The 72,089-nt window shown below is 34.5% G+C and overlaps 1 protein-coding gene across 3 annotated transcripts; it reads right to left on the bottom strand.

The window, feature by feature from the left end:
- Positions 1-29,534: 29,534 nt before the first annotated feature.
- On the bottom strand, positions 29,535-67,944 carry LOC149539212 (trihelix transcription factor ASR3-like). Of its 3 annotated transcripts, none has more exons than XM_089800547.1 (3): positions 67,844-67,944; positions 66,787-67,729; positions 29,535-30,175 (listed from the first exon to the last, which is right to left on the bottom strand). In XM_089800547.1, the coding sequence occupies exons 2-3, from the start codon at positions 67,634-67,636 to the stop codon at positions 29,886-29,888; spliced, it is 1,140 nt and encodes a 379-aa protein (XP_089656673.1). In that variant the 5' UTR covers positions 67,637-67,729; positions 67,844-67,944; the 3' UTR covers positions 29,535-29,885. The 3 variants fall into 3 exon arrangements, with proteins under 3 accessions (XP_089656673.1, XP_089656674.1, XP_089656672.1); XM_089800548.1 differs by having other exon boundaries at positions 67,831-67,897; XM_089800546.1 differs by lacking the exon at positions 67,844-67,944 and having other exon boundaries at positions 66,787-67,818.
- Positions 67,945-72,089: the final 4,145 nt, after the last annotated feature.

The raw sequence follows: 72,089 nt of genomic DNA, 5'->3' as shown, positions 1-72,089 counted from the left end.
GGGTTTTGATTTGCATTGTTGCTACTACAAACATTTTTTGTATGACCTATCTTTCTATCTTTCCACAATCATGACAAGTAGGTTTATAGTTCTTACATTTGTTGCTCCTTTTTTCACCACTTTTAGATGATTCTCCTTCTTTAGTACTGGTGTAACCCAATCCAGTAGTATCAATGTTAGATCTAGAAGATCTCATCAATTGCTTAAAATACTTGATGGCTTCACTAGGTCTATTGAAACTTTTAGCAAATTATTTTTCTCTTTTCAGAAAATTTCTAGTTGTTCATTCTGCAACTTCAGTGTTGTGATCTCAATATATTTTCTATTCAATTCATGATTGGAAATCATCATTTGATTCAATGTTTCCAATTGCATTTGAGCAATCTTATTCACCTTTGATGTCTTCTCTTCCAGTCTTTTGGTCAATATCCTTTTGTCATCTTCAATCATGACTTTGTCTTCTTCAACTTTCTTTTTATGCTTGGTCACTTCACATAGCAATACTGATTGGAATTCTTGTTCTATCTTAATATTTTTGACCTCTTCAATTAGGGCTCCATTCTTTTCCATCAAATATGCAACTGCTGCATCAAATTCACTTGAATTTCCATATGCAAATAATTTAGTAGTTTCAATCTCTTGGTAATGTGTGTCATTCTCTTCAATAGTTATCTCTTTCCTTCTCTTTAATAATTGCTTCAACTCATCTCTTTCTTCATTCAACTGATGTAGGGCAAGATGGATTTAAATCTTCTAATTATCAATAACCTTTCCCAACTTGTAAACTTCCATCTTCAAGTCTTTCCTCAAAGCTGCAAAGCTTTTCTTTCCAGAGAACCAATGCTTTGATACCAATTTTTGGAAATACAATAGGGAAAGTAACCTTTGAGGGGGCGGGGGGAGGGGGGTAAATCAGTCCTTCAAAACTTTAACCCTTAAAACATTCACCACACACCCATCTCACAATTTGCATATAAATTGAAATAGCAAGCTAAACATATTCATCCATAGCATGAAAGCAAATAACATTCAACACACATATGACATAAGATATTTGGTTACCCAGAAACCCTCCAATAAGAAGATAAAATTGGGGTGGGGATGACACCCAAAAATCTTCACTACTATAGTAATAAAGTGTATCCAATGAAGGTTACAATGTTTGATCATAAACTATGATCTACCCTATGAATGATCTGCCTTATTAAAGGCTTACAAGATTGTGAGATCTTACCCTGTAAAATGATTCAATACCCTGTTAGAAGTGTGCCTAATTAAAGGATTTAAAACTTACATGTGAGCACCCTATTAAAGGATTTACAATGGCCAGCTAGGACCACTCTATTAAGATATTTAACTGATCACCTTCTAGAATCTCCCAAAAATGATCTTGCGATTCTACTACTAGATAATAGATCACTTCTTTCCTGATGTGTACTTGATCCTCTTTGATCAAATGTATCACTACTATCCTCTAACTCATTTCCTCTATTTTCTTTTAATTGATTCTGCAATGTATCTCAATTTACAACTCCTTAGCCACCATGAATGCTTTGTTTTCATATGAAAACTTCTCTCTTTCCTCATTCCACTCTCACTTTCTTTTACATTTTTTCCTCCTTATGAAGACTTAGGTGACTTAGGTTTAGGTATGAATCAACGATTGTGATTCACCCATTTTTCGCTTAATCCATCCCTTTTATTTATTTGTTGCATGTACTGCATAGGGATCCTCAATAGAGATTCATCCTTATCATCTAGAATCACAAAACAATCATTAAGTTGGCTCAAAAATGGTTTACATAGAAGTTTGTTTCATTACAAACAACTATGATTGAAACTGTTTACTCAACACTTGAAGTGTCTAATGCTCAACATCCACTATATCTTCAATGTTGTAACTCGACCTCTGAATGACTCAACATCCATTGATCACTCAACATTTGAGTGACTTGACATATATTGTATAACTTTGCTCAGCATATATATACTATCTAACATCTTATGCTCTGCATACATTACTTGTTTGACATGAACTAAGGAAATGACTTAAGTATATTGTCACTCATATGTCAAAACCAATATGATATTAATACTAATTTTTGTGATTTTGCACCTTCTACTAGGGTTTCTTTAGGTTGCCCAAGTCCTCATCTTCAACTTCTCTCGTACATAGTGTTTATGATTAGGGTTTGGGCCCCTCTAAGGTTTCTTACCCTTTATCTTCTTAGGCTACTCACATGGGTAATATTGCCTCTATTACTAAGGAGAAATCATCCATGGGGCCTATTGAGCTTATTTCTATTATTCCTACTATGGGGATAGTGGGTCATCTGGCCCCTAGAAATTATAATTGGAATCCTTGGGGATCATTCATTGACAACCTAGCTAATAGTGGAGGTAAGGGACAAATTCTTAATCCTAAGTATTCAAGGTTTTTTCCAATCTATTAGTCTTTTACTTTCAAGCTAAATGAGGATATGGTTACTGAGATTAATTAGGTTTCCCCTGATCTCTCTTCCACTATAACTATTTGCAAATTTAGGGTTTCCCCTAAGATTAATCAAGTTTCCCCTAATCCCTTCATTTTGGACTCAATTTGGATTTTCCCTTTGGCCAAGGGTTTATTTACTACCAAATTTGAGAATGTAGAGGATAGAAGGATTATTCTTTATTAACATTTCTTTACTCAGTATAATTATTTCCCATTGATGATTAAACCTTCACATGAGGATTTCAACCATTTTGTCGAATCCTTCTATAAGATATCAATCTGGGTTAGACTCCCCTATCTTCCACTTTATATTTGGGTGAATTTTCTCCTAGAGGAAGTGGGTAAGGTGTTGGGTTTCTTCTCAATGGTGGATGTAGAGTCTTTTGATTATCTTTTACTCTAAATATGTTCATATCTTTGTTGAGGGGTCTTCTTATAAGGTGTTTCTTTCAAAGATTAAACTTGCAATTTTTAAGAGCAGTTGGATTCAACCTTTAGATTATGAAGGGAATCCCTTTAGATGTAGAAGGTTTTTTAGGATTGGATATATTATGACTAGATGTGACTTAGAGAAAGATACATTGAATAAGTCATCTTCATTACGAAACAATGCCTCTTCTCAACAGTACACAACACATTGAAAGTTGATCTTAACTGGTTCAACATGATCTTCTTTCCAATGGTTCTATAGGTTCTTCTCTCATGGTTCTTTGTAAGGCTTCTATTCCTATCGATGATACCTATTATGTTGAGAAAGAGCACAATTTGGTTACTTATGAGTTAGTTGTTGGCTCTAATTTGTTACGTGTTAAGTTTGATGTATTTGTCTCAATTGTTAAAAATGATAGGATTACAGCTAGTGTTTCTGTTGGTGCTACTTGAGACTAATTTGATTTCTAGAGAAAATTTGACCCTATCTCTTTTCAACATTTTATCCCCCTTATGAGTGTTGTGTGTTCTATCTTGCACTCTTTGGAATGGAAATATGAGGTTGCTAAGGTGGAATAAGGTTGGTACTCAATCATAGGTAAACATTCTAAGAGATATTTGCCTTCTTTTGATAGGATTGTACAATACCATAAGAAGGGAGCCCAAGGGAAATATTAATGTTGTATGGTTATTACAAGTTGTGGAATTTTATTTTTGAAACCCATATGTGCAAATTATTATATTGTTTCTTGTTGTAAGGTTGTGTGGTGTTGCATGCTGAATTTTATGTGGTGTATTTTATTCGGTCATGTATCTTTCCATTTTGATGGGGCGGGGAGGGGGTGTGTGGTTTCTCTTTCCCCCCCTTTCTTAGTTTTTTCTTTTTTCATCTTTGTTTTGTTCCATTTAGTGGATTCTCTTGAATATCTTTAGATGTGGGTTTTAGGTCCCCCTAAAACCTACTTTGTAAAGGGTTTAAGTCTGTTGAAAACTCATTTTTCACTTAATAAAAAACACTAGCCATTCAAGTATCTTCATCACATCATATTTTTAATTTAAAGCACCCACATGTCTATGCATATGCATATACCCACAACCAAACCCCCCCCCCCCCCCCCCCCACACACACACACACATGCACCTACACAGAAGAATGCAACATGTGTATGCACTCTCACACATATACAATCAACATCCACTTAGTACTTTATATGTGTCTTTAGGTAATAAAGAGAAAATTCATTATCAAATTTATAGTTTACTAGACATAAAAGGATTAAACAAAGCCTAATGAAATATTTATAAAAGGATAAATTGTAGGCTCATCATTGCCCTCCTCACCATTTGTAAGGGGTTTCTTCATACATACATTACTCAACTATGATTCTTTCTACAAATATAGCAGTAAACTTTAGCATTTTTATATCCTACAGGTCAATTCCAAGGGGAAATACTAGGGTTCAATATCACATAGTTGGGTAGGATAAAAGTGATAGCCATGATAACACATTTTATCAAAGCTCAACCTCAATTTTTATTGGGAAAATCTATTAACAATCAAGATGCTCCCCTAAAGGAATTTGTTATTCCTCCCAAAACCCTAAAATTCCAACATTCAAGGGGAATTTCAGGAAGACAAATTTAAGTGGGGTCACTACATAGATATTCTTTCAGTCAGTCAAACCAAGGATTTCATTTACAAAGGGATAAAATATTATGAAAATTACTACCATAGGTCCAAGGATCTCAACTGATAACTTTAATAAGATCTTCATCTTTCTCAAATATTAAAAGGAATGTTCCATTAGCCATAGCAATAATTTTGACCCTACCCTTAATCTTTCAATTGTCATCAACCTATTTTTGAAATTGGTCAATATTCGAACTTAATGCAAGTAACTTACATACTAAGAAGATAATAAACTTAGCAATAAAAATATTCATCAACTCATCAGGTACATCAACATTATGACCAAAATTAGGACTACTTACTTTGTGTGCAACCTCAAATCCAACCAATGAAATTCCTTTATCCATTTGGGTAGATCTACTACTTTTTTGTCCATAAAAGTTGCAAGTCTTTCTTCTAAGAAAAAGGAGCTCAAATTGTAAGGCAAGTAAATAAAGTACAAGTCACCAGGCTTACTAAAATCAACAACAATAGATTATTTGAGAAAGAGTTGATGGGAAGACCCACATGTCCCCACACCCTTCATTTCCATCAAGAACTAGCATAGAACATCACCAAACCCAAGTGGCAACTTAAAACCTCAAATCTTAGAAAAGCTCTCGACTTCCCCTAGATCCACGATATGTTATGATGAGATTTAATACAAATTTATGGATACTCAAAAACAATAATTCAATATCTAAGTATCTTCCATGTCTCATCATTTGTTTTAATACTTGTGCACTACTATATTTAATCCTGCATTTTAGAAAAACTAGAGAAACAAACCATGTTAAATTTATTGTAGAAAAAATAACAATTCACAATAATAAAAATTTAATGTGATTTACCTAATGTAACACCCCCCTCGGGAACCTAAAAGAAATAAATGTAATATGTTACAAATTTTACTAATCTAATTTTTTTAAGTTAAAAAAATATCAAATTAACAATGCAGAAGCAATACACACACATCACATATACATATACAATACAAACATATTTTATTCCTTAAGTGTTGCTTCACATTTAAGAAGTTTGTATTAATTAGTTTAAATCTCAAATACAATATCCATAATCATAAAGAAATAGTAGATACATCATCTCATAAGAAAATGCATAAATATAATTGATACAATAAAGTACATTCAAATAACACCATCCAATGAACATGTCACACGGTATGCAATAATAAATGTAAGTATATCAATATACAATACATCTCGTAGGATCTCAAAATACAAGATACATAATACGTAGATACATCAAATGAATAGAAGTCCCCAAGACAAGAACAAGAATGATAAGGGTACAACTATATCCACGAACATCCGATAATTATCAATCTATGGGGGACCTAAATGGTATGAAGTCACTACCTCCTGACTGCGTGGTCACCTAATTAGGCTCCCACTCCCACCGTGCAGGAGTGATAAGGTACGATCCACACACATATAATCAAATCATAAAACAACTCTAGGCAAGGGATCCTAATAGCCAAATCTACCTCAAGGGTAATTCAAACTAATGATAAAGAAAAGATAATCAAAGTAAAAAAGACACTCATCCAAACCAACATCACATACCAAAATCAATAATAGATACCAAGTAAAAATAAAATATCAAAATAAAAAAGATACAACCACCTCCAAATCAATGTCAAGTATGACAAACACAATAACCAACAGATAACAACTATCATCAATAAAAGTAAACCACCAATCACTAACTCCAACAATAAAACACCACCAATGAATAACTGACACTCATTAATAAAGGTCATTTGTCAGCAATAAATGGCATCCAATCAATAAATAATAACTCACAATACATACACAATCAAAAGTAACATCCAACAAGTACACCACTAGAAGCAAATATTAGAAAAAAAAATTGGAGACTCGGGCTACATACTATGGAGTGTCATCAAATGAGTCAACTCTAAGGTTACCCTGGGAATCTCTCAAGACCTTGGCCTCCTAGTGATTCTATGTAGAACTATAATACCCTCTTGTGAAGACGAGGAAACTACTCATACCTCTGAAGGTATCACCCCATTCCCATCCTTACCTTATACAAGAAGTCAAGGCATGGACGAGGAAAAATCTCTAACTTATCTTTTTTAATTTATCTCAAGGCATGGGTGAGGTAAAATTTTATTTTATTGTTATGTTATCACTTGTTACACAACTTACAATGAGTTACCCTATTAGCCACTTTGGGCCTCGACCCTCATTGCAAGCTACTCTCATAGACATGCACCTAGACTACCTTCCCAAAAATCACAAACCACAATTGTGTCCCATACCACAAAAGTAATATTGATCAAATTTGGTTCCTTAATAGGCAACCCAAAAATAACTTTGGTTCTCAAAACCCAAGTTCTCATAACTGCTCAATAGCATAAAGCTCATAAAACATAAATCTCAATTCAAATCATAAAGTAAATTATGACATCAAGTCAAATAATCATAAAAGAAATCTTAAAAATGTCTTTAGTGCACATCCTAACTTGGTGAACTAAACAACCCACAAAGAAAAATCATCAAGAAAATAAACATCCCAAGACTATAAATATAATATTCGAGAAAATACATAGTTTTCAGCCATATGATTTAATTCCATCATTTTCTCTTTTTAGTTTGGGCAATAAAGATGTGTTTAAAAATAAAGTAAGAATATACATGTTAATATAAATTTTTATGCTAATATACTTATTTAAATCAATAAGTATTTAAATGTCAAATCTTTTTGTGCATATAAAATATCATGCAATATTATCAAGTTATTGATTTAAATATTCTTATTAACATAAATGTATATTATTAGTTTAAATATTAAAATTAATTTAATTTCAAAAAATAATAATTTTGACTTCTATTTAAGTTCAATATTAATATTTACTTTTCTTTTAACTCATAATGCAACTAGAGATAACTCAAACTTGAAATTATATTTTTAATTAAGTTATTGCAATTCCTGTCATAATATTTAAATATTTATAACTAGATGATTATATAATGAACTCCACAATATCTTATCTTAAAATATAACTAGATCACAACTATACATATATTAATTTATAACTCCACTAGCATTAATAAATATATAACATGTTATAACCTACTAAGAGTTTTAAAAAAAATTAATATTAAAAACTCACTTATAAGAAAATAAGTAGTATTTATTTATTTAATTTTCAAAAAAAAAAAAAAAAAATTTAAATTTTTGAAATTAATAATTAAATATAAAAAGAAATATATTTTTTAAGTTGAAAATTAAATTATATTTTTTAAAAACAAAAATAAACATGCAATTAATATTTTCATGTGTCTTTGATCTCTCAACTCATGCAACCATAATATACTTAGTTTTCTATATTTAGTATATTTGTTTCACATGCATGTATAGGTTTAGTTGCAACATGCTTTCCTCTCAATTAATCTTTTACTTTTTCAATAAATTTTGTAACCAAATTATTTAAGATATAAGATGAATATTTATCTTTATTTAGAAAATTCATGATAATCACATGATTCTAATGACAAATTTAAAGTTAAAAGCTTGGCTGTTTAATATGTTGTTTTGTTCCATTTTTCCTATAATTGAATTTTCTCTATATTAGAAAGGGTTTTAAAGGATCATAGTGATAATAATTTCTAAATTTTTGTACAGTTTTTCTTAGTCAAGTTTTCTTGATTAATAAGTTTTCCTTTTCAAAATCTAGGACATAATTCTTGATCAAACAATCAATACAATAAATTAATAAGCATTATGCAAGCACCTAGGAAGACACAAAATAGACAAATCTTTCAATAAAATTCTATAATGTGTTTTCAAACCCTGCCTCAAAACAATAGCTAAAATCTAAGACAATTTGTGAATGCATGCAAATCCAAACCCTTTGAAACTTTCAACAATACTTTTACTCCAATTCCATATTTTGCTCCCCAAAACCTTATCCCTCAAATGAACTACAAACCCTCTAATAAATAAACATAACCCTAACTAGGGTTTCTAATCCCCAAATACTAAAAGCCATTATCTTTATTAAATAATTATTACTTTAATTATTTAATCCTTTCATGCACACTTATAAAATGTTTTAATTAAAATATTCTATTATTATATTTTCCTTCACTTTATCAATTAATGAAGCACTATTTAAATCGTAGTTTATTATTTAAATTAATAATAATAATTAAAGCTCATTATTTAAATGTAACTCTAATTTAATTTTATTAATTAAATAATTATAATAAAGAAATATTAAATCTTTTAATCTTTTAATTATTTTTTTATCCAACTTCTTAAATTAAACTTAAATTAAATCTTTTAAATTGAAGAACATATTTAATTAATTTCGTTATATTTTAATTTTTCTTTAACCAATTTTCCAAATTAGACTTCCAAATCAAGTCTTTTAATTTAAAGCACATATTTAATTAGTTTTTAATTAATTAAATATTTTCATATTTTATTTTTATTCAAATAATAATTAATAATTCTCAATATTGTATGATTAACCCTAGTATAATTAAACCATTTACCAAATAAATCACATTGCCAAATCCACATAAAAACAACATTACTAAAGCTGACCGAAACTCAAAATTAAACAACACGCACAAAGATAAACTCGTGTATTTAAAAAGGGTGGAAAGTCAGATACGTGTCCTCCTCCTCAAGAAAAGTAATTAGGCTATGGCTAGGATTGGACCTGAACATTATCTCGCCATTCTTACCATTGAGTTATTGCGATAGGGTACACTTATCTTGGCAATTCAAAGAATTTGATGCCTGATACCTGCAAATTTGTATAAAAGACGAGCACGTACATGTGCATATATATATATCTAAGCTAAACAGATAATGGCAGGGAGTGGTACATCATGTAGATCCCAACTAGCAAGTGACTGCGACTCCCTCCCTCAACCATATTAGGCACGCAAAACATAAATATAAAACAGACACACACACCATACACATGCAAGTATGGGGTAAGTATAGTAGTAAATCCTAAATATAAATAACATCATATTCTAACATGAACATCTCATCATCACGAGGACATAATAACCATCTTTCTAAGACACACCATATGAAAACATCATAAAATCAATTTAATTAACTAATTAAGAGCAATTAAAGCATCATCACTGCAAGTAGGAAATTGACACAACCTGACATAATCAATTACTCAACATATCAAAGTATTGCATTTCAAATATCAAATAAGGGATGACACATCTATAGAAGAGTCATATAGAACTTTAGCAACTAAGTCAGCAAAAGAGGGGTATTACACCTAATGGAGGATACAACTACAAATTAATATCCATACACTCCCATTTTATAATCAAACAAAGAGAAAATTATAAAATGATGATATTCACTTTCTGCTGCCACTTTTTTAAAATTATTTTGGTGATTTACATACTAAAACAAGTAGCCAATTTTCACTTCAATGGTGTATCCCGTATAGCCCTTGCTAGGAGCATTTCCTCCAAACTCCTATTGTGAGCTCTATAGATCTCCCTATATCCACTTTTGATGGCTAAGTTAGTAAACCTTACAACTTATGCACATAGATATTTATTATTAGATTAGACTTAACTATCAACCTAGGGTTGATTTATCAGAATGGGATTAACACTTTATATACACAATGACCATATATGGGTTATTTTCATACTTAATAAAAAGTACAATAGCTAGGTTAAAGTACAAAAAGAAATCAACTTGAAATGACAATAATCAATAGCGAATGATATGACAAAGCTATATAAATCAAAAAAATTCTACAATAATACTAAAACTATGTTGATCAAGAAAATAATTACTACTACTAGATATTGTCATAATAATAAATCAAACAATATAGCACAACTACCTTAAATGCAACAATGAAATCAACATCTCATTAATAGTGCATAAACAAATCTCAGAGATATGTTACCTCAAGTTGGACTAACAAAATTCCTCAAATATCAATATAAATATCCTTTAATGCTTTATACTGATGGGATCTTTGTAGAATTTCAAACCTCTAGATGCTCCATTTGTATTCTTATGGGGTTTAAGAGATTTATAAATTTTAAGAAACATAGCTAATTGATGGTGGCAAGCTAGGTTTCGAAAGTGGTCTATGTGGTGGCACACCTATATCCTATCTCATCTCCCTTTATTATTAATACAACTTCTGCACTTCCTTTTGAGGATTATCCATTTGTTGGGTCGGATCTTGTAAGTCTTCATCTATTAGTAGCCTTAAGAGTGCAAGAGATAGTTAAGAGGGATATCTATTTACATGAGAGTACTTCTAAATTGCATTGATACTTTTGCTACCTTCTTTGTTGTTTGCACATGTTCCTTAGAACCTCCACTTGAATTGATTGTTATGAAAAAATCCTAATTGAAATTTGTGGAGGGTGGAAATGTTACTAATAACCACTTGATTGTCACCAAGATTTGTAGTATCTAGGTGGACACCTTCAATTGTTGGTGTATAGGCCAAGTAACTTTGGATAAGCATCATGGTTGAGGTGTTAAATAAGAGTGCAATGAAAGTTGAGGACCTTATATTGGTCTAGGGAGGTGAAGAAGGTATTGGTGCTTTAATTTTCTCCTTTTCTTCTATACGTAACAAGTTGTAGGCTTTAATCGTGTCCTTTGTAATTTTCATCTAGATTTTCTCAATAATCTTTCATTTATCTAGCATTAGTTTGTTGATCTACTATTCAATCCAAGATTTCTTGTTCTACTTTTCCTTGAATCTTTACAACTATAGAGGTATATGGTCCAATAGAATTCTTTGTATGACAACCTTCTTTAGGTGTTCCTCTTGTTGTGATCTCACTCTCTTGTCCCTTAGGGTTGTTGCTAGTGGTCTCAATAGGTTTAAAAAAGGTCCTCCAACATATACTTTTGTGTTGTCGTAAATTAAATTAGGGATTCTTTTGCAGTATGCTTGTTTATTAGGGAATGTTTGTGTGTCTCCAAGGTCTTGGAAAAGGTTTGAAGGGAAAAATGTGCCCAACCTAGCTAGTCCTCATCTAGAAGGGAAACTTATTGGTTTGTTAACATTGTTACAAGGGGTTATTCTTGCATCACTTGTACTTTGACCTTTTTTTCTATCTTAGGAGCCAAAGTACTACTTGTGTCCTCCCTAGTCTCTTGTATGTGCTCATTCACAACAAATTTTCTGATACTTCCAACTCTAATGGCTTTGTCTTCTCAAAAGTGAGCAATTTTCTTTTAAATTGGTATTTTCCTTTGACTTTTGGAGGTGTTACTTGTGGTATTGGGTTCTACAATCAGTTGGATCTTATTTTTGGTGCACATAATATCTTCAATTATCCTTGTTCCTTCTCTATTATTTTATCTTCTTTGACATCTTAGTTGTGCACTTAATTCTTTAATCATTTGATTTCTTGTTGCCTTCAAATACTTAAACAATTTTAGGAGGTATTGTGCCTATGAATCAACCTCTTCTTCAAAAACTTCGTAGGGAAATAATGGAATCTATGATGTCTGAGGCTCAATGTCATCCATGATGTCTTTATTGTTGATGTTTTTCCTAGAAAATAATGATAAACATCAATAAGAAAAGTAGGAAAAGTAGAATAAAGACACACAAGACAAATGAAATCATCTTGGGAAAACCCTTCCACTGGAAGGGAAAATCCCAACCATACTAGAAAAATTTATTTTATTGATAATAAAGTGTTTGAATACAATGTTTTCAATTGATATGTGTCTTTTATGCATCTTTATTCTACTTTTTCCTAATTTTCTTATTGTTGTTTATCATTATTTTATGGGGAAAACATCAACATGGTACCAAAGCTAGGTTAGGTAACAACAATAAAGATGTCTCTCTTCTTCTTTAATCCATGTATCTTCTTAGATTATTTATCTTGTTGGAAATTTGTAGTTGGGAGTCAGATTTTATCATTTTGACAATTACTCCTGCAATATTGGTTCCTATCTCATATTGAGTTCTCCCATATTTGTTTTTTGATATCACTAATTTATTGCTCTTGTTGTGTCCTACACATCTACATTAGACATTATTTGTTAAATGAAAGGAAGTCCTTTCTATATTCAATTCTGATGGATTTTTTTTTGGAAATGGAAAGGAGTAATTGAGAGGGGAGGGGTGAATCAATTACTACAAGAACAAATCCAAAGTCCCTTTAAGATGTTAACACAATATAAAACCAAAACTTCTTGCAACTCAGTTGACACTGAATATTTTTTTTAAACTTGGTTAACACTGAATATTACTGTCACTTGGTTAGCACAGATATCTTAAGATATTAATATGGTTAGCCTTTATAACTTACTTGCAGAAATATCAAGGAAATAACATGAACACAAGAGACACCGAGATTTAACGTGGAAGCCAAATTTGGGAAAACTACCAATTGCAACTAGTTACCATTTTTCACTCTTCTAAAGTGAGCCTTGTTAGGAATCAACCTTGTTAAAGGTTACAAAACACACTGTGAGGTGTGACCCTGTTAGAGGATTTAATTCACCCCGTTAGGAGTGTCCTTCTTAGAGGTCTTTAGACACTTCAATCTAGGAATGTCACCTTGTTAAAGGATTTGTTAAATAATTATTAAGCTAACTTAGTTAAGAGATTTGATTCACTACTGCAATTATTAGAGAGTAACAATGACTTGACCTGATTGTTGATGCAAATGTCTTTGTTGATTTAGATCTCAGTTCTGGCTTGATTACTTGATCGTCCTTGATCAAAATGTTCTTTGCATCTTGATCAACTTAGATGCTTTGCCCTTTACAGATATCCTTCAAACTTGCTTTCTTAATCCATCTTCTTTGACTCCATCTTTCAATCCTCAACTTGACCTTTCATATTTATGATTCACCTTGTCAAGTCAGCTTGGATACTCTTTTAGCCAATAATATATTAACCCTTAAGTTGGCTTGTATTAACCAATAAATTTATCAGACTAAATGTACTGACAGTTGATTAATAAAGAATTGAGTACTTGATCGACACTAAGAATCCCTTTGTTAATCGACCCAACTCAGTTAGAATAGGAGTTCTGACGTCAACCAACCCAAATCAATCAATACTGAATTTATGCTAATCTTTCCTTTGGTAACCAAGTGAACTCAATCAATACAAGATCTGCTTCGTTAACCAATTGAGCTCGATCAATACTGTCTCTGAACTTGGTTATCATTGAATGCTCAACATACACAGGAAACTGCCTTCGATACCCTAGTAAGCTCAACTATCACTGATTTCTCGGTAAAGACTAGACATTTTGTGTAATATCAAAGACAACATATAATTGAATAATTGTTTCAAAAATTGACCTCTTTGGCATTGATGGCAACACAACATGTCATGATATAAAGAAATTTTAGAACAAAACAAAAGGATAATATCCTTAGTTTTATTCTGATTCTCATCCATGAGAACTCCCTCTATCAGTGAGAACTCTTGACATCAATCTCTCCCTCTAGAATGATCTTCTTTGACATGAACTTGTTGATGACATTAAAATCTTCCTTTACAAAATTTCTATAAAATTTCTCTGATATGACAGAAAAATCTCCCTCTTTAACATCTCATGCAAAAAGGCAACAATCAATGTATTTTCCATGTACCCGATGTACTGATTCATATGCAATCTATTATGACAATACTGCATCAACTTGATTGATCTTCAAAATGCTTGATTGATGCACCACCAAAATCTAATTAGTGAGCTTTAGATAGGAGAATGACCCCTAGCTTACCTCTTAGATACAAAAATGCATCCTTAGGTAATGGCTTAGTGAATATGTCTACAATTTGTTCTTTTGTATTCACATATTCCAATCTCACATCTTTGTCTTGCACTAATTCTCTCAAAAAATGATATTTTATTGCAATGTGCTTTGTCTTGGTATGCATCACAGGATTCTTGGATATGTTAATTGCACTAGTGTTATCATAGAAGATAACTATTGGATCCTTGATTTCTTCCTTCATACCTGCCAACAATTGTTTGAACCAAATGATGTTGGAACAATTAATTGTTGTTGCAACATATTTTGCTTCCACTGTAGACTAAGAGATGCAATTTTGTTTTTTGCTTGTCCAAGACACTAGCCTCTTTCCAAGAAAGAATGCTCCACCACTAGTGCATTTCCTATCATCAATACATCTTTCCCAATCAACATTAGTAAAGGATTTCAATTCAAAGTTGCCTTCTTTCTTATACCGCAAACCATAATCTTTAGTACCTTTTAGATACCTTATAAATATTTGTATTGCCATCATATGATTTTCCTTTGGATTAGCAAAAAAGCTTGCGATCATACCAATTGCTAATGTAATATCAGGTCTTGTGTGTACCACATACTAAATTTTTCCAATCATTGATTTATATTTAGTCTGATCTACCTCTTTGGAATCATCATTTTTAAAAAGCTTATGTCTAGTAGACATAGGTGTTCCAACTGGTCTAGAATCCTCCATTCCAAATTTATTCAATATCTCCTTGATGTACTTTGATTGACTAATGTAGATTTCATCCTTCTTCTATTAAATTTACAAGCCAACAAAGAATTTAATCTCTCCAAACATTGACATTTTAATTTTTTTACTCATTTCGTCATAAAAAGATTTGCATAAGTCATTATGTCAAGTAAATAGTGTATCATCTACAAATATTTTTGCTAGCACTTTCTTCTTATCTTGTCCTTCCTTGATGTATAGACTGTTGTTGTTATTAGTCTTTTGAAAACCAATCTTTACCAGATAATTGTGCAATCTTTCATACTAGGCTCTGAGGGCTTATTTGAGACCATATAAAGTTTTTTGTAATCTGCAAACCATATCCCTTTTGTTAGGATCTATGAAACGTTCAGGTTGCTCAATCTAGAATTCTTCTAGGATCCCATTCAAGAAAGCTAACTTTACATCCATCTGATATGTTTTGAATCCGTTATGTGCAACAGAAGAAAGTAGTGTTCTAACACCTTCTAATCTTGCAACAGGAGACATTTTTTCTCCAAAATCAATACCTTCATCTTGAGCATAACCTTTGCATATTAACCTTGCCATATTTCTTGAAACTTCTCCATTTTCATTAAACTTATTTCTAAATACCCATTTTGTGTCAATTACATTTTTTTCCTTGGGTCTAGGAACAACAGTCCAATTTGTGTTCCTTTCAATTTAATCAATCTCTTCATTCATTGCTTTAATCTAGCTTTCATTGTCTAATGCATCTTTAACAATTCTAGGTTCAAACTCAATAAGAAAACATGTACCTTTTAGTTTTTTCTTTGTCATTGTGCCTTTTGACTGATCTCCAATGATTTTCTCAGGTGCATGATGCCTTGTGACATATCTAGCAAGTATAGGTACCTTCTCTTTCAATTTAGAACTTGTTTCACTATATTCACCATGCTCAAAATGATCTTCTAAATCATGCTCGGGCCCCAATGTTTGTAACTTAGGTTTGTAGGACTACGAGTCAGTTTGTACTAGTTGAAACTCGCGTCCTTATGACTGTGACTCATGTTGCATTGGCTAGAACTCCGGTGAACTAGAGATTTATGGGACTTAGGTGGTGCAGGCTACTGATTTCCAATTCTATTTGCTTGAATTTCAGGTAAAGTATCAAGTTCAAAGTAGACAAAGTTTCTGTAATTTTCAAGTTCTTTTCTTCTTTGTTCTTCACTCTTTTCTACAAACTCATCAATTTTTACATGTGCACTTTTTATGACATTGTGAGTAGTAAGATTGAGACATTTATATGCTTTGCTTTTGTTGGAGTATCCTAAGAATATTCCTTCATCACTTTTCACATCAAATTTTCCTTTCCTAGATTCTTTCAAGATATAACATTTTCTTCCAAATACTTTGAAATAACAAACATTAGGTTTATATCCATACCATAATTCACAAGGTGTTTGATCTAAGTCCTTCAATTGCACTTGATTCAAGGTATGAACTGTTGTATTGATTGCTTCTTTCTAGTAGTTGACTGCAACATTTTTCTCTACCATTAGTGCTCTTGCATAATCCATAATGGATCTATTTCTTTTTCTTCTATGTCATTCTACTGAGGTGTACCAAGTGTAGATACTTGTCTTTTGATCCCTCTTTCATTGTAGAATTCATTTAATTCATTTGAGATGAATTCTCCTCCTCTATCTAACTTGAGACATTTTAGTTTCTTTCCTTTTTTCTTTCTCCACTCTAGCCAAATACCACTTGAATTTTTGAAAGATTTAAAATTTATCTTTTAGGTACATCACTGTCATCATCCTAGAATAATCATCAACAAATAAAATAAAATACTTATCTCCACAGTAGCTTTCTATGCCAATAGGTCAACAAAGATTTGTATGAACCAACTCCAGAACTTCTTCTGAGTGATAGTTCTTGCTTTTGAAACTTGTCTTCCCCATCTCTCCAATTTGACCATTTTTTCACATGCCCATATAAGGTTTCTTTAGACTAGGAATGCCTCTCACTCTTTTATTCTTGTTTATGTTGACCAAGTTATCAAAATTTACATGACACAATCTTTTATGCCATAACCAACTTTCCTCTACTTGAGCTAGGAAACATGAACTTTTAGCTAGATCTTAGATAGAATAGATTACCTTTTGTTTGATTGCTAGTCCCAACTATATTTCCTTTCCCATCCAATAGCTTGGCCTTTCCGTTCATGAATTCTACCTTGAATCCAATGTTGTTCAATTGTGCCACACTAAGTAGATTGTGTTTCATTCCTTCAACTCATTAAGTATTGTCACATCTAAGTTCATTAGTCAATGTGATGCAACCTTTTCCATTTACATAACAAGGTTCATCATTTCCAAATCTAACACTCCCACCATCATAGTGTTCCAAGTGCTCAAGTTTAGATTTATCACCAGTCATGGGGTGAGAACAACCACTATCAATAATCCATGTGTCATTCTTGGTAATATGAGAAATGAGGGCCATCTTATCATTTTCATCATCTAATTCATCTTTTACATCAATGTAAACCATTTCATCTTCATCACTATTATCAAAGTCTTTAGTCATGTAACAAGATTTCTTACCTTTAGCTTTGTAGTCTTTGTAGTTTTTGAAATCTTTCTTGCCTTTGTACTTGTCATAATTTTTTACTCCTTTGCCTTCTTTGTTTGGACACCTTGCAACAATGTGACGAACTTCTTCTCATGAAAAATATATTAGAGGTATTTTACCTTTGTACTTTCCTTTGCCTTTAGGGAATCTTCTTGCAAGTAGGGCTTCAATGACTTCAAGGTCATCATCATAATTATCTTCATCTTCATTGTCAAACCTTTTGTTTTTAGATTTTCCATCTTTCTTCTTGAGTGATACTTTAGCTTGAAATGCAGACTCAATGCTACTAGAGTTAGGAACATAGTTATCAAAGTTATCTAACTCAAAGGTTGTCGACCTTCCCATTAGTGCATCCAAATTTATATCATTTTTAGGATCACATCTCATGTCTTGAATAACTAAAACTCTAATTGCATAAACATGAAGAAGAGTTCTAAGTACCTTGCTGACTATTGTCACATCATCTATTTTTCCTCTCGAGACTCTGATTGTACTCACAATTGCTTTGATTCTTTCACTGTATTGTGCAACGTTTTCATCTTCTCACATAGACTTTCTACCTCAACTCTCCTCACATTGTCATCTCCTCCATAGATATCTTTGACCTTGTTCCACATTTCATGAGCAGTGGGAAAATCTTTGACTTCATCAAATTCAACATAATTGAGAGTAGAGGCAATATCAATCATCAATATGTTGTGATTCTTCTTTTCCACAATTTGATCCACAAACAAAGGTCCAATAAGTGTCACATATTTTTTCTCTAGATATTTTAGGCCTAGGTCTCTAATGGTTGCCAAATGTAGCTTCATGAGTTCTTGCTATGCTTGGAAGTTATCTTTGTTCAGCTTAGGAATCTCCCTTTTGTAAGACATCTTGATCTTTAGCTTAGGTCCTTGAAACCTTATCTACAAGCACCAAATGCTCTGATACCAATTGTTGGAATGGAAAGAAGTAACTGAGAGGGGAGGGGTGAATCAGTTACTACAAAAACAAATCCATAGTCCTTTTAAGATGTCAACACAATATAAAACCAAAACTTGTTGTAACTCGGTTAACATTGAATATTACTGTCACTCGATTAACACATATATCTTAAGATATTAATGTGATTAGCCTTTATTAACTTAGTTGCAGAAATATAAAGGAAATAACATGAAAACAAGAGACACCAAGATTAACATGGAAACCCAATTTGGAAAAACCACCAATTGCAACTAGTTATTGTTTATCACTATTCTAAAGTGAGTCATGTTAGGAGCTAACCCTATTAAAGGTTACAAAACACACTGTTAGGTGTGACCCTGTTGAGGATTTAATTCACCCTGTTAGGAGTGGTCTTGTTAGAGGTCTTTAGACACTTCAATCTAAAAATGCCACCTTGTTAGAGGATTTTTTGAATAACTATTAGGCTAACTATGTTAAGAGATTTTATTCACTACTACAATTATTAGACAGTAACAGTGACTTGACCTAATTGTTGATGCGACTGTCTTTGTTGATTCAAATCCTAGTTCTGGCTTGATTACTTGATCCTCCTTGATCAAAATATTCTTTGCAGCTTGATCAACTTGGACGCTTTTCCCTTTATAGATATCCTTCAAACTCACTTTCTTAATCCATCTTCTTTGATTCCATCCTTCAATCCTCAACTTGACCTTTCATAAATATGATTCACCTTGTCAAGTCAGCTTGACTACTCTTTTAATCAATCAAATATTAACCCTTAAGTTGGCTTGTATTAACCAATAAATTTATTAACCAATAAATTTATCAAACTAAATATGTTCACATTTGGCTAATACAGAATTGAGTACTCGGTCAACACTAAGAATTCCTTCATTAACCAACCCAACTTGGTTATAATAGGAGTTCTAATGTTAACCAACCCAACTCAGTCAATACTAACTTTATGCTAATCTTTCCTTTGGTAACCAAGTGAACTCGGTCAAAACAAGATCGACTTCATTAACCAACTGAGCTTGATCAATATTGTCTCTGAACTTGGTTATCACTAAACGCTCGACATACACAGGAAACTACCTCTAGTACCCGAGTAAGCTCGACTATCACTAATTGCTCAGTAAAGACTTGACATTTTGTGTAACATCAAAGGCAACATACAATTGAATAATTATTTTCAACATTTTCTTCATTTGACAAGGTCACAATTTTGGGAAGACAAATATTTTATGTATTCACTTAGAGGAAGTGTTGAAAAACATAGCTTCGATAAAGATCTTCCTCTATTTTTTATTCTCTCTGAATTCTGGTCTTAATATCTCCTTGAGTGTTAGGCAGTAGCCTACAACGCAATGATAAATTGTGAGCCTCTCATCAGGGAGGTCTTGGGTTTGAATCTACTCGATATTAACACATAATAATAATTAATCTTAACAATATTGATGAATGAATAATAAATAATCTATGCTTCAGCCAATTACCTATCAAAAAAAAATCTCCTGTAGTGTTATTCCCATCAAACTATCAGCTAAGGGACATACGTTTTCTTATTCCCATGTGTGACCTCATTGTATCAATACCAAGGTGTTCAAAAAGAAACATGGCGCTTAGAGAACAAATATATTTCTATTCAATGTGATTAGGTTTCTCTTTCTTAAGGAAAAGAAGCATTTATGTATGCACTACAGACCTATAAGTTGTATCATCATAGTTATTATTCTTGATGGCAAAAAATGTTATGTTTTATGTTCATCAAAGTCTAAGCCAAATCTATGCCCAGAGGTTGCTATTAGTATCAAGGTGTCACTTGCACTGATCAAGAAGACCAGTGTCGTGCATCTATCTCTACATCTACTTCAGACATTTCTTATATGAGCATACTTCTATTGATTGTTAAGAGTTGACAATTGATTAAGCTTGAGAGTTGTTTTCAAATTTGTAAATTCAACTATGAAGAGAGAAGTATTATATGATTAGATCTTTGAATTATTGATTATGAATTCTTGTTATATCACTAGGAATAGTGCATATATATTTTTTAGCACTATTATAGTTGATTTTGAATTATTAACCCCTCTCTTGGTTGCAGGGTGCAATAAGAAGCATTGAGATGAGGATGTTTCTTTGATGATACATACTTAGAGGGAGATGTTTTAGCTTTAAATGGAGGCTACATTATCTATCTTATTGTGGTGCTCAAAGTTGTCCACGTGAGAGAGAATCCCAATTATTCATGTACATGTTGTTAATGAATACAATCCCTTGTTACTGAGTTCTTTGTGAGAGAAGTTTGAGGTACAATCCCTTGTTAATAAGTTCTTTGTGAGAGAAATTTGAGGAAAAATCCCTTGTTCCACCCTCTGCAAGGAGGTATGATGGATCCACCCTTTGCAATGAGGCATGGTGGAGATGCATTATTCTCAAGGAGAAGTTTGAGGTGAAAGCCCACATTCCACTCTCTATGCCGAGGTATGGTGGGCATTCTTCTCAGGGATAAGTCTAAGGTGAAAGCCCTCATTTCACCCTCTATGATGAGGCATGGTGGAAGTCATGAGTATGACTCTATGACTTTAATTTTATGCTAACATGATGAATTGTGTTGTGATGAGAATCTATGTATTTGTCATTGACAACTTTGTTTGCAACTTTGTGTGCCTAACACACTAAAGATCTCTCTCTTGCTAAGAGGGAGAGTTGAACATTATCATCGTGATAGAGATCTTTATCTCTAATTTTTTCATATGTTGAAATAGAGATAATATTGTGTCAACAATTGGAGAGTATATCTATAATAATATTTGAGAGAATATTATTTGGTCACTCAACTCTATATAAATGTTTGATTGCTTTGTGTATTATACACACACATCAATTGAAAGCATTGTAGTCAAACATTTTATTATCAATAAAAGAGAGATTTTTTTGTTGTTACTAGGTTTTTCCCTTCAAGTTGAAGGGTTTTCCAGAATAATCTCTTGTGTCTTTTGTGCATCTTTATTTTTCTTTTCCTACTTGTCTTATTGATGTTTATCATTATTTTCTGGGTAAAATATCAACATTTATCAACTTGGAATATAATGCTATCTATATACTTCTACACAATTCAATGAGATAGTCAAGATTGGTCGTACATCCTCTTCAAGTTGCCCTTGAAGAAACCTCTAAACACTTGTATATATGCATTTGTAGCCAAGATGACTCGGGCATGGTCCAACACATGTGGCACCATTGGTTTATCACTCATACCTTTCACACATGGTGGGGTGGCTCCCTCTTGAAGTAGAAAACAAGGCAGATTAGCATGGTGCCTTGGAATGGATAGCCATTTTATTTGGTCCTCAACAAGTCATGTGAATGACCTACCAAATGGTTGTTTAGGGCTTGAGGATAGAAGCACTGTGAATTGTGTGCACACAAAGATTAATAGAAGCTAAAGGAGACAAGTGAATTGATGAATGGGGTAAGGGTCTTTTATAGATTTTCTCTAGTGGCCACATTAAATATTGTAGCCTTTACATATTAGTGTAGCTTTTTATCGATTATTGGCATGTATTTTTTCATTCGTTTCTAATACAATAGACTACATTATATTAGATTATGTTATAAAGATCGTAATTAATGTTAGCTCACTCTCATGATGTTGTGGTGGATTCACTTTGGATATTGCTCTGTTGCTAGAGATTTTAGTGCTAGGCTATCGATCTGCATCTAGCTACCCCCATGTCCCCGTGCGGCTTCTTAAGTGCAATTTCAACTTAAATTTAAGCCACTTGAGTGTCCCCATGAAAACTTTTAATCTTAAAAAAAGAAAAGATAAATTAGAATATTCTCCTACTTTAGTGAAGCAACTATTATTTATGAATTGAAAAATAACCTTGTATTCCCATGCTACTGCTTAACTGCATTTTGTGTTTATATTTAAGCAGTTTATTGTTCCCGTGGAAATTTTCTATAAAGGATAATTTAAAATCTCTGGCAATTTTTAATTTAGCAATTGGAAATAAACTATGTGAAAGAGGAGGGGCTGAAAATAAACAATCATTGCTTATTGCCAAAAACACCACATGGCTCAACAAACATTTTTTCCTCCATTTTAAAATTATTTTATTTCTAATTTCATCTTTGTAAAAGTATTACCTAATTAATTAGTTCAGAATTGAAGTTTCTTGCTTAAAAATAAGCAGCAAAAGGGGCCACAAGCTCCATAATTATTCCCTATAATTATTGAGTAGTTGCTCCTTATGAAAATAAGCTAAGCAATGGCATGGGAACATGCCGTAAGCTATGGGAAAATGGAGGGGGCTAGAAATGAGCAACAATCAGTTACTTTGAAAAGCTACATGTCATCATATTTTTTCCATCTCTTTTTTAAATATGTTATAATTTTATTTCCAAATATATTTTTAAGAAATACTTAAGAGGTTGGTTTAAAATAAGCAACAAACTTTATCATTGATGGGGCCACCTGCTCCACAAAAATTTGAATAGCTACTGTTAACAAAAATAAGCTAAGCAACAACATGGAGACCTGCCCATAGTGTGCTCCTTATGTATGGATACAGATACTTAGATATTTAGTCGATGGACCTTTTTTTCTATAGAGAGCACAACCCATTGTCAGAAAAAAACTGATTTACTGACCCCTACCTTCAATTTTCGGCAATGAACTTGTTGTTGACATTTTTGCAAGCCAAAAGACAACATAGCCATCGAGTTGCTTCCCACCCTCTTGGAAATCACAGTGGCATCCAAGAGACATAGACTTGTAGATATTCCTGCATCATGGGGAACTATATATGGACTTAGCTTGCCATCATGGTGAAATCACAAAACCATTTGTGTTTGAAAGACTTTTGCAACATTTTGGAAGTGCTTACATAGCGAATTGGCTATGCCACCGACAAAATGGTTGAATATTAGAATTTATTAGTTGTTTGAAATTTGCAAAACAGTGAATTTATAATTTTAATTAAACATTATATAATAATTTAATACCCATTCTGTCGGCTGAATAGACGCTTCCCTCCTAACATAAAACTTAAAATCCATTTCTCCTTCCTCTTGTTGTGTCTTGACAACCTTTGGGCTCTATTGGATATCATCCGGACAAGTCATTTAATGTTTGTTTTGATCATCCAATGCTACAATTCACATTTTGAAAATATCATTTGTACACAAGAGCTCTTTAATTTGAGTTTTTAACTTGACTCATTAACACTCTCTGGAAACATGAAGCCTCAGAACCTTAAATTGTCATGGTCTTTGCTACTATGACATGTACATGCACCAAATAGACTCACATTACCTCGCTATAATATGAAAAAAACAAAATCTTGATGATTCGCATGGTACTGTAGATGCATTAGATTATTGCACACCATTAGAAAACCCATAATCCACCTTACAACATTCTGATCACATTTGAATGCCCAAGCTGCAAATAAGTCGGTAAAAATTACTACCCTGTCAAATCATTAGTTATACTGTTGCAATTTTGATCAGTTACAATGTGTATGCATCTTATCTACTAGATTTATCCAATCTTCCTGAAACGCATCCTTAGTAAGGCTGAAAACAAATTTGATTGTTGTGTCAGATTTCCTAAGCTCCTATTAATGTCCTGTCATTCCCTTGAAGTGAGAGATTACAATACAAATGTTGTTATTGACTCTAACCATTTGTAACCAATCCACAGCTTGACTTAAGAGACTTAAAAGGTCAGAAGATTTTAGTGTCATTTCTGAAATGGGAATTCAACCAAAAAAAAAAAGTAATTTTTGACCCCAAATTTTTTATAACATTTTTATGCACAAACCCATACATAGAAAGTCATTCTGGTAGAGAAAATCTGAGGTGTAAAACAAAATAAACTGTATGGAAGTAGGGGGGAAATCTAATACATATCAATTACACTCTCTATTGCTCTATATATGTAGTAAGTTGGTCCAAAAGTTTTATATGCCTAACTAAATGCATAGATCTAAACATGTAAGTTTCATAAATTCAAATTTCTTTGGAGAATTCACATGGACAAACGTAAGCCACTAACAACCAAATAGCATTGGATACCATAACACGACTAAATCAATTATAATACATCGAATAAGATTGACATCCACTTAAACTGATCTGCAATTGGGTAAAGTAGTCCATGCTCATTTGCTTAAAAGCGGACTACAGCCTGACGCTGCCAGTCAGAATAACCTTGTGGTCATGTATGGTAGCAGCTAAATGCGGAAAATAAGAGTGTGCGCCATCTGTTTGACGAAATGTCTCGCAGGAGACATGTTATATCTTGGGTCAGTAATAGTAAGGTATGCTTAGAATCAACGTGCTAATGCGGCCTTGGAACTCAACGAATCCAGATTCGTTGCTTGAAAATCAATTGGGTTGTTAGTACTCTTCTTCTTCTATATTTGACAATGCACAAGAAAATTCAAAACGTAGCAGAAAAATAGATGAAAAGACATAAAAATAGGATGTGGCTATCTTTTCTATAAATTGTACAGTTGACTATTTTTCAAAAAATCAAAAATATCATAATTTTTTTTAAAATTTCAGTATTTGATCTTCATGATCTGCATAGTTTGTAGTCGAAAACAATAAAAAATTTGAAAAAAATCACTACATTTTTGTGAATCTGGAAAAAAAAAACAGTTAAAATTTGTTTTGTCTTTAGTACATTTTATCTAGAAATTAGTTATACCTAAACTGTTCATAATTATCCTTGCTTTGTTCTGATAGCTACATAATACAAATCCACCAGTTGCAATTTCATCCTCCAAACACATATGAAGAATGGGAAAACCTAAACTAAACAAGGCCTGGTTGTTTGCATGATGCATACAATCTGTCCAAGAATAGCAAAGGCATGTCAACAATTTCATGGCATGTGTATCACAGGGGCCCTACAAGATAAGATAAGATAAGATAAATTTATTAATGTCCAACAAAAGACCACAACGTGGGTCTATGGCACTTGAAGCTTACAAGGAAAAAGCAAACAAACGGAGCACCAAACGGTGTTCAAAAAAGAAAAATCAAGTACAACAAAAGAAAAAGAAAGCAGGAAACATCACGGAAAAAATTAGATATCCATCTTCACATAGAAAAGTCCAAAAGAAAATCACCTTCACCATTCTATATTGTCAGTGTACAATACCTTTAATTTTGGCATTGAGAAAATTGGTTAAATGTATATTTAAAAATATATAGATTTTGGCCATATGCATGATATTTTGCATAGCTCTGTTCGTTGCTCAAAAGATCTTTCCCTAATTACTGAAAGTGAAAACTAACAACCCAGCACCTACCGATCAAAATTCGGGAGAAACTAGATTTAAAAGAATAAGAAAGATGACACTTTGTTACTAGTCCATATTTCATGTTCTGCACATAATTTCAAGGTTGCCATTAATACCAATATAGTGCAACTGGAATAAAAAATTTGGATGAAAGGGTGGTTGCTTTTTTATTGTCAATAAAGTAAAGAAACAAATGCTTATTAAAAATTATAATCATTTTATTTTATTTATTTATTTCATAAACATGTGGAAATTTATTTTAATTTACCTGTACAAATTATTTTATTTTAATTAGAATATGTATGTGTGTATATATATATATAATTGCATAAAAATAATTACATTATAGTCATAAAAATAATACATAGAATGGTCCCCATTTTAATGTTTATGAAAGACAATAAATGATGTATTCAACATTAGATACTCCATTTTTATTCAACATATTTTTGTACCTAAAAAAATCTTATCTCGTTAATAATTTGTAGAATCATAAAAAATAATTTTGGGTCTGTTTACACGGATTGAAATTGAGAATAGGAATGCATAATAGGAATCGAAATGACTATTCCAATAACAGCTTTTTTTTTAAATAGGCATAAGCTCATTTTAAATAGGAATATATATTCCTTATTTACTATTCCTACTCTAGTAACCAAACAGATTAGTGAATGGTAAAAATCACCTCTTATGTCTCTATACATTCTATACATTCTCATACTTGCAATTCAATTGGATTGTAAGCATTAGAGTAAAACAAATCATTGCTACTTAAATATCACAAAAGCTAAATTTAAAAATAAAAGTAATAAATTATATACTTCCTCACACTACATTTCCCATTCCAAGCTATTCAATTCATGATTTCGAGTGCTCATTCTAGAACGAAACATGTTGGAAAGATTTGTTCCTTTTGTTGTTCCTTTAGGAATTAATAGTTAATAAAATATAATAAATATAATATTATTGTAAAAACATAGTATAGTAATATAATTGAATAATATTGATAAAATACATTAAACTATAATAATAATATATTATATTGATTTTTAAAGACTTAATATAAAAACTAAGGTTTATCATCTGTACGATTATTAAATTGGAAAATGCTTTTAAGTATTAGAGTTTAATAGTCTGTTTCTAGGAATATCTTTGTTTTTGTTTTTGTTTTAATTAGTATAATTGCCAACTGAACAAAATGGCTGAATGCAAATAAAATACAAGTAAAACTCATTCAGTCAAGGTACTTACATGCCATTTTTGTGCTTATGCTACAATCATATCATTCTATGAGATGCCATATTGTGGGATAGTACATCCACCGCTTTGAATGCAAATCCATTTTATCCAATCTCCTGTAGACTTCTCTCCTATACAAGTGCACTTACTCTGGGTGCAAACGCTAGTTGTATTATAGACCACCCAGAATCGGCACCTTATTGTAACTGTCCTTTCCAAAAATTTGGAGAATGGGTGAATTCATTTGGTAAATCTCCTTCTGTGTTTTACTGGATAGAATCTAGTTTGGCGTATCTTCCAGCTATTACTGACCGCTCATCACAATGAAAATGAATGAACAAACGTGTTTCTAATAAATTGATATTCACTGGTTAAGAAGATAAGCACATCAATAAAATTATTAGAGATGGTAAAATAGCAAAAATGGAGAAAATTATTAATGCTGCGCATTCGTCTCCCATGCTTTATCTCTAAATTATTTCTGCATTCAGCTTCTGCTAGGCTTGTCAGGAGCTGTAACCTCCTAGTGGAAGTTATAGTGGCCACAATTTTAACCATTCGGAGGATAAAGTTTATAATGTTCTGTAAGTAGTGCTTAATAATGCTTTTCATTTCAGCGTACCTTGCAAGCATCTACAGCAAACTCAAAGATGAGTATTAATATAGAGAATAGGTGTTTGAAGAATTTAATAGAAATTAATACTATAGAGATTAGAAGTTTACAGAATTTCATACGAGTTAAACACAAGTCTTATCAACTATAAACTTTGGCTGGGCAGTAATGCGAGGGCAAAAATTAGCTTGCAATAGCAATTACTTTTCTATGTAGTCTACGTGGAGATGTAGAGAAAGAATGCTTTGAAAGGTCAAATAAATCAAAGAGGGTGCAATAAATGTGTGAGTTAGATGCTCCAAAGACGGGCCAAACAAAATATATCCCTATTAGTAATGCCCTCATTTTTATTGAACTAAGCTATAGATTCCTAGAATTTAGAATGCCAAGTCTAATGTTACAGGTAAAGACTTTTAAGACAGGAATTCATAATGCCAAATCTACAACCAAAAGCAAGCTGTTTAGGTATGAAACTTGGACAAGGAAGAACTGAAGGCTCAACATTATCTAACCACCAGAGAGTACAACAGATGGGACAATTAACAAACTATCAACATCTATTTTGCATCTCCTGTTGGAGAATAAAGTGACCTAGTGAACTATGCCCACATAAATGAAAAGCTATCTTTTTTAGCCTGGCTCGAGTAGAGCACCATCTATTTCTATTACCCTCTCTATATTGGTCAAACCTGATAGCAACAGTACTGTCAATATATATACATTAATACAACTTCAGGCTAATGGTTTCAAAACTCCATATAGTAAATATTTTGATAGGCCTTCAAAAAGAATGCATGTGTTTACTTACAAGTGCTTTGGCTTTCTTTGGGACTTGCTTTGCCCAATTCTTGATAATGTTCTGCTTTACATCAAAACCGATCGGTACCCTTATTGAATTGACTAACCTATTTACTGATCTGAGACTAATCAGGGATTAGGTGAAAAATAAAATTGGGATGAAAATTGTTTGGCATAGCCCTTACTTGCAATGAGCTATGGTACAGCCTGTAAGAGGTAATAATTACAATTAAAATCAAAATAAATTTACCAAAAATCAAACACCATAATTCAGGAGTCAACCATAATAAACTAACTTCTTGATATCTGCCAATGTACAGAAAGACTAATGCAGAAGTAATGACAAGCCCCAATCTAATATTATTGCAATTTGGACAAGGAATCAATTACCAGAAAAATCAGAATTCACATTTTCTGAAACATGCCTAATATTTTACTTGAGTTGCATTAAAATGTTAAAACTCAGTCAGACTCATGCAGAAGTAACCACAAACCCCAATCAAATATTATTGCAATTTGGACAAGGAATCAATTACCAGAAAAATCAGAATTCACATTTTCTGAAACATGCCTACTATTTTACTTAAGTTGCATTAAAATGTTAAAACTCGGTCAGGATCAAAGAGCTCCCAAATTACCCATCACGCATGGATGCCCAAGAACTAGTAAACACTCTTTTACACATTCATACACAAGTTTACAACCATTCTGCATATAATGGCATAGAAATGATGATAAATATTCCACTGCTTCATATATTACATTACCCACAAGATCCTTCCTGCTCTGAAAAAATATCATTTTGCAGCCTTAAAAAGAGACATCATATCCTAACTAAAATACCGAACAAATTCTAAATTTGATCTGTACAAACCAAAATAATGTTTTTTATGGTCCAGTGAAAATTACTCTTGAGCAGCATCTGCCAACCAATCTATATTCCCCTCAAATAAGAGTACAAATTGATAACTGTACAAATTTCACGATAAGGGAGAAATAATTTTGGTCCAATAAAAAGGATAGAATATGTTGGAATAGAGATCAATCCAACATGGGAGCTGTACAATGCATTCTCAATTTAAGGGTCACTGGTATCCTTGATAATTATTATGTTAGATTACATTGAAAAAATGTTGTAACAAATTTATTCCACTAACCTATTATATAGAATGTAAAGACCCTTTGCTTCTACCCAAAATAAAGACAAACCTGATGATGATATGCTTCGTATAAGGCTAAACTACAACAGAAAATTACTATAACTTGTCAGCTATTCTTCCCAAAGCATCAGCAAGCTTTCCCAAAACTCCTATCAAACTATCTGCATGGTCCTTTCTTTGGTTTCTGTCCAGTAGGCAATTCAGATTCTGTGCTTCCACATGTGCAGTCAATACCCTGCTGTTTCTCTCTAAAACAGAAAGTAACTGATCCCTCATGTCACTGTCACTTTCACCTTCAGATGAAGATCGTTTCCTCTTTTGGCCAGATGCACAAGAGGCAGATCCTTTCTCAGCAGTTGGAATTGGCACATTTTCAGTCTTGGTGCCTGCATGGCAATTAACAGCCAGGAAATTAGTGATTAACGCACAAAGCTTTCCCTCAATGCACACAAAGATGTTGCAACAAAAAACATAGAATATGAGTGTTGCATTAGGTCCACTTTTGGCTGCTTAACAATCAGCTTACATCAGTAACATTTTCCAACATTATATGCTTCTAATGTCCTGGTTAAATTACTTATTTTCCTATGCAGTAATTTATTGATTTAGTCTTTTCACTACATGAATTATTAAATAGCTTTTTATTATAGTGAAGTCATCATCACAACTATGTTTCATGAATAGCCATTTCTGAGTCTCTGACTTTTTGTATAAAATCAGACCCAGAAACCACACAAGCACCTCTGCACACTTGTTCGTAGGGGAAGATATTAATTGGAGGCTTCATTCTGTTTCATGTTGTGTCATTGTATCACTGCCAGAGGCTTCTGTTCCAAAAGCATCTACCACACATCCTATCATTGCAACACCATATTCCCCAAAAGCTAATAGCCGGAGCTCCTTTTTTCCTATAAAATAGGCCGATTTTTAAAGGCATTTTAGAAAATTTATAGGCTGAAGCCTGAAAAGCATGTCCATAATTTCTAATGGATGGAATTGGAAAGATTACAAAAATAAGCCCTTAATAAATGTCCTTGCAATGCACTCTAGAAGGTTAATGCTTTATAAGGCTGTTGATTGTAGAAGGCGGGTGAATGATGTAGACTTCATAGCCAACACTTTCATAGAGGTTATTGCAATGGTGTATGCTAAAAAATTGTCCAAGTCATAAAAAATAGTGATAAAAATCAAAGATAACAAATTCATTGGAAAAGGCAAGATACATGCATATCTTTGGAACACCATGTGCAGTGTGCTTGCTAAACTTGGTGATGCAAAAGAATAGCATATAGATCAAGTAGATCAAAGAAATATGCATCAAGAATGGAAAGATGCAAATATTTGTGGTAAGTCATCGCATGTCACAAGCCATCCTCTAGTCCTCCAATATGGAGCTGTTTATGGTAAGTTTTCAATTAGATAAGCAGGATTTTAAAAGGAACCTGAATCATTTTACATTAAGAAAAGAGCGATAAGCACAGCAGAACAGAAGGACAACTCAAAAAAACAGCCAAGAAGCTGCCACAAAACAGCACAACACAACGAGTTAAAGCAACTGACAGAAACTACAGTGAAAACACAAATGCAGCGAGAGAAACACAAACAAAATTATGTAAATTTAAAGAAGTGAATTGAGGATTTTTGGTTAATTGCAGAACCAGGGTCCATCTCCCCCACTCCTTTTTCTTGAGTCTAGTCTCATGGTTTCCTTGCTCTGCTGATCCAAATAAAATTTTCTTGTAACAATCCATACTCTTATCTGTAGCTTCACAAGGAGAATGCGTTTCTATTTTTTACCTTCCATTCACCATTTGATCAATCTCTCCATGAGAAGAGGGCTGCATAGAAGAATATATTAGTTCCTTTTTCGTCTAAATAAACTTGTTATTAATTGAGAATAGCCCACTTGACAAACAAGATGACAAATGATTGGGGATTTTTCGAATTCAACCTGCTGAATCCATTTACCCAACATAAAAGGTAAGATGAGAAGAAAGCATTTCATTGTTCGCAACAAGCACACAAAATCTTGCATACAGCATATATTTCATAGAATTTGTGACAAGGTCAACAGCACAAAAATGCCCAAAAGTGTTAGCAATGGACATGATCTTTTCACTAAGGAATCCCAAAGGCAAACCAGATAACTGGACCCACACCAGTAACATGACCATTCAGACCTATAAACCAGGGTCCCTTTCTAAGAATCCTTAAACAATCTTCCATATCATAAAAGGAGAAGAGGAAACAGGGTTCCAACATTGCAATTATCTAAACGTGTTCTCTCAACTTCCAAAATAGAGTGACCCAACAGTGTCAATGTGATCATTATTACCACGAAACCTCCCAAGAAGCTTGCACCTCAACCAATTAAAACTCTTAGCAAACAATGAATTTGGAACACCCACTTCTAACAACTCCCTAGAGGAAGAGCAATCTACAGAATGGAGCAAACAGGGCTCAGCCAGCTTTGGAACAGAAGTCCCAGAGGAAGCAGAGCTCGCAGTCTTATAGCATCTTCTCCACTACCAGATAAAGAATCTGTGGGGAAGGGGCTCCATCTACAACACCACCCAGTCCATCAAATTGCATTTCAACAACATCACTTGGAGGACACAAAGCAAAAACTGCATGGGAACCACCAAATAAATCCCCAGTTCAACAATTTCACCAGAGGGGCCATACATACTCTTTATTTTCCACATATCAGACCTTTGTGCCAGTGTTGGAGCTGTCTGATCAGCCACCTCTTATAGAAGACAAGGAACAAGCCCTGGCACTAGAACTGCCTTTCAACTCATCCAAGAGGGTAAGCACAACAAATGCAACATTATTGGCAAGAGAAGCAGTGGAAGCTACAAAGAACCGATCCAATGCTGCCCTCCAAAGACATAGGGAACCACCACCGCAGAAGACTCTACAGACTGTCACACTGTTGCTCTGTCCAAGCGAGCAAAAGCTCGAGCACCCAGCAATATATCCAGAAGTAGATTGTCCTCATTAATCTCCAGCTATAGCTCTTGCTCTCAAACGTATTTCATTCTTTCCTTCTGTATAGTTAACATTTAATTGTTATTTTAAGGTAAGTTTATGAAACTTCAATATTTAATTATATCAGCTGCTTTTTAAATTTATTTTGAATTTTTTACAACATATCGGGTTGCCAAGATTCAATTCATATCACACAATCATCTCGAGACAAGTTGTGAAAGTTCAATACGTTAAAGATGAGGTAGCTGCAATAGAGCTCATTAATAGCTGTGTTGATTCATATCAGTTCCTACTTACTGGTCTGAATCTTTCATTTGTTCAAGCACATTTGAGTATGTTTTACTAATTCTCTGCCCTGTTTTATCAAGAGCTGTTCTCCATCTTCAGCAGAGACTTCTTCGTATCTTTGTATCTTGTGTTCTTTACTCCAGTTTATATGTACTCATCTGAAACAATGTGCGTCTCTCTTGTATTATCTTCGCTTGGTCTTTCAATATCACGTGCTAGTGTTAATGAGCTGTATATGCTCTTTGGTTCAGTTCCAATGAGATTCGTCTTTCATCACCGTCAAGCTAGAGACATTACATGGCTTCTCATTCAATGGTATTAATGTTCTCTTGTGAACCATTTTTCTTCTCTATATTATTCTTGTCGTAGACACCATTGTAATGTCCCCTTTTTGGGACATTAGAAATATTGAAGTCTTATTTTATATAATGTTAAATTTGACTTTGAAACGTAGACTCAAATTACTAAAAGGTCAATTTAATGTTATAAAGAGGGCAAAGGGTCAAGGAGGAATAAGTTGAAATGAAAGAAGGAAGTTGAAGAGTCGCAAGGGAATAGGACGAAAGCCAAAGGGGAGTCGAAGAGTTCTAGTTTTGCGTATTAAAAGGGGAAAGAAGCTCATTGATGGATATGCTTGATTTATTATTTCAGATTTCAGTCTCTCTTGCGAGTGTTCAGAAAGCTTCAGCTTTTAGCTAGTATAAGGACGTAGCCCCTCGTGCTTGAAGATAGTAGACGCAAACCCATTGTCCGGAGAGACATCAATTCAAGTGTTTCCCATGTGCTTACCAGGTTCTTTTCTTAAGTTTTTCCAATTTGACTATTAAGCTGTATTTAGGATTGGATGTTGGAAGTCTGTTATCGTATTGCCGTTGTATAATGCAATAATGTGTTCTAAGGAGTTGTACAAGAGTTTGCTGGTCTTTTATATTACTGATTTGTAATTCATTTTATATGCTTGGATCTTGAATACTATTATGAGAAGAGCGGGTTAATATCTTATGGTAAATCTTTTGATTTTCTATTGTGTTCGTAATACATCTGCCTGTATTTAAGTGTTGAATATCAGTTTGAGGAAACAAACAGATATCTATCAGTTGGATTATTTCCTATGGTTAACATCGCCGGTTTTATATACTGATTTGTGACGTACTTTCATATGTTCAAATCCTGAATAGTATCCTGGAAAGACAGTTATTTTCTTGTGGAGAATCTGCTGGTTTTATTGTTACATCGTATTATACCTATCTATGTTGAGTTGAGTATTATATTTAAGAAGAATTTGATTAAGTATCTATGGGATTTCTACTGGTTACGATTGTGCCAGAAAAGATCTGCAATGTTTTATTTCTGAATATATTGCTGAATGGAAAGTTTAGTGAATATCCAGTTCCGAATATTACTGTGGTACCAGAGTTGTGCATCCTGCCATCCTATGAGGTTATTGAGTTTCAGTTTGATACATCAACTTATAGAAGGTTAGAGTTCCACGTCAGGAAGAAGAGTGATTGAAGGCCGAGACAGGTACGGCCTAGTATAGGGTATTAACACCAGTGAAAGTCATTTTGCATTCAGTTGGGTAGTTGTAGCATCTGCAAATACCAGTACTGGCAAACTGTTATACACCATAGCCATATCAGAGGAAGAATGGTCGGGTTGAGAGCCACGTGACTTCCAAGTGATTGCGGAGGACCAATGTGGTAGGTCTATGCAATTGTACTAGGCAGATACAGGTCACACATGACATAGAAACAGATGACAAAAGCTGGAACAAAGAATCCAAAAAATCTTCTACCATGCATATCTTCCAAGATAGTCAGATAGAAGGAAATTGTGAAGTTTGTTTCCCTTCAGCAACTCAACAAAGAGCAGAGTTTTGTGTATTTGGTCAAAACTTGAATGACACAGCTCGGGGGAGGCGTTGGGCATTTAATCAAGCTTTCTCAGAGAATCACGAAAACTAAGCAAGAGGGTAAATCTTGGAACCGGAGACTATACCTATTGATTAATAAAAGACATTCGTGAAAATTGAAAGAAATGGATTTCTAGTTGTCGCAACGATATTTGGGAAATAAGAAATTACAATGAAGTGCAAATGGATTCAAGATTGAAGGAAGCATTTGGAGGAAGGAAAGAAGTATGTTCGCTTTGAAAATGACAAGCAAAAAGAAGAATATAACTCCCGTCAATTGATTATTTTACTATAGATGGACCTCAGTTGGGGAAAGAAAAGTTTTACAACTCCCGTGAAGGTTAGAAGTATTGGACATAGAAGTACTATTTCTTCTTACACCACGTCAGGGTCCCATTGGCAGTGATAAGAAGAGTCGAGTTACTCAGGGAAATATACATGTTTCCGTCAAAGGGAAATTTATACCAAAAAGACAATTCATAGGGGAATAGAAGCTAAAGAGTCTGAAATTTTGCAAGGCGCGATAAGGATGTTGTGTAGCGTGAATTCAATTCGCATCCGCCAGAGGAAAATAGAGTAACATAAAGTGGAGATGATCAGGTATCTTCAGTTTTGTGAATACCGCTAATCTCAAGTGACTAGAAGGAGCCGTTAAACCTCATCCAGTAAAGCATATGCATATTCAAGAGTTTTGAAGATTTGAATCAACTCCAGTACATCATATTCAAGTTAGTATAACGCCATTTGCGGAAAGGGTCATAGTGTTTCAGTAACTGCTGGAGGATTAGTAATTGGTAATGTGAAATTTAACGCATGTCTGCCAATTGCCCATAAGCCGAGATTGAATTAGTGAATAAACTCATTCTTGCGGTGGTATGTGGTTCATGACAATTGTCAAGGTTAATGCGAATCTCTATGAGAGGATGAATGCTCATGTGTAACTGTCACCGGTTCCTTGTCTAGACATTATTCTGTTGCATGAGACTTCAATAGTCTAAGGTGTTCGGGCTTACAAGTGTCAAGAAACAAGGAGAAGAGTTAAGAACAATTAAACACCTCACCTAATAGCCCTAGGCCTAATGGATCCAAAGTAGTATATGTGAAGGACAATGTATCAATTTATCCCACTCAATATGCCTGGGCTCTTCACTGTTCATGACTTGGATTCCTCATAAACAAAATACATTTGTAAGGGATGGCATGTCTTGTATATTAAACAATAAAACAACTGTCAATGTTACTACGAATTGTATTAATGGACTACTTTACAAGGTGTACTCACTATGGATGTTTGGATTGTGTTCACTAAACTTATGTGGAATAACATATGAAAGGCTTGACACCTCTAATGTGATCAAGGGATGTGGCCGCGGGGGTTCTATTAGTTCAATAAGTTGGTGGTTGTGTCTTTGATCCAGCTAAAGATGACTTCAATATCACATCTCAACAAGTGACAACATTTGAAGGAGGCAGTAATTGATGCATCGAGGGGTGGTGAGTAGACGGAAATTATTAATCGGGCATTTAATCATCATTTTTTCTTGGACTTCAATTATCCATCTTACCTTGTATTACATCTTAACGAGTGGCAAGCTGTGATATCCATTCGAAAGAGGCAGTTATAGATGCATTGAGGGGCTATGGCAAATGCTAATTATTAATCAAGACATTTATCTTCTTGCTACTTATGTAATTGAGCTTTGCTTTGGCTGCATCCAAGGATACATAGGGATCATATTAAATTTCATACAAGCCGGAGCAGATGTCAACTCTGTAGAAAAAGAAAATGGATTGACATTGAAGGTTTGGCGTCAGTGGGTCATGAATTCCTGATATCAAAAGTATGTAATAGTGGTAACTTTCAGCAACAGTAGTAACATTGTATTCAAAGCAATGAAGACATTTTAATAAAAAGGTAGATCATACTTTTGAATAGTGGTAAGTGTGTTTGCGTGGTCTCAACATATAAAAACATTCAATTCCAGCAAACGTACATCTGATTAAGAACACGATGCATCAGATTTTAGACAACATGTATATTCCAAGGATAGAATGTAGTTGTTTGTCAAGCTTGTAGTAACAGGATAACAAGCTCAGCAATGGGAAAAGATTGGATATAATCAAGAAAGGCACTATGAAGCCACAAGAGCGGTTAGCCCAGAATTTCGAATCAAATATAAGAACTGAAATACTTGACATTTATGGAGAGTATAAAGAAATTCCTACCCAAATTCAAAATGATTTATCATTCAATGATTACTTGGATTTTCATCTAGAGCAACAAAATAAAATGGATGTGGTAAAAAGAAGGTACTTTGAATTGGTTTAGGATCACCTTGAAAATGAATAGTGCAAAAGTTTGTATGAAGAATTTCCAACAAACGAAAATCATTTAATGGAGGACATTGAAAAAGAAGAACTATCAGCTGCCTTTGATTTACAGCCTTCCCATGATCCAGTAGATGATGTTATGCAAGGTGTAAGTTTCTATGTTGGTGAATGAGAGGTTAGTGTTGATAGGCAGATTGATGAGATAGGTTGCACACGAGGTAATAATAGGCCGGGATCCTTTTATGATGAGACCTTATATGCAAATGATAACATGGCAACACTTTGGCCTTTGCAAACAAATCAAGAGAACATGGGAAAGAATATCTATGATTTTAAGGGAGGTGATGAACCATATATTCCAGATATCCATGACATAGAATTGGAGGAACAAACTAAGACAATACTGCAAGACGATGAACCACGTCAGCATCACAACAATGAAAAGCATACCGTAAAGAGCCAGCTGAAGGTCAGTGAAGACATGGTTGTGGCGTCTTTGGTATGTTATGACAGCACTCAAAAAAAGTTGAACATCTCTATTAGATGGCTCAAAAGGGAATGGAAGGAGATTGGCTTGTTGCTGATTTGCAAGTTATTGTAACAGCTCTTGAGATTATGAAATCATATTATTGTATTTGCTTTCCAATAGGGATAACATTTTTAAGATTGCTGAAATTCATGTTGATCAGTTGGATAAAGAAAGGAATGAGATTATGGAGCTCAAAAGGGAGCTTGAGGATACTCATCAGGCATTAGATGATGCTCGAATTTCTCTACAAGAGGCAGAAAATCAGATTAGGAACCTGAATCACTCTCAGGAGCAGGAGGATAACGAGAGGTGGTAGCTTTTCATAGAGGTGATTGATAAACTTGATAGCATTCAGCAAACGCATGCCTTGGATAATTGTCCCAAGCGATCAAGTACCCAAGTTTCATATCACTTTCAGCTTATCGATAACCCCATGTTTAAAGTTGATGCTGATTAGATTTCCGATAATCCCCTATTTATGGTAAAAGAGGACTCTCCTTTTTATTATCATGAAGGAGATGATTCTGATTTCAGGATATAGAATCCTGGTACAATTCCTAGCAAGAAAAATGGGTCACAGGATGGAAGTGGTGATTTGACTACGGCTGTGCATCATAGGATCAGTCCACATTGCGTTCTTCGTTTCACACCGTATAGGAGTGGGTTAGATTATTTACATCAGCCTTTCGATAGTTTTTGGTGAAGTATTGAGGGGATTTATGTGTTGGTCATAGGGAATGCTCTTTCAGCTTCATTTATATTCATAGTACCTATGTACTCGAAGATTCTCCAATTTGAAGATGACAGTTTGGTATTTATTGCGCCCAGGGTGTTACACTTAGTTTTTGTGCAGCTTATTTATTACATCATCTATTTAGGTCGGGTTGTCATCATCTTCTGGGTTATGCATAGTTCACGAATACATTTCTATCTTATCATATCAATTGATTACGACAACAGAGTTTGGCTTGTTGTATACCTAACAGAGTAATATAGAAGTATCAATGAACTATACCTGACAGAGTGGCAATAGGTTAGAGAAAAAACTCTGTTTGATAGAAGTATTAGTGAACTATACCTAACAGAGCGGCAATAGGTATTTTTGGCTTGTTGAGGACCTTGCTATGATTCTACTCAATTTGAGGTTAGATTCAGTGGTATCAGTGATGATCAGAGTTGTGCAGTTTACAGGTGCAGAGTTTTTTCAGAGAGTTATATGGGATCTAGAGATCCGGTTGAGAAATAGATTGCAGAGTGACATCTTGCTTCGCAATGTGGCCGGAATTGTTTTCAAGGCTACCTACAGATTCATATGGGATCCTGGTACTAATTGCTTGAGGAAAAGCAATTTTAAGGAGGGGAGATTTGTAATGTCCCCTTTTTGGGACATTAGAAATATTGAAATCTTATTTTATATAATGTTGAATCCGACTCTGAGACGTAGACTCAAATTACTAAAAGGTCAATTTAATGTTATAAAGAGGGCAAAGGGTCAAGGAGGAATAAGTCAGAGGGACGTTGAAGAGGCAAAAGGGAAGAGGACAAAAGCCAGAGGACAGTCAAAGGGTCTTAGTTTTGTGTATTAAAAGGGGAAAGAGGCTTATTGTTGAATATGCTTGATTTATTATTTCAAATTTCAGTTTCTCTTGTGAGAGTGTTTGGAAAGCTTCAGCTTTCAGTTAGTATGAGGACGTAGCCCCTCGTGCCAACAGACAGTGGATGCAAACCCATTGTCCGAGGAGACATCAATTCAGGTGTTTCACATGTGCTTACCAAGTTCTTTTTTTAAGTTTTTCCAATCTAAAGTAAAGCTGTATTTAGGATTGAATGTTGGAAGTCGATTATTGTATTGCTGTTGTATAATGCAATAACATGTTCTAAGGAGTTGTATAAGAGTTTGCCGGTCTTTTATATTACTGGTTTGTAATGCATTTTATATGCTTGGATCTTGAATACTATTATGAGAAGAATGGGTTAATATCTTATGGTCAAACTTCTGATTTTCTATTATGTTCGTAATACATCTACCTATATTCAAATGCTGAATATCAGTTTGAGGAAACAACCAAACATCTATCCGATGGATTATTTCCTATGGTTTACATTGCTGGTTTTATATCCTAATTTGTGATGTACTTTCATATGTTCAAATCCTGAAAAGTATCCTAGAAAGTTATTTTCTTGAATCTGTTGGTTTTATTGTTACATCGTATTATACCTATCTATGTTGAGTTGGGTATTATATTTAAGAAGAATTTGATTAAATATCCTTTGGGATTTCTACTGGTAACGATTGTACCGGAAAAGATCTGCAATGTTTTATTTCTGAATATATTGCTGAATGGAAAGTTTAGTAAATATCCAATTCGGGATATTACATTCAATGCTGAGAAAGGATGCCTTGACACCGTGGTCATGCTTCGTTTTGTATATTTTCAGTTCATAATTTATGATCACTGTCATTACATTGCTTTAGTTCAATTATTATGGCAGACTTTTTTGTTTTCCTTTGTGATGACCATGCGTCTCTTTAGCTATCAGGAAGTTCTATGGTTTACATCTATGCAAGACTGTCGTTGATTCCTGGTCTTGATATGGGCATCATTCTGTATTCACTAGAGTAGTTTATTCACATGTACAATATATATATATATAGTTCTTGGACGAATTGAGGGTGAAGTAGTCGATGATAGAAACTAATTGTTTTCATTGTTGATTCTCAAATTTTATGCAATCTTTGCACGTGCATGTTGAAAGGTTCTCTTGTGTCACAAGAATCCATCTATAGGTTGTAATAAGTGCATCATATTTTATGTAGCATTATTCTGATTCAGTGAATGCAATTCATACTACAAAATTGCTCTGTGTATGCTCGTGCATGTTCAGTGATTATGGGAGGGCATTCTTCTTGATTGAAGTATCTGTGGCATAGCTTAAAATACCATAGGAATATTGCGTATATCGCATGTTTTCATGGATTTTTCACAGCCCTGTTAAAAACAACCAAAAAACCAGCGCCGAATTATTGGAAATTATTGCAGCGAGTAAAATGCAATATAATGCCATAAAATGCGATTTTTTGGTGAATATTTTGGTCTCCACCAGTCAACACAATTTTGGGTTGGAGTCTCACGTCCATGTCATTGTTTTTAGGGGTGTTAAAGACTATCACGTGCATAAAGACAAACTCCTTATGGGAACTAACTTATCTGCATCCTATCGTTCTTGTGTTTGTCTTCAGTAGATCGTTCTTGCATTTGTCCTCAGTAGCACCTGAAATAGGAAGGTCAGGAAACAAAGCCGATAGGACTGTAGGAGTAAGACATGCAAACTTAGCTGGATTAGATTTTTGCAAATACTCTTTCATTGCCGCCTAAAGCACTGGACGAGACTTTCGCTGCCGTGTGAACACTGAAAGAGACGTCATTGTCATCATTTTCAATTGAAGTTTAATCAAGAGACTTATGATTCAACAACATTTTCTTCTACTGTAAACTTCTTCAACAAATCGGATTCCAAATTGGGCATCGATTGAGTTTCTTCCACATTCCAAATTTTTTTTGCATTTATCATTACCAATTAGAATTCAAATTTATTTATTTACTTCTAATTAAATTTGATATTATCAATGTATTTTATTTTTTATACTATAAATTAATGAATATTATTTTAAAATTTTATTTAAAACTTTAAACTGGTTAATTTATATAAAATTCTAACTGGTTAAATTGGTATATTTTAATTATTTAATACAGTATGAAATATTATTAAAGTTTGAAGTAATGAATATTATTTTCAAAATTTATTTAATCTATGGTTTAAAACTGGTAGCTGTCATATAGAAGTGCACCCCATCAGCAAAGATGACAATTGTATGCATACCGCACTTGTAGCCTTGCAAGTACCCAAAAAAGTTGCATGATCTAGTATAAACAAAACAGTGTCAAAACTAAATCTCAAATGTAAAAAATGTTAAGATATACCTGTTTGAGACTAAATCATACAAGAAAATAATAATAAAATACCAAGCTTGCAATTTAATTCATAAGACCTATAGGTCCATTTCCAATTTATGTAGTGTGATTATAAAGCGGAAATATTGATGAAGTGACTAGCCTACTTTTAAATCAGATGTCAGTTGAATCATAGGTTGTATATGACTTACTAAATGTTATGCAAAACTCCTATATACAACAGTTAGTAGCCTTAAAATATGAGGTTCTTTTTCCTCGTACCGTCTTCAAATTTTAAACTTATTTAATATTTGATTGTTCATTCTTATACTTGCAAAGTGTAAACTTTGAATACCAGTGACATACCTATAGAAACAGGATGACTAGTGGTGGTAGAGATAAAGACCCTTTATGGAAACATGGGATCACAGGGGTAATCAATGGACATGTTGAATGTATCCATTGCCATAAGCATATCACTTCAAGCGTAAGCCAATTGAAATACCATCTTGCAAAGATTCCATGCAATGATATTACACCGTGTGAAGTATGTTCAGAAGAGGTTACAAGAGAGGCTTTGACAAACCTACAAAAATATGCACAAAGTAAGGTGGAAAAAAAGAGGACATTCAAGGCCATGGCAGCCCCACTAGGGACTTTTACTTCTACAGGATCAGAAACAGGTGGAGAGAGTTCTTCTATTGGGCCTCGAATACGAGGATCAAGAAGTACGAGTGGGTCTCTACAAGACTTTTGGGTTCCACGTAACACTCCTAGTGCTCAACCCAATTTGCTAGGCACTGCATTGAACGAACAGATGCATGAGAAGACAAAGGTGGCAATTACAAGATTTTGGATCCGCAATGATATTCCCTTCAATGCTTAATGTAGTCCGTATTGGGATCAAGTGGTAACTTCCATTTCTTTGTCTGGTAAGGGGTTCAAACCCCCAACTCCTTATGAGGTGAGTGGGCCGTTAATAAATGACGAGGTAAGAAATATTCATCAGCTTATGAAGAGAAAAGAAAAGTTTGGAAACAAAAAGGTTGCACTATTATATCTGATGGGTGGACAGATGGCAGGAATAGGACGCTCATCAACTTTACAGTTGCTTCAGAGGAGCAATTGGTATTTCTATAATCAATTGATGCCTCTGATCAAGTAAAAAATGCAAAAAATTTGTGTAACATGTTGGATGAGGTGGTAATAGAAGTGGGAGTGGCTAATGTCATCCAGATTGTGACTAATAATGTAGCTACGTATGTGGCAGCCAATAGACTTCTGATGGAAAGACATCCCACATTGTTTTGAAGCCCTTGTGCTGCCTATTGTCTTGACTTGCTTCTTGAGGATCTAGGGAAATTGAGTTGGTTGGAGAAGGTGGTTGAAGATGAAAGGAATATTGTGAAGTACATCTACAATCATACATGGGTCTTGGGTTTTATAAGAGAGCACACTAGTGGTAAGGATCTTGTACAAGCAGGGGTCACACACTTTGTTACTAATTTTCTAAACTTGCAAAGCATATCTGAGACATTGCTAGACCTGACGTGCATGTTTCTTGATAATAAATGGTTCGAGAGTCCTTATGTCAGGAAGCCTGAAGCAGAAAAGATTTTGAGGATTGTGTTTGATGCTAACTTTGAAAAGCTAATGGAGGAAACCCTCAAAGTAAGTTGTCTTCATTGATGATTTAGTATTTAATTTTAAAATATTTTCATAGGCTGATTTTTGTGTGTTTTATTATGTCCAAGTGTCAAAACTGTTGGTGAAGGTTCTATGAATTGTGCATAAGGGTTTTTATATGAGGCCATGGATAGGGCAAAATAAGCCATTCAGCACTTGTATAGGTCGAATGAAACCAAATATAGACCCACATGGAACATCATTGATTGTAGGTGGAATCGACTACTCCACCAACACATTCATGCAACTGCCTACTTCTTGAACCCCAAGTACTATTTCTCCAACACTTTTAAAGCAATGTAGAGGTTCAAATTGGCTTGGACAAGTGTATTGAAAGATCGGTTGCTGATACGGACCTCTAAGACCTCGTACTTGATGAGTTGCAGAGCTACATGAGGGAAGAGGGGCCATTGTTTTCTTCTCCTGATTGCAAACATAGGAGATACACCTTGCGGCCAAGTAAAAAAGAACATGTGTTTAGATTTATCATACCATTTATTTGACTCGTGAAGTTTATTGGAAGTTTTACCACATCATTAATGGTTTTTTCGATCTTTCCAGATCTGTGGTGGGAAGATTATGTTGCCACAACACCTAACCTTCAACAGCTTGCCATCTGAATTTTATTGCAGCCTTGTAGTGCTTTTGGTTGCAAGAGAAATTGGAGTACTTTTTAAAGCATACACATAAAGAAACGTAATAGATTGACTCAAAAGCACCTCAATGACTTGGTTTATGTGAAGTACAACCTTCTCTTGCACGAGAAGGTGAAAGGGCAAGCTTCATATGAAACACTAGACTTGGATGACATTGATCCATATTCAATTGATTGGATTGCTCCTCCTGATGATGAGGATGCAGATGCAGGTGTGGGTGACCCTTTATTGACAAATGAGCAACTACCTGAGTTTGAGAGAAAAGCGGATGAGTGGGATGTGGATGTGGCAGCACATGAGGAGGAACATGAGCTTGTTCATCCATCAAAGGCTTTTGTCGATTGTGAGGCACCTATAAGGGCCCCTGTTGAGGATGTTGCCACAGCAACTACTTCAACACCACCCACCAGCAGCAACGATCTCTTTTGAGTTTTACTTGTAGATGCGATTTATGATTACCACTTTTAGTTGTCATTGATACTGAAACTTGAACTTAATATGTATTCAGAAGAAGTAGTTTCATGGAGATTGACTTCTATGTATTGAACTTATTTATATTTGGATGTTCTACTTGTTTTTTGGTATATGATTCTAGCACTATCACTATGTTAATCTACTAAGTTCTACTTGTTATGAATTACTTCTCAACTAAAAACTTCGATTGATATATGGTAGATATCTCAAATTATTATATACAAATTTGGTGTGTATGTATGCGTTTTAAAGAATTTTTTAAGAAATTGTATATTTTCAAATGGTCGTTAGAAGTGTTGAATTTTTGCCGAATTTTTGCCCATTAGGAGTTTTTCAAAAATCTTGGGCTGGCCGAGATATTGCCAATATCGAATTTTTAAACTATGATCTATGGGATGTTAAGGAATGTAGGATCTTTAGATAGAGTACTCTGATTTACTTGTCCTCATATATTTGTATGACAATCTGTCCTTAAGTAATCAAGATAGTGACCGATATATCACTGTGATGATTGTGTAGATTGTCAAAGCTCTTTCATTAGATGGTGTTGTGAAAGATGTATGAGAGTAATCACAATAACCAGGTTATCGATCTGTGCAAGATTGTTGTCTATAATATTGGTTTCTATATATATAGAAGACCGCTGATGGTAATGTAATATATTTATATTAAGATCGCAGTTGCTTGAGATAGTAACATGGATTGTATTGATGCTTTCTCTCAACCAATCAAATCAATATAAATGTGAATAGGAGAAGTCATGTCCTGTAGAGACGTGACGTGGCATGTGCCACGTAGGGTCATGTCCTTACGTGGACATGGCTCTTGGTAACACAAGATGATTATGGTTAAGGGCCAAATAACCTCACGGTATTATAACTCTCCATTGTAATCATTTTTGAGCCCACAATATGCAGAGCCGATCTCAAAGCAATATTTATATTGATACATAAATAATGATCACCATTCCTATGGTTGCAGATATGTATAATGTTGGAGGTATTTGATCAGACTAAGCACAGGGATAGATGCCCGCGCTGGGCAAGGCAATGAATCACCATGTAGTTTACCGAGTCTGATTAGGATTTGCTTTATATATATCGTGTGTGTGTGTGTGTGCATATACTAATATTTCCTTGATCAGATCCGACAGATACTATATTTCAACACTCCCTCTTAGTGAGGGAGGACTTGATCAACCCAACAATTGGCACCAATAGTGTACACATCAACAAGAGTATCTTAATAATTATCTAAATTCTGGCACTTTCTAGGACAATAAAATAGTCTATCAGACAATTAACCTTGATCTCAATACAACATAATAAGCATCATGATATTCGGCTCATTCCAAGACTAACTTAGTCTATCAAGATTCTTGTTGTCATGATTTTCAGCATAATTCTAGGACAACATTTTAATGTAGTCCTAATATTACAAGTCAAGGATTTAACAAATAACAACACAAGTAGTATTACGGTATCTGACACAACCTGGGACAAGAAAAAACTTGGAGTGAACAATGATACTTTTGTTATCATACTTTCTGGCACATTCTGGGACAACAATGTAATGAAGTCTATGATAACAAATCAATCTATTGTTGAGGTCACCACCTTTCAAAAACAACACATGTGCACACTCTTTAATCAACAAAGATATATATATATATATATATATATATATATATATATATATATATATATATACACACACATACAAAACTGAGGTTTTTTTGTTTTTATTTTGTCTCAAGAGTTGAATATTACAATAATTTTGCCATACCAAGTTTTCCTCAGAAGTATTCCACTTTCAACTTTGCAAGAGGTTTGGTGAATATGTCGACAGACTAATTTTCAGTGTTGATATATTCCAACTTGATGACACCCCTATCTACCATATCTCTAATGTAGTGGATGGGTATCTCTATATGCTCTGATCTGTTATGCAAAACCGGATTCATCAAGAGATTGATACAGCTTTGATTATCACAATGTATAACTGTAGGTTTTAGAGGCTTCCAAATAGTCCAACTAGCAGTTTCCTTAACCATACTACTTCTCGTGCTCCCATTGACACAGCTATGTACTCTGCTTTAATGGAACTTAGAACCATAGAAGATTGCTTCTTACTAAAGCAGGATATCATTGTAGATCCAAGACTGAAACAACATCCTATAGTACTCTATCGACTAGTGGAACATCTGGCCCAATCAGAATCCGAAAAACCATGAAGTTGTAACTCAACTTTGTCATATTTTAGACCAAGTCCAATAGTGCCTCGCAAGTACCTCAAAATGTGCTTTGCTACGATGAGATGAATCTTCTTAGGTATACACATAAACTGACTTAGTGTATTTGTAACATAAAAAATATTAAAACGTGTGTTCACCAAGTACATCAAGGATCCAATTATTTGTCTGTAATATGTAGGATCAATTGCCCCAAACTCATGTGCTTCAATTTTGAGTTTATGAATATATGTCTTCATAGGTGTGGAGAACGGTTTGCAGTTCATCATACCAAATCCATTCAATATGTCAATAGTATAGTTCTCTTGGTTTAGAAAGATATATTCTTGCTTTTGTCTTACTTCTTATCCCAGGAAGTAATGTAGGAGACCTATATCCTTCATCTCAAATTCAAATATAAGGTCTTGCTTACATTTAACAATAAGATGGTCATCACCTGTTATCAAAAGATCATCAACATAGAGAACTACTATGAGCATATATCCATCTGATTTCTTTAAGTATATGTTAGGATCTACTTCATTTCTTAAGTACCCTAGTTTGACAAGGTAGTTATCTATTCTCTCATACCATGACCTACGAGCTTGTTTAAGATCATATAGAGCCTTCTTCAATTTGCACACATGTGATTTAATGTCATGGATAACAAACCCTTCTGGTTGTTCTAGGTATACTTCTTCACTAATGACTTCGTTTAGGACTGATGTCTTTTCATCCATCTAATGTACCTTCCAACCTTTGGATGATGCTATTGCAATTATGGTTCTGACAGATGTGTAACGAGCAATAGGAACAAATGTTTCATCATAATCAATTCCTTCCTTCTGCGAAAATCCTCTAGCCACAAACCTGTCATTGCATTTTTTAATGCTGCCATCAAGTGCATGTTTTATTTTGAATAACCATCTTGAGGAGATGACTGATTTATCTTTGGGTCTTGGTACAATACCCCATACATCATTTTCAATATAGATTGATATTCCTCAATCATGGCATCCTTCTAGGCTTGGGATTTTAGGGCTTCTTCAACATCCAATGGTTCAAAATTAGTGGACTAATTTGTGTGAGTAACATAACATGAATGATTTCTTGTCCTCTTGGTTTCTCTAAGGATTTCATTGGGGGCCACATTGTTGTCTTCAATCATTTTTCTTGCCCATAAAAGCCTTTTCTTATTGAGTGAGTTATCCTTAAAATTAGGTGTTGTGGGTCGATTATCTTATGTACAACTCTTTGTCTCAATCATTATATTTTCATTATCCTCAGGAATGGGATTGTCATTAGATTCTTCTATATCTTTAGAATTTTTGTATGCAATATCTTCTTCAAACTTGACATCTCTACTGATTTCAATTGTCCTTGACCCAGGCACATATACTAAGGCTTTGGAAGAATCATTATAGCCGACAAATATGCCTTTCTTTCCTAAGGGCTCTAGTTTAGTTCTTTTCTCCTTAGGAAAATGAATATATACAAGACAACCGAAGATTCGTAAGTGACTTACATCAAGTTTGTTCCCTAAGAAGACTTCTTCATGTGTTACGTTTTCTATTATTGCATGAGGGCATCTGTTTTGAATATATAAAGTAGTATTGGATACTTCGGCCCAGAATGTTGTATGCATATTTTGATCATGCATCATAGCCTTAGTTGCTTCAATAATAGTTCTATTCTTCCCTTTTGCTACTCCATTTTGTTGAGGATTACACGGTATGGTATACTCCCTCTTAATCCCAACAGATATACAAAATTCTTTGAAGTTCTTGGAGATAAATTCTCCTCCATTATCAGATCTTAGAATTTTGTTCTTCCTAGTTTGATTTTCAACTAAGGCTTTGAGTTCTTTGAATTTGGATAGAACCTCATTTGACTCTTTTAGTTTAAGAAAATATATCTAGGTTTTTCTAGAATAATCATCCACAAAGATGATGTAGTAAGAGTATCCTCCTAATGATATGACTGACATGGTCCACATGGTCAATATGAATGAGTTCAAGAATGCTCTTGATTTATGTTCATTATGATGAAAAGTAGTTTTAGGGTTCTTTCCTAATGCACACCCTTTACATATCCCTTCCTGTTCAGGTTTTAGGGTAGGTAAGCTTTTTACAATTTTCTCTATAAAAGGTAAAGCTCAGAAATTTATGTGCCCTAGCCTTCTATGCCAAATCTCATTTGTTTTCCCAATTACATGGTTTAGGGCTAGATTTGAGGAATTACAGAGTTTGTATAGACTCCCATTCTTTAAATCCAATAGAAATGGCATTTTTAATGTTTGAACTTTTCAACCAGCACGGGACTTTATTTTCTTGAAAGGCAATTTGATACCCTTATTTGCAACACTGGTTATAGAGATAAGATTTCTTTTGACTCCAGGAACAAATAGAACGTCTTTTAAGGTATACGTTAACCCCAAAATTCAGTTGTGTTGAGCAGATTCCAATTCCTTCCATAGGATAAGTGGAGTTGTCTCCTATAGTTACTTCTTTGGTTGAATATCCTTCAGGAGTTGTACTCAGCAAATCCCAATTCCTTTCACAGGATAAGTGGAGTTGTCTCCTATAGTTACTTCTTTGGTTGAATATCCTTCTAGTGTTTCAAATTGATCTCTAAATCTAGTGATATGCCTAGAGGCTCCATTGTCCACTATCCAAGTATTTCTACTAGTGTTCAACTCACTTAATAAGGCAAGGAAGAATAATGAGTTTTCCCCTTCTTTCTTTGGCCATGTTGATAGGATTTTTCTTTCTTTCCAAACAATACATGTATGTCCAAATTTGTCACATTTGTAACATTGAACTTTGGATAGGTCTCTTTTCTTATAGTTTGTATTTTTCTTTCTAACATCACTCCCTCCAGATCGGGCAAACATTGTACTAGTCTTTCTAGGCAACGACACTCCTCCAGCAGTTCTCAACGACGATCTATGACTTTGAATCGTCCACGGTTATATCCTTCTGTGACAGATTACTTTGTACCAAGGAAGGATTCTTAGTCCTTACCTTGTGTCTCTTGGTCTTGTATCTTGTTTTGTTTCTTTTCAGTCACCGTTTGATGCCCCAGTTGTTACCGACTCTTTTGTTTGTATGCTCAATCCCATAAACCCTTTGTGGTTTTTCGTTGGACATTAATATTATCATCTTATCTTATCCTCTCTTCCTTTTGAATTTACCCTTCTTATTGTTTGCTTTTGCATGTAATGCTTGAATCTCTTCCTCCTTATTAGCGATAATACATCTTGAGATTAATCGTGACTCTTCTTGCATGCAATCATTTTTTAGTTGATCAAAGTTGGGTATAGAGGAACGACTAATGCATTGGATAAAAGATTCCCATGATAATGGTAATCCTCTAGGGGCTATTAGAGATAGTTCCACATCGTCTACATTATTTCCAATGGTAGAGAGCTGGTCCCTTAACTCAGTTATTTTTGAGAAATATGATGAGATTGTATCTCCTTTATCCATTTTGATGTTAATGAGTTGTTTTATTGTAAGCAATCTGTTGGCATTGTTTTAGATTAAGGTAAAAATAGGTTTTGAAGGGGCCTAAAACCCTTTAACAAAAGCAAAAGATCAGCATTAAGTACTACCAAGTTTTACAAGGACCTAAAACCTAGAGTATATCAAAAAAACACAAAAAACAAGGCTTGACAAGGACCTGAAGCCTAGAGTATATCAAAAAACACAAAAAATCAAGTTTTACAAGGACATGAAACCGCAAGTTTAAACCAAACACATCCAGGTATTACAAGGATCTGGAACCTAAAGTTTAAACAAAAGCTAGAAAATAAAAAATAGAATCAACAACACCACACGGACCAGCAACCACGACCAGCACCTACAGCACCTCTTTAATGATCTTCTCCACCTCCTTGCCTACTTCTGCAATACTCTGGATAATATCAACCGTGGCAGAATCAAGAACCTCAGGAGCTTCAGTAATCTTTTTCCTCATACTCTGCCTCGTCCTCTTACTAGGCCCTCCTGGACTCCTCACCCCAACTATATCTAGAGACATAATCTCCTCATTGCTTTTCTTGCCCAGACTGGTCGCCGCAGCACACAAACAGGAAGTAACCTACTCCATTCTTTGCCTGTTATCCTTATTTAGTTGATGGAGTTCCAAATCATATTCCTTAAGTTTGTTAGAGATGTTTCCAACTTGTCTTTCTAGATGGGCTCTCATAGCACGTTCATGGTCCAACTCTTTTTGAATAACCCCAACTTTTTTCTTGAACACCATGATCTCATTGTAGAGCCACGAGTCACCTTGAAGAGACGCCTCCACTTTTAGCTTGGCAGTATGAAGGAAAGATAGCTTCACTTGGTGAGACTCATCTCTGCACCCTTCATTAGTCCTACTCGTAGTGTCAATGGTAGTATCCTTATTTTCTATATTGAACTGGATGTCGGTGTTTGAGTCTTGCTTTTCATTAAGCTCCTCTTTCTTCTCCTTAGTAAGGTTGTGCTCTTTCATGACAAGGACTTTACCCTCATTATTCTTTTCTATGTCCATGTCCATTTTCTCCTCGCTAGAATCCCTTTTAGGAGGGGAAAGGTGAACACTTTGTTTCCCCTCATCATCCCCTAAAGCTTCAAACCCTGCATTAGATTCATTTTTCCTGTCTTGACTGTCCTCCACATGATCCTTACCAGTTGACATGCCCTTGCTCCCAAAATAACCTTCTAGGTTCAAGTTGAGGTCCCCTATTTCCGTTTTATTATCATCCTCGGCAAAATTCTCAAACTCTGTCACTTCCTCTACATTTTTCTTTTTAATCTCCCATTTGTTACCCTTTTTGGTACTCTTACTGTCACTAGTGCCTTCCTCACTTTTAACCTTTTTCTTTGAGTGAGGTTCATTACAAGACACTTTCCGCTTCTTCTCCACAATCGAAGAGGGTTTAACAACCTTGCTTTTACAATACTTTTCAATAAGTACGAAGTAAGATGGAGCACAGGATGTGACTCCTTCCTATGGGCTTGGAGACTTTGAATCAAAGAGTACTTCAAATAAAATGGGAAAGAGATTCTATCTTTATATCTAAAATGATTTAAGAACACAAAATGAAACTTGTAGACTCTCTTCGCTCTACCATCAAGGATAAAATACTCACAAATGCACGATAAAACATCCCTCCATATCATCTTAATCTAGCTCAGGTCGTAGAAATCACCATTCTTCTCTAGCTTTTTCTCCTCTTCATCAATTTTAGGGAATTTCTTTAAGGCCGCATTCAAAACACTAGTCTCCTTGCTGAATTTAAGACCCTCCATTGGAAGACCCGTAATCTTAGCGATGAATTCCTCCGACAACTTCAAAGTGACCCCATGCAACGTAAGCCTATCTTCAATCCAATTTTTGAAGAAAGACTCTGTAATGTGGGGCTTATACCCTTGAAGTTTCTCAATATAAGCCATGACTTTCCCTTTTTTCAGGATATCCCATACATCCGAATTTGCCTTGCATTCTTTGCAATTATTTGGCTCTTGCTTTCTTGGTTCCCCTCCAATCTCGTATTTGGTTCTACACCTGCAATTAGTTTGATAAACAATAACCAAAAAGGAAAGTAAAGTGTTATTGATCTCCAAGAAACCTTTAACCTTGCATGTGTGCCAAGTACAATTCATAATTATACAAAGGTATACCACCTAGGGATACTCGGAAAATCTGCCATAAACCCATCACTTCCCTTAATAAATTCCTCGATCTTGCATAATCTTTCCTTCACTAGCATGTGTAATATCATAATTAACAGTTGTCATCAGCTCCACTTCCTTGCTTAGGTCATCTTGCCAACTCAACTTTGTTTCCCTATAGACCGCTTGATTCACAGTCCAGTGAACAGCTTTGTTGCCCTCCCAAAAAATATGAGAAATAAAAACATTATAAATTTATTCATAAGGTTTTTTATTTCCATTATACTTCCCTCAATACTCTAGGTTATCGGACTCTTGTTATTCAACATGTTAATAATATTAAGAGTCTCTTTCCAACCATAGATTTAGAAAACTAGATTCCACTACCATCCTCGTAGTGAACAAAGCAGTTGTTGCCTCTACTTTATGACTAGTAGACTTGCCTATAGGTATTACAATAGCATCCACAACCCTACTGTAATGGTCTCTCAAAACACCTCAGATCCAGCGTTTCCCGAATTCCCTTTAGCTGAACCATCAAAATTACCTTTAATCCATCCCATAGGTGGAGATCTCCACTTTGCATTCTGTCTCTGATCCTCCTATTTTGTTATAGTGCTTTTAGCATTCATAGGATTACTTATTTGTGTCTCATCAAACATTTTTCTCTGAGATTTGAAGTTCTCTTTTATAGTTCTAATAATATTTTGACCTAAAACCCAATCAGGAGTCTCCTTATTTCTGAAAATTCAATTATTCCTCTCCTTCCAGATACCCCACCAGAGATGAGGGAGAGAAATCTTCCAAAGAAAACAAATCTGTTGGCATTGTTTATTTCAAATGTATCTTGAATAGTTTTGAACACTTATAAATAGTAGTTAATTTTGTTATTGATGGAAGAATATGATCTTAAACTTCATCAATGATTATTTTCTTAGGCTTATTGTCACGTATTTTCCATGTTGTCTTTTCTGTTTCATCTTCGGGCATTTTCTTATTTTCTTTTATAAATGATTCCAATTCGAGTTCTTGAAGTATTGCTATAATTTGAATTTTCCATGAAACAAAATTTGAGGTGCCTTTAGTCTATCCTCAACTCTAATATTATTCAACATGATTGATATGTTCAAATGATGTTAGCAATCTCAAAAAAATTATCACTGTTGATTTTAAAATTTTAAAAGCTTGCTCTATCAACCTGGCTTTGATACCATCTTAAGGAATGTAAGATCTTTAGATAGAGTATTCTGATTTACTTATTCTCAGATATTAGTATGACAATCTGTCCTTACTTAAATAATCAGGATAGTTACTGATATATCTCTGTGATGATTGTGTAGACTGTCAAAGCTCTTTCACTAGATGGTGCTGTGAACAGATGTATGAGAGTAATCACAATAACCAGGTTATCGATCTGTGCAAGATTGTTGTCTATAATACTGGTTTTTATATATACAAAAGACTGCTGATGGTAATGTAATATATTTATATTGAGATCGCAGTTGCTTGAGATAGTAACATGGATTGTATTGATGCTTTCTCTCAACCAATCGAATCAATATAAATATGAATAGGAGAAGTCATGTCCATGTAGAGACATGACTCTACGTGGCATGTCTCTTGGTAACACAAGAAAATTATGGTTAAGGGCCCAATAACCTCAGTGAATTATAACTCTCCACTGTAATCATTTCTGGGCGCACAATATGCAGACCCGATCTCAGAGCAATATCTATATTGATACATAAATAATGATCACCATTCATATGGTTGCAGATATGTATAATGTCGGAGGTCTTTGATCAGACTAAGCACAGGGATAGATGCCTGATCTGGGCAAGGCAATGAATCACCATGCAGTTTATCGGGTCTGACCAGGATTTGCTTCATATATATATATATATATATATATATATATATGCTGATATTTCCTTGATCAGATCCGACTGATACTATATTTCAACATGGGATACTTAGTGTTCTTGATATTTGTATCTGTTAGAAGGCTTATTGATTGACTGATAAGAATTATCAATCATAAGCATGAAGATCATTGAAATTGTTTTGAACTAAAATAAAGGATCTGTATTTTTGTGGGCTGGTTTTTCACCCTCAAGAGGAGGGTTTTCCCTAGATAATTTTTGGTGTCCTCTGTTGTTTTGTGGTTTTAGTTTCAGTTTGGATTCTCATGTATTCTGGTTCAAGAATTGACACAAGAGGCATTGAGCCCCTTTCCCAAGATTCCCAAGATTGGGCTTTATTGACAATCACTAAATTGGTAGCTAGTGAGGTAAAAGAAGCAATTGCAATCTGTTCGCCTTGGGAATTTTCCATTAAGTCCATTGTTTTTATAGCAGGAGGATGTGTGTTTAATATAGCTAAGAGGCATAGTTGTGTAAGTGTTTGGACGTATATTTGAACTTGTTATATAGTTCATGATAAAATTCAAGCAGAAAGTAAACCTATGTAATCAATACAGAGACTGTAGCTTGACAGCAACCTCAGCCTTTTGAAGTTTTCTCCAAAATTGACTTTCTCTAGGTCAAAGGCTATTTCCTGCTCCCTTTTCATGTTTGTTTGTGTTTTCTAGTTGTTGATAGAATCTTCCTTACAAATAGTTGCACTTAATAACAACAATATAGAGACGTGAGGACTATTCTATACATATTTTACATTGTTAGAAGCAACTATAAAAATCATATTGTAACTGGGATGTCAATGAGTTGCATCAATAAGACAGGTATTAGAATATCCACGCCATATATGAATCATCCTTTAGCTACAAGAGTCCTTACAAGTTATGTTATAGGAGTGGGCAAGGTGGATGACATTTTGGAGAAAGAGTGCGAAGGGAGTGATCAATGATGCATTTTGGTTGAAAGTGAGATGCATCACCTCTATTGTATCCCCTATTTGCACCATCATCAAATATAAGATTTTAAGAATTCTACCCTTGGGAAGATCTATGAGGGCAGAGATTGTGCGCTTGGCCAAATGAGGATGATTACTCATGAAAGAGACCTCACATGTATTTCTACCCCACACTGTAGAGTTAAGTGAAGTAGAACACCCCTCTACACATGGCCATGTATACAATGAATCCAAAGGAATAAATGGTGAGATCTAGAAGAGTTTTTTCCATTGATGAACTTTGTTGCTCGGGGCCAACTGAATACATCACTTGATGACTGCAAAATTTTAGAAATGATAAAATAACAGACAAACTTTGGCACAAGATAGGTCAATCAATTGGTGGTAACCATATAGGCCACTGCAATTGGCACATGCAATTGACATTTGTATCCTCTCACAAGTTTCTCCTTTTATTATTGTTAAGAGCAAAGGACCCGCATATAGATTTCATGTTAAAGGAAAGTGAGGAAGTTTTGTTGCACGTGCCTTGCATCTCATTGACTAAAGCTAGTGTAGTCTAATACTTCTACTAGTGAGGAGCAGTCAGAAAAAAATTATTGGATAACTGCTTCATGAGCTTGTTGCTCAAACCAATTTCACATATCTTGTTTTGCAATTTTATGTTTGTCTCCTATGAATCTCAGCTCTAAGACCCAACTCCCAAATTTCATAAGAAAATTAACTTAATTATATGTATATAATATTAAAAATCATATGAATCAATGAAATGTCAATGCAGATTCAAAACATTGTACTTGCTTTTTATATTCGCCAGTGCTTTTACATTTATTTTATTTTTATTTATTCGTACTTTTTAATTTCAAAATATAAAATTTTATTTTATTCCATTCTTCCCGCTGTCACCAAAAAACTGGAAAAAATATATTTCCCAAATCCGAAACTGCGAATTTTAGAGCCAGAAGTGCATAAAACAAAGAACAAAAAAATTCAAAAAACACGATAACACCAGAGATAACCTGGGAAAACCCTCCTACTCGAGGGCAAAACCCAGCCACACCAAAAAGTTCTCCTTTATTGAATAATAATAACATGTCCAAGAACACAGCTCACAGACTCTTGAGCTTTCACAGAACTAAAGAATCCACAGAACTCCCTTTACAAAATAATGAACTTGCTACTGCACTCAAAATAAATGCTACAAAAATAATAATGAATAACCTTCACTGTGTCTCCAACAGCCAAAAAAATCATATGCTCTGCCAACAATAATATTCAACACCAAAAACTACAGCATCAATGCCCATAATCAGAACATTCAAAAACATCCTCCAAGAATGTGTATCACTGAGATCATCAAAATTGATGCCACAGAATGACTGCCCTCACTCAGAGCAGTGACTCTTTGAATCTTTTGTTTTCGTGATTCGAGGGAAATAAAGGGATTAATAACCCTGCAGATATGGGCAAAATAACAATTATTGTTAATTAAGGTAAATTTCAGAACACCGTATGGAACTATGGCAAAAAGTTCCAATTGGTTTTCTGGTGAATAAACTAGAGGATATTACGGTTTACCAAAGCAGCTTTATTAAATATCAGAGTTGCCGGAAACTCCTCTGTCCCTCCTTGGGTGCATGTATCCCCGTATCCAATTTGGAAACGTATCCAATACTGCTCGGATACGCATCGAATATTGTAACCATGTCTGTCTAATAAACTTGATTTTCCAACTGTGCCAAATACTATGGGATTTGTTTTTTTTTTTTAGATTTGGTGTAGATCTTCCCTTTAATGTTAAAAATATATTCAAGCAATTTTTTTTTTAAAATAGTATTAAAAAAAAAAACCCCCACCGGATGAGAAAGACAAATAAAATGTTTTTCTATTTCAGCAACCCATTTTTGGGTTATCTTCTAATGCAACTCTACTGTGTTTACAAATTGTAAAGCATTAAATAAACTTATAAATATGTATGTAGCATTTATGTGTCTATATTACTTTTGAAGTAATAAAAATCTCCTACAATAACTTAGAAAACTATGTTAAATATATGTATATGTATTATTTATTAATGTTGTGTCCAGCCGTATCCATATTGGGTGCCTTAATAAATGGCCGTATCCGTACCCAATACCATTTCCATATTTATATCCATATCCGTATCCGTGCAACTTTGTTAAATATAGATATTAATTCTTAGGCTAAGATAGCATGTAACTAATTAATTAGCAAGGAGATAGAACAACAAAAAAGAACAAACACCAAAAAGACTTCTTTGCCCTATAGAAACCCCTAGAGAGCAAAATCCCAGCAAACATGAGAATACATTCACTTTCAAAATGGCTAGAGCCTCCAAACAACAGAGAGAGAGAACTCCCAATGACCTCCAGTGCCTCCCAAAGCCACTTCCACCGCTGCTACAATGACAGCCTCAAATAACAGAAGTTTCCCCCCAAGAACTCCACTCGTAGCTCTCTAAGATGATAAAGCCACACTAAGAACCTCTTACAAAATGTGTTTCAACAAGTGTATAAATAACATTACAAACATCTGGAAGATGAAAAGATCAAGAAAATGCACTTGGAAGAGGAAAATATGTGAAATGGAGCATCATTGAATGCCACTAATGAGCATGATGAATTTTCCAATTCCAACAGAGACAATTTCACAATCACAGCAATCATGGAAACTTGAATTCAATAAGTCAACCACCTAATAAAATAGGCAATTTATCCAAAAGAGGGCAGTGAAGCCTACACATAGATGCCCCCTTCCACCCTAAACATTCTCCAGCATTAAAGAAGTTGCCCTATCTCCAAAAACATACAATGAACTAAAAAATAGATCCTTTTCATATCATTTTTTTCTTAAGATACTTGGGAAGTCCAAGATTTTCTGCTTCTTTAAAGAAATCAGTCTAGAAACTGAATATTGGAAAAACTCGAGACCCATATGCATAACATATACAAAACTAGAGTCAAGGATGGCTAAAGCATTGCTTGGCATACCAACCTTGACAGACCAATCCAGCTGGACGTATGGGAATGAAACTGGAAACAATTGTTATAAAAGAGATTTGGCAATTGATGAAAGACATGATTTGGATGACTTGATAATTATTTTATTAATTTGAGAGTTTTCTCAAATCATTTCAGGGGGTGCCTGGGATGCCATTTTTGTCAGTGGGAGATCTGACCTAGATGGAGCTTGAAAGAATCAGGTAGGTTCTACAGCAGGTTACCGACGAAGATTGACAGTGATCAATCCAAGAATAACAGGCATATGGTTTCAAGTACATTTTCATGATACAAGGAGATTTGGTAATGTCAAATTAAATGTATTTCCAGAGATATTTATTTTATTCAGAATACATTTAGCTTGCCCTAACAAATGTATTGAGAGATTATTTTGATGTTGAGGACCATTATTCAGTCATGAGCTGTTTTTTAAGGCAATAATAAACTAAGACCACACGGGTAGATGAGTTGGCTTCTGCTTTGGGTTGCTCCCCAAAGGTCTCAGGTTCAACTCTCTCTTGGGTTTAAGAGGGCGGCAGGGGGTGGGGAGTGGGGGGCAGAGCACTGCTTGTAAGCTCACCTCAGCTCCTCCCTTCATAGACCCCAACTTGGCAATATGTGAACCCAAGGTAAGGCAGGTTGGACTGGGCGACGGAGATAGCCCCACCCCCAGCATACGGATAGAAAAAGGCATTAATAAATTACTAATTCCAAAAGTATAAAGGTACTGTGGAATACATTGAGACATTATTTATTAATGAGGACTATTGTTGCAATGAGGAAATCATAGGCAAATGTTATTAGTTAATTAAATATTTGCCATGGTGAAAACTATAGCCTCAGTGCTTATTCGCTAAACTTAAGAATAGAGCATTTGCTGTCAAGTGAATATCTACTCCTCCCGTAAGTGCAGAGTTCTAAGCCATATGGAGTTTAATACCAATTATACCATGCCATGAATCCTCTTCTAGCGACTGGGAGATTGCAGTGGCAATCGAAGGTGTTAAGACTTCCAGCAAATCTCATTGGAACAGAGTTTGACACCATCGAATGATTATATATGGAGTTTTTATTTAATTAAATATAGCGATCACATATGCAAACAACAGGAAATAGGCTTACAGCGTTATCATGAAATAATCCTGGACTCCATAACATCTGCGTCGTGATCATTCCTGGACGAAAAGTTCTGCCTTTAAGTTGTAGTGTGATTGTAAATTGTATTCAAAGTTAATCTAGACATAATTCTTGGTAACACACTGGAGCCTCTATTGACTTTGTGGATGTGAAAATAAGGCTCTGTGTTTGCTAAATGTCCATTCTCTCTGCAGCGTATTCAACATGCTATTGAAGATACTCATATTGATTATGCTAGAGTTGGAATCACTTTCCTGACTTAATGTTTTGCTGTTCGCTGTCATTAAGTTTTCATAATTGATGCACACAGTGTCTAGTTGTAAGCTGCCTATGCTGGGCATGACAACTTGTGCAAGCTCAATCTTAGACCACTCTGATATGTATAAAGAAAAATTAATAAAACAAAGGAATTCATTGCTAGTTCAGACGGATGTGAGTTTCCAGTGTTGCTAAAATCTGGTGTCTTTGTACAGAGAGAGGATGCGGTTGCTGTTTCCAATAGGAGGATGTCCGACCACATACATCTGGAGAGCAGGAAGAGCACAGCTGTTAAGGTGTCAATGTTTACATATATTTGTGTAGAAGATACTTTCATTGTAATCTTCTAAGTCTCAAGAAACAAATGTTGGCTAAATGTAGATCCGAATGTGCTTCAAATCTCTGCATTAATGTTCAATCTATGTTATTGGAAATTCTTAAGATTTCTGACAGCAAGAAGCATTGCAAACAAGATCATAATATTTCAAGAAAAAAATTTGTCCATGTTATTAAGGAAAAGAGAGTAAAAATCTGGGAAACCATTATTAGGGAATATTACAGAGGTGCTGGCCTCATCAAACAAGAACTGCTCAGGGAGATTATAAATGGCTTCAAGGTAGGAGTTTGGGGATGATGCATAGAAATAACATGCACTTTTTATTCAGAAGCATTCTTGGAATACTATGAGTATGGTCCTCATGTTGGAGATTGTAGCTGCAATAGAGATCTTATCTCTGGAAATATGGACGTTATTACCATTATAGTCACCTTCGGCTGAAAAGAACACTTATGATTAAATTGTAATATGAAGTATAATGACATGTGTCATACAACATGTGTTAAGGCATGGAAATATGAAGAGTTATAATTGTAATAAAAAGTCATGTTTTGGGAAATCGGAGAGACCTTCGGCTGGAATACGAAGAGTCTCTCCTTAAGTTATATTTATCGCATCAAGCGATAAGCATTGTACACTTGAATTTTATTATCAATAAAATGATCTTTTGTTGTGCGGCTGGGTTTTTCCCTTCATACTCGACATGTTTTCCCAGATTCTCTTCTGGTGTTTGTTTTCGTGTTATGCTTCCCTTATTGCTGTTTACCTCTGATTTCTGGGTGGAAATCTCAATGCCTCAATGGGATACTTATTCATTCATTGATGGTGGACAAGATCTTCAGTTTTATAATCCTACATTCTCATGGGTCTCTAACCAATTCTGGTTGGAAGATTATCAGATTATAAGTATTGATTGCCTTCTCCCTTCTTTCTGCTTCTCTACATGAACGGCAGTTGTTCTAGACCTTTGAACCAGCCACACAGCTATTGTAGATAAAGCATGTATGACAGGACTGGTAAAGCTTCCGATTCTCCTGAACATATATCTTCAGACCACTTAGAGGATTGGCCCAAGCAACTTTGGGTTGGCATAAAACATCATCTATCTGGAGGCTTCTTTGGAAATCTCCGAAGTGTGGGGAAAGACACTGAATTGTCTTAGCTAAACCATCTTGTCTTGAACCTAATCTCTTGTTGCAAATTCCACTTCAGGGCATAGATCATTTTGAAATTTTGAATGTGAATTGTATCTCTCTATGGCCAAGTTCACCCGATGATGGGGTGGCCAAGGCAAAAAATAAAGCTATGTCATGAATTTCCTCTCCACCAACTTGTATTAAAGTGAATGCAGATGCGACCTCCAAAGACAATCTGGTACATTTAGGGATGGAAATTGCATCAAGATCATCAAAGCAGGTGTTTTTTGTTATAGCTATGGTCATGAGTTTGTCATTCGGGCCTTTCTTTGGGCTAAATAGAAGTATTTAAGCAAGAGTATGGTTGAAAAAGATTCCCAAACTAGGCTTCAAATTTGAATTCTAATCACAACCTAAAAAATTGGCACATTTCCAAGCATTGTTAATGTCTAATGAACAGAAAAATTTGTATGCCCAGAAGGAAGAAAACAATGCAGCCGACAAAGTTTCTTGTGTCTTAACTACAATAGTTTACCTTCACCCAAATATCAATGATAAGGATACTTGCAAGTTTAGAGAAGTGAAATCCCTCCAAGGTATATGTGTGTATGTGTGTTGGTGGACGGTTGTTCTTGCTGTTGACAGACACTTGAAGGCTCATTTTTTCTCTGTCACCTAGTTTTTCTGTGACGCTTCAGGTTTTTTATCCTTAATATTGCATGTTTTTTGAGGCCAAGAGGAATTCTTCTGCCAGGTAAGGCCACCCTCTGCCAGACCTCTCAAAACCTCAAGACATAATGCACAGAATTGTAATAAGCATTGGCTTGCTGCTTGCCTTTCTAGTCCATTCCCTCAAGTCAGTGAATTTCTAAAAAGATGGAAATTTACCAATTGTCTATTCCTGACCTTGTCACTCCAACTATATATAATCTTTACCTCACAAAACTGACCAAACTTGCTCTCATTATTCCATTTACAACATTGTAGTTGCTGCAAGAGAACTCACAAAAATCTCATTTACAGCCCAGGAGGTTTCCAAGATTACATCTTGTCCATCAAGACGGCTGTTGGTGAAAAAATGGAAGCAACAAAGAGAAATTCAGCAATTACTAAGCTTCAGAAAGAGCTTTTCCCAGGTCCAGGCTTCTAGAGGCAAGAAGGCCCTGAATAAAATCCAATCTCAGGCTCAGGACGGGACTGATATGATTGACTGGAATGATTATGGTTGCTCAAAATTGTCTTACTGCAAATTCAGTAATGTGCAGGTGAGTCAAAGTAGGCTGATGCATAGAAACAGCAGATTGAAACTCGCATTGTCCAACAGGAATTGGAATGCTGAAACCCAACATTAACCTCAATAAGGATTTATATTGCTTACAGGACTTTGTGAAGTAACCAGATTTATTTAGAGTGAAGATGAGCTTGCAATTTTTATCATCCATTGTTTCAAAGTCTTACAACATTCTCAACATTGGCAGTCAGTCCAACAAGATAATTGCTTAAATTCAGACAACCCCTCTTTCTGAACCCATTGGTACATGAGCTGGCTTGTCAGGCAGTTCATTGGACTATAGACATTAGCTGACATCCAATGTAAATGAAACCTCAAGGCAATGGAGGAGGGATACCCCAACATCCGTAATCACCAAGCTTATATCTGACTAGTTCCCTGTGCTGCTCAATTTTAACTTTTAGTGATTATATCCACTCAGTTGTTTTCCCAATTGTTGAAGCTTATGGACTTATTTTTTATGATGGCAATATGGTGATGGTAAATCAACAAATCTTTATAATTGTGAAGGCAGCACACTTTGTATCTTTCATTACAAATGCTAACACTGGGATAGGCAGTTTTCTTTTGTAGCTGCATTGTCAATCCTTATGTTTAGATGGGCTTCTTTTGGCATTAGATTCAAGGGATCTATTAAGGTGCCCAAAATGAGAGACAAAGGTTAAAAACATACGAAAATAATTTTTACAAGACTTGCATAACATATACATAGTGGTGTATTCAGAAAGCAAGAATTAATTGTTAACATAGCTTAAAATCTTTTACCAAACAAGAAAGGTGGAATAAACCAGAGAGGAAGCAAAAACAGAGTAAGGCTAAACAACACCACTTTTTTGAAAACAATGAGCCATTTCACTATTTTTTCCTTCATAAATCCAGTCTTCCTGTCAGAGACGAGTTCAAACAACAAAATCAATCTCATCTGCATTCCAAGGGGGCTTAAATGGAGACAAATCTGCCTCCATGGATAGCAGCTGCAACACTGAATCAACAAAGCCATCATTGATATCCATCAAAGCTGCAGTTAATGCGGCATCCTCTGAGGATGTGAACTAGCGGTTCTCAGAGGAGGAAAAACTGAGACTGCACAAAGCATCTCCTCTTTTTTAGGCATGGATTGTACCACACCAGAACAACGTACTGGCCCAAAAGGAGAGGATTGCACCACATCAGCAAAAGGGAGTTAAGCAGGATGTTCTACATCAGATAAAACAACTGGAGAAAGAACATCCTCCAAAGGAACCTTAGAATGAGGTCAAGAGGACCCAGATACATCAAAAAAGAGATCATTGGAGGTATCCACTGAATCCATGTGAACCAATAAGGGGCACAGATGAACAAATTTCCACCAAGAACCATGCTTAAGGAGCTTAGATTAACCCTGTAAACAATTCATATTTATAGGACCTGCCCCAGAGAACTTCCAACAACATCGCAATAATTTTTCATAATCAGTCTGTTGTTCCCATACGCTATCTCCATTTGCAACCATTTTTCTGATGGTAACCCTTTCCAGATAACAATCCCTACCAGACTTTGCGCAAATATGTGAATGAATTTAGATGAAATAATTAAGCATAATCTATCTCCCTATTATTTCCCAGATACAAGTGATTAGATATGTTGATACAAATTCTCCTACTCTTGGAGAGATCTATGTGACATCTATGAGCATGTTTGCTGAGATGAAACAAGCAATTGATGTCGAAGATTATGATTTAGGATTATATAAGGAATATGTCAAGCCCATTGAGAGGCATTAATAGAACATTATGAGCACTGCAATTCATTGGGAAGCCTATGCTCTAAATCTCAAATGACATGCACTAAAAGCAAAAAAAAACTACTTTCAAAGGTTACCAGTGCCTCTGCTAAAGAGAGGAATTAGTCCATATACAACTTGGACAGTCTTTCAAGGGGATCAGGCTTAGTACTTACTGCTGAAGTTGGTGGCTGTGCATAGGATTGACAAACTCCTCAGTATCACCAGATTTCAGCCCCATGCTGGGTTATTGGTCCTAAAATGCTACACAAATTGATGAAGAGGCACTAGAGGGTTTTATTAGGGTGTGACTAGATGAGGTGGTCCCTCATATTGAAAATGACTCAGAATTCAAGCTCCAATTTTGGTTCATACAAAGCTTTGTCATAGCAACAGTATATCCAGCTGGTATATACTATAATATAGTATATTGTTTCTCAGATTTCTACACTTTGTCATTTTGTTGTATACAAGTGTGACTCTCATGCGAATTATTCATTCACCTCTAATTTTATGGGATGTTGTTATATAATGAATATGGTGAACACATTATCATCTGAATAATTGAAATTTCTAACATTCTAAATTTTAGTGTAAATTTTATATTGTCATCACCATCCTAGAAACATTGCTATATGTAATTGTGCCTAATCACATTACATAGCAAATGTTACTATTTTTGGTAATAGATTCTAGCAAAATAGAGTTGATTAATTGTTTCTGATAATATAACATAAAGTAACACACACGTACACACAAAATTGCATCTAATTGCATTATACAGTGATCACATTAAAATCTCCTGTCAAATTATACCCAACATAGCAAAGCATCATTATTGACTACATATCCATGTGTACTTATGCCTAATAATATTAGAAGACATGAATATAATGCTATTAAAATGCATAGATTACTACAAAATGGACAAGTCACCAATAAACAATAGAATTTATGAATGGAAACTTGTCGCACCTGAAAGGGAATGGAGATAGGTGGAGGTGGTAATACATTCATGCAGTTGTAACTGATATATTCTAGAACAGCCATAGTAAAAGAAGAAAAGAAGAAAATTGAATTAAAACTTACCCTACATGTCAAGGAGAGGTGGCAAAAAATATTTATACAATTCTGCCTAATATCATTATGTATTTAACATGTTAGAAGGAAACAAAAGACAATCTAAATTGAAAGTTAATTTTGAAAGGAAAGGGTACGTGCCAGTGCATATTCATACAGTTCTGCCTAATAACATTTTAAAATAGGCATTATAAAAGAGATCAAGAGACAATATGAAATGAAACTCACCAAACCAATTAGGGAGATCTAACAGTACATATTCATGCAGTTGTTACTAGCATCATTATATAGTAGACATTAAGACAAACTGAATAGAATTTACCCTGACTAGAAGGCGGAGGTGCCAATAAATTATCATGTAATTGTGTCTGGTATCATTATATAATGGGCATGTTAGAAGAAACAAGAGGCAAAACTGATTGACCTAGGAAAAGGACATGACAATTAATATTTAAGCATATACATTCTGCCCAATATCATTATAGAATGAACATGTTCAAAGAAAACAACAGACAATCTGACTAGAAGTTACCATGTCTAGGAAGGAGATATAGTACTACATTATCATGCAATTGTGCCTGACATAATTATATAATGGATATGTTGAATAACATAAGAGACAAATGCAATTGGAATTTAACATTGCTCAAGATGGGGTACGACAACACATATTCAAGCAATTGTGCCCAATATCATCTGATGATGGACAGGTTAAACAAAAACAGGATGTGAGAATATTTTTTTGCAAAAAAAAAAATCAAATTTCAGACTTAAATGAGACAGTGTTGTTCAAAAAGTTTGTAAGAAAACAATTTGTTTCTGGATTCAGCTGTGTTGCATTTTTTTACATCAAAATGCTACGCAACTGAATCCAGAAACAGAAATACAATTTGATCTATGAACCGTGGAAATCTAACCTCTCTGCAAGATATGAGCCTTTTTCTGCTCTATATGAATTACACGATTTTTTTTTGGGTTTATCTGACTTTGAAGGAGGAGACAACATGTTATTCTAAAAGTTTGTAGTAAGACAGGACATGAGGATTTTATTTGTCCTTCAAGAATTCCCAGATAAACAAAGTCAGTTTTTATCTTTAAGTTTGTCGGAAAACAATATGCTGGTATTTTGGGTACTGAAAGAATTCCAAGATAACATTTTTCGGTCTACCACACTCTAAGGAGACAGTGTTTTTCTAAAAGTTTGTAGAGAGGGGTAAAAACCAGAAAGACTGATTTTTTCAACCATAAAACAGCAAGAAGGGAGAGAATTCAAGAAGAAACTTACCGTACCTATGAAAGAGAAGGTGCAACACATTATCATGCAAAAGTGCCCAATATCATTCCATAAGAGACATATTCAAAGAAGACAACAACATATGAATTGAAACTTACCATGCCTATGAGGCGGAGGCGGAGGCGGCGTAACAGCGGTCGTGGTGGGGCTCTCAAGCACGGCCTCCTTGACGGGACTCCTACCCAATTCCACATGCACATCCACCTCCTCCTCAGCGGATTGCTCGAAATCAGAACTGAACAACCCCCCTTCCTCCCCTCCGCAAGGCCGGCCGCTATCAAAAACAGCCTCAACCTCAATCTCAGCCTCAACCTCAGGCTCTGCCTCGGCCTCGGCCTCAACTTCCCCCCTCACCTCAGCCTCAACCACCTTAATTTCCCGTCTACTAACATCTCCTCCCCCTCCCCCAACATAAGCCTCCAAAATATCATAAACCTCCCTATCAAAAAAACCCGGCAGCTTATTCTCCCGTCTAATATCATTCCTCATAGCCCAGAAGGACAGAATTTCATCCTCGCTCTTACCCTGGCAATTATTCTCCCACTCCTTAATCTTCTTATAATCCCCAGACAAGTTACCCCACCGCTTCCTGCACTGCACTGGCTCCCTGTTTACCCCATGCTGCTTGCAATAGTTCGAAATCGCGGCCCATTTGGACTCTGTATTCACTTGTCCATCCACAACAATTCTGGGCTTCTTCCCGCGGCTCTCGACCTCCTTTTTTCCCTCGATCAGCACCAGAATTTCCTGCCTGGTCCATCGGGGCAGCCGGGGAGCTTTGTCCTGGCTGTCGCTGCCGTCAATTGACAGACTGTGGCTCCCAATCGCAGTAATGGTCGCAGTCGTGGTGGTCTCCTCCTGCTTCAGGCGGACGGGAATTTGTGCGTCATTTGTAAGTAACGGGACGCCGTTGGGCTCGACGGCCATTGGGATTTGGAATTCTGTCATGTGACAGAAAGTGAAAAGCTTTTTGACGGGAAACCTTCACAGGCCCTGTCCTTGGAGTTTGAGGACTCTTCTCTTTCTTTGGCCTTTAACAATCTGAAAATCAAAGGACCAAAACTAAAATTAAAACAGGCCCAAAAGCCCCAAAAATGCAAAGAAAAGAAGAGAGTTTGTTGGGGGTAATGAGGGATACATACAATACACACCTACCTTAAGAGGGATTTACCTATTTTTGTCAACTTTCATATTTTTTTAATCTTCCTTCTCTTTTTAAATTGCTTGGTGGATTTTGGAAGCTTCACAAATTTTCCTTGTGCCCTAGAGTAGACTAGAATAGGAGAATATTCAACTAACCTCACGAGTAATGGGTGTATTAGGATTCATCTCCCCTAACCCTATTGTGTGATCCCCTCCCCTCTTGTCATGTACTATTCTACTTGTGTTTTTTTATTCATTTCAATGCTTTTCTTTGTAATTTTCATATGCATTGTGTGTGACATATGTTGTTTGTTAATTGGACTTCTCTTGTTGGGTCCATCACCCTTCCCTACCCCTTATCATGTCTCTTGTCACCTATTTCTATTTATGCTTTTTAAACCATGGTTAGGTATCTTTTTGGGTCCATTGTGCCCCCTCCAATTACATTGTGTTTTGGTGTCTTTTCTCATTCCTACTTCCTTGTCATGGACGGGTCTTAAAGTTGGTTAGGTGTATTCTTAGAAATTTTTGGCATGAATATATTTATGTGTATTTTTTATATTGGGTTTAAATAGTGTGGAATTTTTTTACAAAAGTTTAGGTAAAATTTCTAGGGTGATTTTAGTTTTATCTAAATTAATTTTGACTTTGAACACAAAGTTGAAGTACGAATTTATAGTACATTAAATCAATGAAGGTACAAGCTCGTGATCACAATGGTATTGTAGAGGTGTGAATCTTGGTGGGCACGACAACAAAACCACCACCACTTGCCAACACACTAAGTGGTGAGCCCCTCACCATCTTAAATTTTAAAATTTATATCGGATAAGAAATATTGGATTATGGATAACAATAAGATTATGTAACATCTTTGTATTTATTGTTGGTTGGTTCTATTTTTGTTGTGTTTAATCTTTTGTAACATTTTCTTAATAGAATCTCTTCAAAACATCATTTATCTTATAATAAATAAAAATATAATATGTTATATCAATGCATTATAAATTAAGTCTTTTTAATATCTATTTTTGCCCATTCCATTATATAACTATTTTATAGTTATATTTAGGCATAGAATTATAATGAGTACTATATATAAAAATTTCAACGTGCGTAATGTTTTAATGTGTTATATATAAATTTATATATTGTTATATAACCTAATTAGTACTATTTAAATGGTATAATTATATGATTTTTGTTATTATAAATTTTTTGAAGGGGTTTTGTCAATTATTTTGTTTGTTAAGTAGTGGCAGTGTCGTTGTGTCCACCAAGGCTCAAACCCTTATTGAGCTTTTGTGATCGCATGCTTTTATCTTTGTTGATGCAACATTCTCACAAGGGATGAGGTCCCATATTTGTGGCCTCATCCATTCATAGCTTCAAGCCAAAAGTGTTTCATGTGAGGTCAGAGGGCACTTATTTAAAAAATTATAGATTTTTAAAATATATATAAAGATGGTAGCATATGAATAATATCATTTTGAATGCATTGTAATAAAAATATACGTTTATTCATTAATATTTCTTTTTTAATCATAAGTCATATCAACCTATAAAATAAAATTAATAAATAAGCAATAACTATCAAATAAAATATTCGACAATAAGACTTGGCCATCAAATTTATTTTGTTGTAGTCTAAAGTTGTGTTTATCTAAATTCATCTTCCCTAATAAATAATGTACAATACCCATTTACTATTATTATTGTTCTCATAAGCATAGTGGCATAAAGTACTCAGTAAATGGGTAGATGCATCTACTCATGTTATTGAATGTGTTTATGTTTGGGTGGAAGATGAATTAAGACCAGTTACATTACAACCCACCTCTATTAATTATTAACTATTGGATGCTTCTTGAGATTAGCACTCAATTGTCCATCTTACATTAATGATCGACGTAGACATCTTACTCCTAATATATGCCCTTGTGTTATTTTTCCTTCTTTGCATCTTCCTCCACCTTGACCTCATGCATTTCCTTTGTGTCTGTCTCCTCTTCATTCTTTTTTTCTCCCTTCCTTCTCTCTTCATTCTCCGTGGAGTTTGAGCCTTTGTGGTGCCATTAACAACAACACTTTTTCAATATTGCATTATGAGGTCAACCCCAAGTTAATAAATGATTTATTTTATACAAGGGAGTTAGAATTATAAATGTATATTTGACCAAATTTAAAGTTGCAAACAAACAATAACAACAGCAATAATATAATTTGGAATCAAATATGAAAAATATTATGGTGGATGATTAATTTATTATTTTATTTTTATTGGAGATAAATTTATTAAGATTTTTATAGTCTATTATCAACTTGGCTCAACTTTATTCCATGGATTTAAACTTTATACAAAAAAAATGAACTTTGACCTATAGATAGAATCGCCTAATATTTAATCTCATATAATGTTTGTGATTCTACCTTTATGGGTTCGTCATATTTAGGTTCTTCTAAAATAAATTACAAGGGAAGGAAAAGGCAAAATTCTCATTGTGATTGCTAAATTATATTGTAGGACTTGTTTACTCAATTTCAATGCCTTAAATTGCATAGATTTATATTCTTATATTTGGAGCCTTGTTTATACCTCACATACTTATAGATGATAACTTTCCAATGATTATGTTTACATGCACGCGCGCATGTGTGTGTGTGTGTGTGTGTGTGTGTGTGTGTGTGTGTGAGAGAGAGAGAGAGAGAGAGATCTTATTTGACATCATGAGTGAATGACAATTTCATGATGTCAAATATTCTCTTATGCTTACATTATACTATTCATAATGGGATTCATAAGAGATTTGATTTTACACCAAATTATATGATGGTTTAGAAACAACAATGTAGCCATATTATACATTTGAAAGAGTCAATCATTAATTAAAGCTATATGAACTATTGTATCTCTTCAAGAAATATGTGTATCAAAGCGAGCGGTTTTTAGATGATCAATATAGTTATCTAAACATGTAATGACATGCCAAGATTCCTTCATCTACTTATGCTTGTATTGAGATCTAAGTTTCTCCTAGTGATCCAAACTTTAGTTCCTCTGGACCATCATATTTATTGTAGAATATCTTCTTATCAAATGTCTCTTATTTTTTCTAAGTCACATCTCGTATATCTTGAGGACACTATTAAATTCTCTAATTTAGTTCATTAGATGCTTATTTAAAAAATCAATTTTCACATAAATATAATTATCATTGATTTTACATTCTTGGCTAACACAAACTTTCGAGTTTGTTGTCACATCTAAGGATGAACCCCCTCAAATCTCCATTATTTTTCTACTTGGATGTTATTAAGATCTCCTTGATCATATATATTTTTTCTTATGTGGTGTTTCTTGATCTTGTGTTTCTTTAATTATATGGACTTGGATCCTTTTTTCACATGTGTTCCCTCACCCTGTGGTTCTTTGCATTTGAAACATATACATTTATTTATTATTTTACATCTCCATTGGCATCGATGTCATGTATGTCATCATTCTTTGAAAAAATAATATTGTATTCCCTTACTGTCTTTCCTTGATTCTTCGTATCCATGTTGTGTCCTAGTCAAAACATTCTTAGCCCTTTCCCTCAATGTAGTATTTTTAAATTATTTTCTTTTATGATAGCTTCCTCCAAGTTTTGGGATTCAAATGGTTTTATAAGATTTTGGTATAATCTTTAACACCCTCTTTAAACATGTAAGTTAGACTTTATGGGGAAGTGTATGGTACCATGATGGATAACCCTTGGAATTGGAAAGAAAACTTGTCCATAATTCTAGAATATTTGACTTGGGTTGGTTCTTGGAAATACCATTCAGGGTCTCTTTCATCAAATTTGCTAATAAGTTTTTTGCGACTATTCCACATAGGCATTTATGCAATGGTGACCAAGGGAATAAGTTTGTGATGTCACCGCTCTTGTGTTACCCCTTCCAAATGGATTATTTCGAGATGGAGGGCATCTTCTTCTCTCATGGGAATCAAGGTGAAGAAAGTAATTAATTTATGTAACCATGTATGAGTTGTAATTTTCTTCTTTGATCCATCAAAACTAGGAAGTGTTACTTTTCTTACTTTGTGTTTGAGTTCTTTTCTTACATGCCTCATGAGTTCCTCTAATTTTTTATCTTCATAAAACACTCTAAATGGTACATACTCTCTATTGTGAGGTTATAATTCTACACAGGCTCTTGCAATGTCTTTAGTTCTAGTCATTGGTTGTTCTATTCCTTTTTCATCTCTTCCCTA

This window comes from Cupressus sempervirens, chromosome 9, assembly GCF_028749045.1.
Source record: "Cupressus sempervirens isolate cs-2001-9-10 chromosome 9, ASM2874904v1, whole genome shotgun sequence".
Classification (NCBI taxonomy): domain Eukaryota; kingdom Viridiplantae; phylum Streptophyta; class Pinopsida; order Cupressales; family Cupressaceae; genus Cupressus; species Cupressus sempervirens.
The sequence above is the reverse complement of the archived record's forward strand: the minus strand, read 5'-3'. Positions and strand labels throughout refer to the sequence as shown.

What these genes read in the sequence shown, in the direction of transcription:
- LOC149539212 (XM_089800547.1), bottom strand. Translation starts at nt 67,636, where the DNA reads ATGACAGAATTCCAAATCCCAATGGCCGTCGAGCCCAACGGCGTCCCG. An exon ending in GCCTCCGCCTCATAGGCATG is followed by an intron (nt 30,176 to 66,786) that starts GTAAGTTTCAAT and finishes ATTGCCATGCAG; the next exon opens with GCACCAAGACTGAAAATGTG.